At 39.2% G+C, this 72,089-nt stretch overlaps 3 protein-coding genes across 5 annotated transcripts; all 3 read right to left on the reverse strand.

Moving 5' to 3' along the window:
• Positions 1–6,077: 6,077 nt before the first annotated feature.
• On the reverse strand, positions 6,078–13,831 carry LOC128603540 (uncharacterized). 3 transcript variants are annotated; one of them, XM_053618067.1, is made up of 3 exons: positions 10,042–10,510; positions 6,906–7,205; positions 6,078–6,801 (listed from the first exon to the last, which is right to left on the reverse strand). In XM_053618067.1, the coding sequence occupies exons 1-3, from the start codon at positions 10,178–10,180 to the stop codon at positions 6,704–6,706; spliced, it is 537 nt and encodes a 178-aa protein (XP_053474042.1). In that variant the 5' UTR covers positions 10,181–10,510; the 3' UTR covers positions 6,078–6,703. The 3 variants fall into 3 exon arrangements, with proteins under 3 accessions (XP_053474042.1, XP_053474024.1, XP_053474034.1); XM_053618049.1 differs by lacking the exons at positions 6,078–6,801; positions 6,906–7,205 and adding an exon at positions 12,477–13,831 and having other exon boundaries at positions 9,610–10,134; XM_053618059.1 differs by lacking the exons at positions 6,078–6,801; positions 6,906–7,205; positions 10,042–10,510 and adding exons at positions 12,365–12,606; positions 12,692–13,831.
• Positions 13,832–17,846: 4,015 nt separating this feature from the next.
• On the reverse strand, positions 17,847–42,420 carry LOC128617800 (scavenger receptor cysteine-rich domain-containing group B protein-like). Its single transcript, XM_053640943.1, has 10 exons — positions 42,145–42,420; positions 39,413–39,442; positions 28,295–28,609; positions 26,762–27,076; positions 26,389–26,667; positions 24,642–24,956; positions 24,278–24,556; positions 23,853–24,152; positions 23,637–23,768; positions 17,847–18,255 (listed from the first exon to the last, which is right to left on the reverse strand). The coding sequence occupies exons 1-10, from the start codon at positions 42,173–42,175 to the stop codon at positions 18,050–18,052; spliced, it is 2,202 nt and encodes a 733-aa protein (XP_053496918.1). The 5' UTR covers positions 42,176–42,420; the 3' UTR covers positions 17,847–18,049.
• An 11,442-nt stretch (positions 42,421–53,862) lies between these two features.
• On the reverse strand, positions 53,863–71,880 carry LOC128603555 (galectin-3-binding protein A-like). Its single transcript, XM_053618080.1, has 6 exons — positions 71,623–71,880; positions 70,078–70,219; positions 64,844–64,873; positions 63,100–63,414; positions 57,393–57,680; positions 53,863–54,555 (listed from the first exon to the last, which is right to left on the reverse strand). The coding sequence occupies exons 2-6, from the start codon at positions 70,106–70,108 to the stop codon at positions 54,242–54,244; spliced, it is 978 nt and encodes a 325-aa protein (XP_053474055.1). The 5' UTR covers positions 70,109–70,219; positions 71,623–71,880; the 3' UTR covers positions 53,863–54,241.
• Positions 71,881–72,089: the final 209 nt, after the last annotated feature.

The following is a 72,089-nucleotide window of genomic DNA, read 5'->3' on the forward strand; positions in this document are numbered from 1 at the left end:
CTTGCGCTCTCCTCTCCCTTCTCCTTCCCTGGTTCCAGCTCCACAGTACTGAGGTGCCACGGCCCTGAAACCGACACACTGGACCAAGTTTTCACACAGTTTACCTCTCTAACATCTCCCCATGATCTGTCTCTCCTCACAGGGGGAACATTCTGTTACTACCATATCTGGGGCAAAATCCAGGGCAGCTTTGTTGGCACTGTGAGGAAAAGACCATTTCCAGGATCAGTGTTCCTTCATGGAGGTGGGAATGCTGATCCATATCCCTGACATGCCTCAGGCCTCGGTGGAATCAGGATATTGGTAGCTCAGTGGTTAAGACATTGGACTTCTGCTTGGAAGGTTGTGAGTTCAAAGCACCACTAAGCTGCCACTGCTAGGTCCTTAGTCAAAGGCCCTTAACCCTCAACTGCTCACTTGGTTAAAATGAGATAACTGTAAGACTGCCACATGACAAATCTAAATGTAATGTAATCAGACCTCAATCCACCGAACATGAGGCATTGGGAAATGCACAATTTGTGAAGGTGGGGTGTGCATGGCCCATAATGATTAAATTCCTAGGGCAAAACACATAGTATGGATCCCAGCCTCACCCATGCACTTATTTTGGAACCAAATTGGCTGGAGTTTAAGAAAATGTTCAAACTTATGATAACATTCAATATGGCAAATGGTGACGAATTGTGGTATTAATCTTCTTGATATCTAATTAGTTTCATCTGACTGCTGAAAGTTTACGGGATCTTGCTATCAATAGGTATCGATCAGGAGAGGGCTACAAAAGAGTTTCCAAAACATTTGATGTAACATCTGGGTTACGCATGCAACCCTGTTCCCTGAGAAGGGAACAAGATGTTGCGTTTAGCATACCACTATGGGAGTGCCCTTGCGCGCGATCAGCATCTGAAGCTTGTGTAAAATGCCGTGATCAGGTGACGTGGCAATTGAGCGCGTCACGTGATATATATGGCACCTGTGAACCGCGCCATCAGCCTTTGTTATCTTCAGCGAAGACACAATTCTCAGACCTACCCTGGTATGACAAAGCTACACAATGTCTTGTTCCATTCTCAAGGAACAGGGTTACATGCCTAACCCAGATGTTCCCTTTCAAAGGGAACTCCATGTTGCGTTTAGCATAACACTATGGGAACGAGAATACCCACTCCGTCATACTGAGGGTATGACCTGTTCAAAAAGACCCAAGCCCGAGGGTCACTGCAAGTGATATTCATTCCGCCCGAGGTGGAATGAATATCCAGGCTGTAATATTGAATGAATGTGTGTGGCATAGACCACCCTGCAGCAGCACACACATCCTGTAAGTATACCCCGTTGTACAAAGCCTTCGAGGAGGCAACCCTCCTAGTGGAATGAGCCCTTATGCCCAGAGGCATAGCGAGCCCGCGCGCCTCATAAGTGATAGAGATTGCTTCCACTATCCAATTAGAGATGCGCTGCTTTGATCCAGAATCACCTCTACTGTCACCGCCAAGCAGACCAGCATTTGCTCCTTCTTACACCACTGGCCGGAGCGGTGGATGTAAGTACAGAGAGCCCTTACTGGACATAGCAGGTGCATTCTCTCTTGTTCCGGTGTGAGGAACAGAGGAGGGCAGAAAGCCTGCAACACCACAGGCTGGACAGCAGATGTAGGCACTTTAGGAATATAATCTGACCTAGGACACAGGAAGGCCTTGGCTAATCCAGGGGTAAAGTCAAGGTAGGAAGGGGCAACAGAGAGAGCTTGTAGATCTCCTACTCACTTGAGAGATGTCAGGGCCAGCAGAAGAGCTACCTTTAGAGTCAGATGCTACTCAGAGGCTGACGCTAAAGGCACAAATGGGGCACCTGACAGACCTTCCAGGAGCACAGAAAGGTCCCAGGAAGGTATGCGTGGCCTGCAGATGGGCCTCAGCCACCTGACACCATGCATAAACCTTGAAGTTAGAGGATGTTGCCCCACAGAGGCTCCATCAACAAGGGCGTGGCTGGCTGAAATGGCGGCCATGTAAACCCAGATTGTAGAAGGAGCCCACCTCTCTGAGAAACATCCTTGTAAGAACTCCAGGACTGTAGCAGGTCACTGGGTCTAGCTGGCGTTCCTCACACCACAAGACAAAAAGCCACCACTTGAGTGCATAGAATTTCCTTGTGGATGGTGCTCTAGGGTTCAACATGGTCTCTACAACCTCACTTGTGAGACCAGAATCTATGAGCTGGTGCCCCTCCATAGTTCATAGGGTGATAAATCAGCCCTCCGGCTTGAGACAGTAGATCCCTGAAGATGGGAATCTCCCAATGAGTTGCCTTCTAGCAGGGATATTATCTCTGTGAACCATATTTGAGCTGGCCAATAAGGTGCTATTAGCAGCAGACGAAGGCTGTCTTGGCGAACTCTTGCTAGAACTTGTGGGAGTAGAGCGATCGGGGGAAAAGCGTACAAATGTGACCATGGCCACATGTGCACCATGGCGTCCAGCCCTAATTGTGCAGGAGGAGTGAGGGGGAACCACAGCGGGCAGTGTGTTGTCTCCTCGGAGGCGAACACATGCAGTCCCACTTGGCGAAACCTCCACCATATGGACTCCACCACTTGTGGATGAAGCCACCAATCCCTGGGCCTCAGCGCCTGCCTCAACGGGATGTCTGCTCCCCACATTCCAGTTGCCAAGAATGTACATTGCACTCACTGCCAAAACTTTCCCTTTGCCCAGAGAAGAATTAGTTGTGTCTGCCTGAACAGGGGGCGTGGACATAATCCTCCCTGGTGGTCAATATATGAGACCACCACTGTGTTGTCTGTAAACACATGGTGACTGCTCAATTGATGCTGGCTGCTGCTGCCATAAGCTCCAATAGTCTCCCATAGAGACTGGAGGGGATGCCAAGATCCAGCTTTATCTTGCTCAATGTTGATAGGATTGACCCTACACATGTTTGGGATAGAAACGCCCTCATCGAAGTAGAATCCTTATAACCCCTAGAAAAGTTGTCCACTGCACTGGAGAAAGCATACTTTTCTGAGGTTCAACCTGAGCCCAAAGCTCTTTATGTGGGCGAGAACAACATCTTGATGTTGAACTGCCAGTTTCCTGGATCGTGCTAGAATTAACCAGTCATCCAGGTAATTTAGAACATGGATGCCCTGGAGTCACAATGGAGCCAGAATGACATACATGCACTTTGTGAAGATGCGAGGGGATAAAGATAGCCCAAAGGGAAGAACCCGATCTTGGCTATGTGGAAGTACCCGGAGGTAACCCCCGCAGCCTGGGGAGAACATGCAAACTCTGTACACACATGGCCCCGGCGGGACTCAAACCCTGGACCCTGGAGGTGTGAGGCGAACGTGCTGCAACAGGACCATTTATAGCAATATCACTTCTGTGGTCAGGTTCATGCTTTAACTTTAAAGAGTCGAGTCTTTATCTTCTCTAAAAGTGTCATGAAATTTCCAGAGCCTGAACACGGTTTCCTAAAAACCATGTTCTTAACACTTAGGCATATTTACATTTTTGTTTTGTATATTTGATTAATTTAACTCTTCAACGTTCATTTCTTACAAAGTGGTAGGAGTGTATTACTTGGGTAGAGATACAGATTGGTGACAAATTAAAGAAAAAAGACAATGACTCTGTTACACTATGGGGGGGGGGTATTTATTTTTGCTGGCATGTATTGGCTCCACTTTTATTTTTTCTAGAGCGATGCATCATTGCAAATAAGTACTGCAATTTTTATCACTGATCACATTTATCCTTTTATACAGTGAAACATTTCTATCCTGATGGGCATGTTCTCTTCCAGGATGACTCCATCCCCATCCAGGGCTCACTGAATGTTTTGATGAGTTCAATGCAATTCAATTCATTATTATTTGAATAGCTCAACTTTGAACAATGGACATTGCCACAAAAAAGCTTTACAGAAATATATATACAGTATCATGGCCCTGTGTTTGCGGAGTTGGAATGCTCTCCCCACTCAGATCTCTTGGAGAATCAAAATCCTCTCCGCAACAGTGCACATGTTTGTTCTCCCCTTTTTGTGCAAGTTCCTTTTGCTTTCAACCTTGTCGGATGGCCGGAGTTATAAAGCCGACTGAACCGCACGTACGCACGAAGACAAACTGCTCAGAATGAAGCCTTTCAGAAAGTCATTCATTTCTCTCAGATAAATTTGATTTTGATTTATTTAAAAGTTTGTGTTTTTAATTTCTAATAAAAATTTTATGAGACTGATTTCCTAATGAGACGGATTTAACAAGACTGACGACTTTATGAGATTGATTATTTAAATTTACACTGAAGGACTATATTGCTGGTATGTACATTGAATTTGTAGCACTTCCAGTGACCCATTTCCTCTGGAGGTATGAAGTGTTTTGATGATGGTGGTGGAGAATCTCCCACAGGTGTTCAACTGTACTGAGATCTGATAACTAAGAAGGCCATAGCATATGATTTATGTCATTTCTGTCCTCATAAAAAGAATTCAGTAAATCCTGGATGAGGCAGGAATTATCCAGGAAGAGATCACGCCCGTCATGTTCCATCAGAGGACAAAGGTGACTAGTCAGTAGAACTTGCAGTATTGATTTGCAGTCACACATTGCTCTAAGAGGGCAGGTGGAGCCAAACCATGTAAGCAAAACTAAATTTAAAAAATCCCACAAAAGTGTAACAGAACCATTATTTTTCTTCAGGTACCAAAAAAAAATTCTCATGACACTCTTAGAGAAAGACACGACAGGGCTATTGAGTTTTGTACTGGGGCAGGGTGGAGCTACAGGGCAGGTAAGGCAAATAATTGCTTGGGTTCCTGTGAACTGAGGGAGCTCCGAACAACTAATTCCTTAATTCCACAGACATATAAAATGTCAAAATGCAGGAACGTCTCCAGAACCTTTGATAGCCAGTTTACATCAACATTTCAAAAATATCTCAGCAGTGCTTGATTTTAAAAGCAGAGGTTATCTTTTAGCCTATGTTATAATTGTAAGGCCAAGGGTGTACTTACTTTTTCCACACTTTTTCTTTCATCACATCTGTTGATATTTCTGTTGAATAAATGACTGAAAAGCTAATTTTCCTTGTGGTTTTGTTCAAGAATATCAACTTTATTAATAGGCACAGTTTGTAATCAAATGTTTGCTCATCCAAATACGTCAAAGAAGGCAACAATTTCCATGGGGCGTACTTATTTATTTCCGTATATCTGTACATGCGTACATGCATACATATAGCACATACATACTATACCATATGTATTGAGCAATAGTAACAAAAGTAAACACTGCCCAGATTCCATAGTTGATCATTTAGATGACTACTAAACTAGTGAGTAAAAACAATAAAGTGATGCAATATGATGCAGGCACATAGCTACAATATAGTAGTATTTTTAAAGACTGAATGTGATTTTGAAATCCATGTAACTTGCAATTAAAAAAAGAGCCACATGTAATTAAAATAAGAGCATATTATCAATGGAAAATCCACTGTCCACTTTCCTTCTGGTGGAAAATGGTTTCTGTGATTTCACAGTAAGGTTTTGCACTTGTCTCGTTCTTTTCTTGAAGACTCTTGCTTGTGTTTCTGGAATCTGTAAAATGATTGTGTGAAAATGCTAGTGTTGTGGGGTACTTTTAATCCCGTTAGGTTAAAATGTTAATTTAACAGCTCAGTGTTGAGTTTACAACTGCAATTTCAAATCTTTTTTCAATTGAATTACTTTCTGGACTCGGCCGGACTCGACTCTGGATCTGCCATTAAGGACTTGGAGTTAAGTCCAACTCGGCCCCTTTTGGACTCGATTGGTTAAGGACTTGGTCTTGACTTGAACTCGACAAAGGTGGATTCGGACCCAACACTAAAAGATACACACAAAATGATGTGAGGTTATTTCCATATCAATGTATATTCAATTCTGCAAGAATAAAACAAGCAAGAAAAAAAACCCCACTTTCCTGTGTTTAATTCTTTTTATACCACAGCAATTTGCTAATAATTTTTCTTTATTAATTGCAGAATGACACACCATACATTTTATCCATTTATAGTTAGCTTTAAAGTTGTGGAATGTCTGTTAAACAAGTTATTTCTTGCTATCACGTTTTGTACATCAGTCCCTTTTTTCTCAAAAAGTGTGAACTCTGTCCTAAAGACCGTGTCAGAAATTGTAAACTTACAGCTTAACCCTTGACTGTTACAGTGTTGACAATGAAGATCCTTCCATTAATGTTAAACATCTCGTCAGCTTTTATTATTTGATTAGATTATTACTCCGTTAACAAGCAGAAATGCTAGAAAGAAGCATGAAGGACGTGGGAATATCTAAATGTAGGGCTAGAGCACAGCAGCACTCTAATCAGCACGATGCAAGTGGCCCTGGTGAAAAGTTGGGGTAGACCTTTCTTGCGAATAAAAGACCTATCTTCTAGCAGTTGACTACTTCTAAAGGTGGATTGAAGTGGAAAATGTTCATGTCTCCATAGCCTAGGAGGTAATGAAAATAAAATAATAAAAAGGCATGTTTAAAAATCGATTGAGATTATGCCTTTTTAAAGATTTGGCTCCATACTATGTAAACAGTTTTGTTTTCAGATTTGTTATTAAAGGGGTGTTTAATAATTATAGTTAATTAATAACTACAGCAACTCACGTGGTGTATTCTTCTTCTTATCCGTGTGATATTTTCATCTTTTTTGTGTATTCACAAAGCAAATGATGATTGGAACTAAGATGAGAAGCAGTCCTGCTGTCACTCCAATACTAATATAAGGAGCCAGAAATGCTGAGAGAGAAATCATCATCATCATCATCATCATCAACAACAACAATATTTTACCCATTAAACTGCCGAACAGAAAATAAAAGAACTAGTTCATTTTGCTATACTTTTCACAGTGATTTCCAGCAGCTCAGTGGGAGTGGAGGTAAAGGTGCGTGAAGACACGTTAACTTCATAAGTACAGCTGTAGTTTCCCTGATGGACAAAATCTGCCTCATGAAACAGGAAGACGGCTGAGTGGTTGACAGCCGACTGAGTGCTGGTGATGTTGGATCCACTGAAATTCAAGTGGAAGGAACCTCCTGAATACTGAGGTTCAGTGGAGCAGATGATGGAGAAGCTGTAGCCCCTTGTCACTTCTGGTCCACCAGCAGCACTAAAGGAGATATTGGGCTGCTGCAGGTTCACTAGAAAACAACAAGCAGGATCTCTCTTATTGAAAATGGTGAAATGAAGAGAACGCATTTGTTTTATAGCTGAAGTCAAAGCTGCAAATATTGTCTTGTACTAGCAATAAAAAGCCCTCAAATCCACTTAAGGAAAATCAAAGGTGATAAAGTTACGCAGGGCTGTGTATGGCACATATTCCAACATTACATTTAACAAAGAGTATCTTATAATTGTTGATGTTCATAATGGCAGGAGTTTCCAATGTTATTGCTTTGAAGCAGTCAGAAGTATATTTGTAATGAGGTTCCCTTTCAAAGGGAAGTCAATGTTGCGTGAGCTCCACACTGTGTGAAGCGCCCTCGTGTGTGACCGGCATCTGAAGCTTTATAAGCCTGCTGTGATCAGATGACATGGCAATGGTGTTGTGTCACCTGTGAACTGTGCCATCACCCTTATTATCTTCAGTGAGACTGCATGTCGGTCGTTTGAGTAATGCTCGCAAAAAGCATTAATTTGGCACACAGATAGAGGACATGATGTGTTACTACAGCAAATTTGGAGTCTTTCACTCAATCACTCGAGCGCCACCAATTGTCCAAATTTGCACTCATGTTTATGTTAATAACTTTTTTAAACAAAATTATTTTTTCCTCTGATCCCTTGGCTCAAGACGATTCGATTGCACCCTATGACATAATTTTCCGTCATGAAAATTTTTCCGCTATTTTGAATTTTCAGAAAAATCAAATGTTTTTTAAACTCCTCCTAGGCTGTTTGTCCGATTTGCACGAAAATTGGCCTGCATCAACTAGATGCATGCACGACAAAATTTTATTCACAGAATTTTCATAAACCATACCATTTTCGAATGGTCCTTCAACGAATTTGATGAACACACAAAATTTAACTTGAGGCTGTATCTCCACAACGCTTTGAGGGATTGTGACAAAACATGGAACGTGTCATCAGCATTAGGTCCTGAGGTTATGTGCAGAGTTTTGGTACACTGCCCCGTACTGGTCAGGAGATGGGAAAAATGGCTATTTTCACTTAAAAGTCTTGAACACTTTCCCACATGATAACCATCATGCCCAGATACTACCTGAGCAGTTTCAGAACAGCAGCACATACTGGACAAATTTCTAAGTGGCTATTTTTAGTTATTTTTAAAATAAATGTTTTTTTTATATCATTGAAAGTTTACATTTTCTAACTCCTCATACACTGTTCATCGGACTCTAACAAAAAACATGTCACAAAGCTTCTTTTGCTGCTCATGGTGCCGATAATTGTCTTGACCCCAGAATTGCTGCCTGCAGATATATTTATTATTATTATTATTATTATTATTATTATTAGTAATAATATTGTTGGTATTATCTCCCTAAAGTGCCCAATAACTCAAGATCTGAATGGTAAAAAGTTTTGATATTTGCACATTGATACTACAGTCCACGAATAACTACCACACCACATTAGTCCACAGGTGGTGCTACAGGCCATACCCAAATTCTATGTGATTTTCCCCATCAGTCCAAATTGTCTGAAAATTGGTATAAATGCCTTATTTTTCATGGCAAACAAAAAATGCCATCGGGACCCATAAAGTCTGCCATGATAGATTTTCCAGTACATTGAAAATTTGTCCACAGCTACAAAAATCTTCCCCTCATGAACTGTAGGTCCGATTGACTTGAACTGTGGTACATGTGTGTGGGATACATGTCTTTCTATAGGGCAATAAACAATAACGAATGAAATAAAAATTGGCAGAACTACTTACATATTGGTGCATTGACAATTGTTGCACATATTTCTTGTGTCCATAAATCAGTGGAATATTAACCTATGGACTTGATCTGTACCACACACAAAGAGGACACTACAGTATGTTACCATGTGCGTTGGCAATCTCATATCTCCAAGAAGAATTACATTAAAAGGAATATTATCTTTGGTAATATCTTTCATATTATATTTAACAATATCTTTATCGTCCGTCAGATGGCGCTGTTTGTCTTGGATTGGCCCAAAGTAGACTTCATTTCGATTAATGTTATAGCAGCACAGAGTAAATCAAATTAATGTTATAGCAGCAGGAATAAATTCTAAATAATGTATAAATAGCATTGTATCAGCACAAAGTAATTCTCCAAAATTCTTACTGACTCCTGAATCTTCTCTACAATGATCATTTGTGGAAAACTAAAAAAATTAACTTAAAATCTGTCATTGAGCCAAATGCATTGAAATGTTGTATCTGTGGGATACATTTATCTACCATGTACATTTTGAAATGGTCCGCAATATTGAGGAGGAATCCGCCATTGCTGCTTGCAGCTTTATTTTTCTCTCTTTATTTTATTATAACTACAATAAGTAGATAACATATAAAAACATTAAAAATATATATGTTGACTTTCCTCTGGCTGTTTAAAGAAAAATAACTCTTTTTTGGCTTTTATGGCTCTGCCAGATGAAAAGGTTCCAGACCTCTGTGCTTGTCTGTTAATAAATACATTTAAATAATATACAAATTAAAGACAATCATTAATTATTTACACAACACTGTTCAGTATAATTGGAATATGATTGGAACTGCACTTACACACCTCTAGCAGGTGTAGGTGTGCTCATTTAAGCAGAGGACATGAATACAGAATGTGGGCTCCCTACTTCCCCCCACATCACCTCCCCCCACCACAAACTAACAGAATGCATGCTTTAGTCTTGTTAAATAAGCAATTTCAAAAATATAAAAAATTATGGGTATTCACTGACGATTCTTTTAACAGCATAAATAATTAATTAATGACTAAATGCTGTTCAGTATAACATCCTCTCTGCACTTACCCACAGTGATGGTAATGGAGTTGCTCCTGGGTGATGTGGAGGCAATTTCCCTGTACGAGTAGTCACAGGTGTACTGGCCCCGATGTGAGGCATCTACAGTCAGATTAAATGTTGTTGTAGTCTTTGCTGGTTGGGTCATTATTAAAGTTCCAGTTTTATACAATCTGAAGTCTACAGAGATGCATGCAAACTCATGAGCTCACGAGACTGATGGTCTTTTTCTATGCATCTGAAGAGGAGGAGTTTATTTTTTGGCCACTTCCCGTTTCAGTGACTGGTTAAAATGTGCAGTAAATATCACTTCTACTCTATAACAAACACTTGTCTACATTTATTAAAGTAAGTTACAGTGAGATAAAGTTAAAGTGAGCTAAATCAACACGAGTATAAAATTATAAATTATAAACAGGAAACTGATCTGCGTCCTTCATTCCATCATTTTCACACCCAATTTAATGCTGGACACTGAAAAGACCATTTACACTCTCTGTTCAACAGAAAACATTAATCAGATAAGTCCATAGATTAGAGAAACTTATTCACAGGGTATATACAGTGTCAAAATATCTACTTCCTCTTGTTACTTTCATTCATCTAGTATGTAGCTATCATATAGAGAGGTGACAAAGGGGGGTGGGGGGAACTACATAAAGGCTGTTAGTAAGGTGTCAGGCCATGATGAGCTGCCTGGAGCAGCTTCTCTGGAACTGTACTGGAGATATGAACCCCATCATTCCAGAAGTGGTGTTTTGAAGAAGGTGGTGGAGAATGGTGTCTAACACAGCAGTCCAAATGTTCTCATTGGTATTTAACTGAGTTAAGATTTAGTGTGAAGGACAAAGCCTTTGATAACTTTCAACCTCTTCAAACCATACATACTGTCATATCACAGCCAACCATCAACTCCGTTTTCCAGGAGGCCCCGCTAACTACAAACATGGCCGCTGAGGACTACACTTCCCACACACGCACATGCTCGCCTTGACTGGAGTACTAACCTGCAAGCAATCTCACACACAGCACATGGGCAGTATTTAAGGACTTTGTCATACAAGCAGACATTGTGAAGTAAACGTTCAGTTGACTAGTTCTCTGCCGTTATCCAAGCCTTAGATTTCGTGTTTTGCCAAAGTGACTTTGACCATTGTTTTTGTTCTCGACCTCGATTCTCTGCCTTGCCTAGTTTTGTCTGTTTGCCAGATTGCCCAAGACCCTACCTGTTTATTGACCACGGATTTTGCCGTACCCCTTTGGATTATTATTATATCTGCCTACCTGCACTTGCTTCCGTCTCCGCCTACAAAGCGTGCACGTATGATAACGTCATTTGTCGTGCTGGAAGGTGAAACTTTTCTTCATCTTCAGCTGACTAACAGAAGCCTGAAGTGTTTTGTGCCAAAATAGTTATGCATTTGGAGATACCCATGATTCCCTCTGTCTTGACTAGCGCCCCAGTCCCAGCTGTAGAGATGCAGCTGGATAGCTTGATGCTGTCACAACCATGCTTCACCGTGGGTTTGATGTTCTTTGGGTAATAAGTGGTCTTGTTTTTGCACCAAATATATCTTTTAGAATTATGCCTGAAAACTTCTAGCTTTGTGTCATCAGACCATAACACATTTTGAAATTTACCTTTTATCCATTTATAGTTAGTTGATGTGCAAGGTCTGCAACAGAGGTTAGTTCCTGTTCTCACTTGTCTTAACAGCTATAAAGAGTTGTTCCCTCATCAGCCTCTTTTTTCTTTCTCTTGAAGTTAAGACAAAAAACTATTTCAGCTTGTCGTGTACTTGAGAAACCACAAAGTGTTTCTCTGCAAACTCCTCTGCCCTGAAGACTTTCCCTTTTCAAAAAGGGACAGCTTTAGAAGCCTTTGTCACATTTACATTACAGCACTGTGAAATCCTTTCCTTCGCATATCCCAGCTTGTTAGGAAGCTGTGGTCAGAGTGCAGGATCAGCCATGGTACGGCGCCCCTGGAGCAGGGAGGGTTAAGGGTCTTGCTCAGGGGCCCAGCAGTGGTGCTTGGCGGTCCTGGGGCTTAAACCCTGACCTTCTGACCGGCGCCTTAACCGTTGAGGCGTTAACCACTGCCACTTTACTTCTGACTTTTAAAAAGTGCTGACACTTTAAAAGTGTCAGCACTTACGGAAATACTAAAGAAACATGTCCTTGCAAAAACTTTCACCATGTCACCAATACACTTTTTTTAAGCGTTTAAATTGTTACTATAGAAACAATGCCATATAAAAATGAGCTTTTAAATATAAACCTGTGATTTGTAGCTGCACTAATGTCAGAACTGCAGTTTAAAAAAATGTATCAGGTGTAAGACTGCAACAGCGCTGTAGTATAAAACAAAATTATATTTAGTTCCATCTTCAAAGGGATGCTTTTACTAATATAGTGAAATGTTTATGACTTTTTCAACTCACGCTGTGAATCCTTCTTCTTATCCATCTGACATTTGTCTTTTCTGTGTCTTCACAAAGCAAATGATGACTGGAACTAAGATGAGAAGCAGTCCTGCTGTCACTCCAACACCAATGTATAGAGCCAGAGATGCTGAGAGAGAAATCATCATCATCAGGCTTTTCAAACATTAAACTGCAGAACACACAAAAAACAGAACTAGTTTTTATTACTATACCATTCACAGTGATTTCCAGCAGCTCAGTGGTAGTGGAGGTAAAGGTGTGTGAAGACAGATTAACTTCATAAGCACAGCTGTAGTTTCCCTGATGGACAAAATCTGCCTCAGAAAACAGGAAGACGGCTGAGTGGTTAACAGCCGACTGAGTTCTGGTGATGTTGGATCCACTGAACTTCAAGTGGAAGGAACCTCCTGGATACTGAGGTTCAGTGGAGCAGATGATGGAGAAGCCGTAGCCTCTTGTTACTTTTGGTCCACCAGCAGCAGTGAAGAAGATATTGGGCTGCTGCAGGTTCACTAGAAAACAACAAACATGATCTCTCTTATTGAAAAAGATGAAATGAAGAGAATTAATTGGTTCATAGCTGAAGTCAGAGCTGCAAATTTTGTCTGGTACTAGCAAAAAAATATCCAGAACATGTCGCTTACCCACGGTGATGCTGATGGAGTTGCTCCAGGATGATGTGGAGGCACTTTCCCTGTAGGAGTAGTCACAGGTGTACTGGCCCTGATGTGAGGCATCTACAGTCAGATTAAATGTTGTTGTAGATTCTGCAGTTTGATTCTTTACTGATGTCCCAGTTTTATACAAACTGAAGTCTACAGAGATGCATGTTGGGCTGGGTGTGGTACATCTGAACTGAAGGACTTCTCCAGGTGAGACCATAGAGTTTGGGGAGATCCGAGTCAATGTGGGAGTCTTCAAGTCTGCAAGTATTGCCAAATAAAAAAACCTTATTTGAGCACACAACACCAGCATCTTCACCATGTCCATCGTTCTCTACTCCAAATCCTCTGTGTGAGCACTGATCTAATACACTCTCAGTTCCATTACACTGAACTTCATCCACCCAGGTTGATTCACTTCCCTGACCAAAGCGGGCATTATGAACAGCACTGATGGCTTTGCCACATCCAAGCTGCACTGAAAAAAGTGAAACAACCGAGTCATTTATTCAAAGTGCATTTTTATATTGGTCTAATTCAGAGATGGGCAACTTTGATAATGACGAGGGCCAGAACTTTTTCTCTTTTATACCAAGGTGCCAGATTACTAATCCACACTAACACATTTTACATTATTTTACTCAATTTCCTCTTTATTGAGGAAACTCAATGTACAATCAATGCAATGTGTTTTTAAAGAATTTATAAACTATAAAACTTTTTATGCTAATTCAAATGGGCAACTTCATAGTTAATTGATAAGCAAATGCAACCATTGCAACTGCATTAGCTGTAAATTTGCAACAAACAAATGTACAAAGGCCCTATTTTTGATTAGTAGCCTAGAGAACATTCTCAACCTACCCTCAGAGAACAGTTAAAAGTGATTATTCAAAAAGAAGTTATTAAAAAATAAAAGTTATTGAACATAGTAATAAAAATACTGAATATAAGAACAATTCAGTGCCTAAATTTCCAACCCAGACAACATACTATGAGTTTCTTTTCTGTTCTTTGCAGAAAACATGTCAATGGGAATATACTTCAAATATATTTTCTCATATGAATTCATAAAGGTGCCAGTAATTGTTGCACACCTATATTTAGCAAAGATATTTTTTTGGAAAAAACCTGTGTTGTGTTTTCAATTGTTTGATATCCATGAGAGCAGAGTAATTTTGTGAATTTTTGGAAAAAAGATCAAAAGGTTAAACAATAAAGACAATTTTTCACAGACATCTTTGCTCATATTTACCAAGGGTGCCAATATTAGTCGGAGGCACTGTATATTAAAATTGGTACAATTGTTGAAATTACCAAGCAGTAAATTGAGACAAAGTCTCAGCATCCTGGTCCTTGAGGTGTCGTTCAGTTTGGTGTTAGTGAGAGGGTCCACTGCTGCTGTCTTCTCACTGTGAAACTCATGAGCTCACGAGACGGATGGTGTTTTTCTATTCATCTGAGGTTGATTTTTTTTTTCCACTTCCCGTTTCAGTGACTGGATAAAATGTGCAGTAAATATCACTTCTACTCTATAACAAACACTTGTCTAGTCTACATTTATTAAAGAGAGTTAAAGTGAGATAAAGTTAAAGTGAGCTAAAGCAACACCTGTGAGTATAAAATTATAAATTATAACCCGGGAACTGATCAGCATCCTTCATGCCATGATTGTCACACCCAACTGAATGCGAAGAAAAGCTTGTTAATGAGCTGAATTATATTGCTGGACACAGAAAAGACCTTTTACACTCTCTATTCAGCAGAAAACATTAATTGGATGAGTCCATAAAAATCATGTTGTGTAGTAGATACTTCAAGTTTGAAGAACTACACTGATTAGAAAAACTTGTTCACAGATCGTCTAAAGTGTCAAAATATCTACTTCCTCTTGTTACTTCCGTTCATCTAGTTTCTAGCCATCGTATATAGAGAGTTGACAAAGGGGGGAAAAAACCACATAAAGATTTCTAGTAAGGTGTCAGTTCATGATGAGATGCATGGAGCAGCTTCTCTGGAACTGTACTGGAGATATGAACCCCATCATTCCAAAAGTGGTGTTTTGAAGAAGGTGGTGGAGAATGGTGTCTAACACATCAGTCCAAATGTTCTCATAGGTATTTAATTGAGTTAAGATGTAGTGTGAAGGACAAGGCCTATGATAACTTTCAACCTCATCAAGCCATACATACGATAACATCATTATCGTGCTGGAAGGTGAAATTTTTCTTCAACTTCAGCTGACTAACAGAAGCCTGAAGTGTTTTGTGCCAAAATCGATAGGTATTTGGAGATACCCATGATTCCCTCGATCTTGACTAGAGCCCCAGTCCCAGATGTAGAGATGCAGCCAGATAGCTTGATGCTGCCACAACCATTCTTCACCATGGGTTTGATGTTCTTCGGGTAATAAGTGGTCTTGAGTTTACACCAAACATGTCTTTTAGAATTATGCCCAAAACTTCTAACTTTGTGTCATAAGACCATAAATCATTTTGCTACATGGTTTGGGGCAATATAGATGAACTTGGATGTTATTGTGAGAAAGGGCTTCCATCTAGCCTATCCCATTCTTCACAGACGTGAAGAATATGAGAAAAAGTTCTCACATGCCAGGACTGAGCAGTACTTGCCAGGTATTTCCGCAGCTAGCTTCCCTGATAAGTTTTCTTCTTGTCCATTAAGGCAGGGGTTCCCAAACTTTTCCAGGGCAAGGCCCCTCAAATGGCATTAACATTTGACCAAGGCCCTCCTTTTGCAAGATGTCTTTAAAACACATTAAAAATACAGACTTCTGAATATATCCCTACTTTTTTTTTATTAATAATTACATCTTACATCTTTACATCACATTACATTAGGAATTGATTGTGTGTGTGTGGTTGTCTGAGAGTGAGAATTTATTTTTCACACCAAATTGTTCAGGTCCCCTGGGCGCCCCCTGGCGGCCCCCACTTTGAAAACTACTGCATTAAGGGAATTCCTGTTCTCTGTAATGTCACTGTGGTGCCCCATTTTCTCCCCTTGTTGATGATGGCCGTCACAGTGCTCCAGGGTACATCTAATGCTTTTGAAATGCTTTTGTAGCGCCACCCTGATTGATATCTTTCGATAATGAGATCCCGTACATGTAAACTCTTTACAGACCGTGGCTTCAGCAGTCAGATGAAAATAAAATATCAAGAAAATTGTACAAAACAGCTGAACTTTATTTGGGGTTAATCAGAATCAATCCATTGATGGAAGGTGTGTGATAGTTACTTTTGAACATGAGTGTGAATGTGATTGGTTAATTCTGAGCACAGTCACATACCCAATTATAAAAGGGTGTGCACACTTTCACAACCAGGTCATTGTATGTTTTATTATTTTTAGTATTAAAACATTAGTATCTGTTTTCCACTTAAATTATGTTGGTTGCTCTGTCACATTTACAGTGAAAAGAGGTCTGATGTGATCTATGTGGGTTTCATTTTTTTACATCAAAAAAATGCAATATTAACAAAGGTGTGTACAATTTTATTTACGTTATGTAGCAAATCAATACCATCAAATAGCAAATCAATAGAAAATAATACAGCAGAGTTCAATTTGTGAGCAAAATGCTAAGTGTTAGCAATCAATAACAAAGTGCTATTCATAAGACGGATTAAATTTAGCAGAAAGATAAGAGATTATATAAAAATAAACTGATTAAATATGCTTAATTAAAAACATATAAAAAAATTACAAAATCAAACGAAACCGTGCAATTAAAAATAATTTCTAGATTATGCAAAATTTGTTTAATGAATTAAAATTCAAATTACATTTAAAAAATTAAATTTTAAATTACATTTTATATCTAAATGGACTAAACAATACCTTAACAGACTTTGCATGCCTGTTTTTTTAATATATAAAACTGCATATTATATATATATATATATATATATATATATATATATATATATATATATATATATATATATATATATATATATATATATACACACACACACACACACACAAAGTGGGGGAAATAATTATTTTCAGTAAATATATTTCCAGTGAGGTTATTCACATGAAAATTTCACCAGACACCAGTATTACTCAAGAAATCTGGAAATATAAAGAATTCAAAACATTAAAGTCCATACGTAAAGTTATGTGTAATAAAGGTGAATGACACAGGAAAAAAGTATTGAACATGTTAAGAAAAGAATGGCCCAGTCAATCACCTGACTTGAATCCAATTGAATAAGATTTAAAGACAATATGTTTAGAAGAATGGGCCAAAATCACACCTGAATACTGCGGCCCATTAATTTCTTCATACAGGAAGCATCTTGAAGTTGTCATTAAAAACACTTAGTGGCTTCTCCACTAAGTATTAAATACATTTCAGCTAGCGTGTTCAATTCTTTTTTTCCTGTGTCATTCCTCTTTATTACACATAACTTCATTTATGGACTCTAATGTTTGAATTTCTTAAGTTAATACCAAAATCTGGTGAAAATTTCATGTGAATAGCCTCATTGGAAATATATATATATATATATATATATATATATTAGTTTTCTAATTTCTGCATCTGTCATCGGTTTCTTGAAAACACTGACTGATTATTTTAATCTTGATGCATTTCAATGTTTAATATTAAAATTATAAATAATAATAATAATAATAATAATAATAATAAACTATTGTAATGTCAAGTATGAAACCAGTAAGAAAGTAAAAATAAAAATTTTAATATATTTACATCTGAAAAGACTAATGAGTAAATAACAAACTGATTCTGAAGTCCATGTTAATTAAACCATCTCTAATTAACAGTGGTTATATCTTAACAATGGAAAATGATCCAATTTAACCATGTTATTGTTTGTGCACTGTGGATATTTGTTAATTGTTTTTTTTTTCACTCTATGTTACATAGTTTGCATAAATATCTACATCTTCATAGTCATTGTCCACATCACTTCTTTGTTCATCAGCATCAACATTAATGTAATCATTATCCGAGTCCTCTGAGTCCTCCTTCTGGTGGAAAATGGTTTCTGCGTTTTCATAATCAGCTTCGTCATCTGTCTCAATCTCTCCTTGGGGACTCTCATATGTGTTTTTGGCACCTACAAATTGATGGAGTCAAATTACACACAAGTTTACAGGTTAGTTCCCTTTCAAATGGAACTCCACGTTGCATGAGCTCCATGCTGTTGGAAGCTCCCTCGCTTGTGACTGGTATCTGAAGCTTCTGTAACATCATGCCTATTTATAGGTCTACCATTATCAGGTGACGTGGCAATTAAGCGTATCGCGTGATATATAAATGACACCTGTGAACCACGTCGTCAGCCTTATTATCTTCAGTGAGACTGCATGTCAGTCGTTTGTGTAACGCTTGCAAAAAGACTCTTCATTTCCACTCTATCTTTAAAAAAAAGAAAGAAAAACCTCTTTACTTTTCTATCCCTTTTAAAAATGGGCGAAAAGTATGAGTGAGAGAGAATTCAGGAATTGTGCTACTCCTTGCTCCCATTTCATCAGGGGGACGACGGACACACTTTCTGCATGAAGTGTCTGGGGATGGAGCATGCCAGGGCAGTCCTCGAGAGGTCTGACTGTGCACATTGTGAACGCCTTACAATTAGGCAGCTCCGCTTGCGAATCTCTCTCTTTTCGGCCAAGGGGAGTTGAGTTTCAGAGCCTTATGGATCTTATGGAAGAGCCTTATGGAAATTCCTCTCTGACTCAGAGAAGCCAGAAGGGTGTGCTAAAACCTGAGGGCAGCTCTCAAGCATATAAAGAGCTGCCTGAAGTGATTACTGAGGCTGGATGAGCTTTTTTCTCCCCAGTGAAAATAAATCCCTCACACTGCAGAAAACTCCCCTTTTTTCCAGAAGTGCATTTCAAAATATCACGCTTCTGGGGGGAAAACCATGCATATATCACATATATCATATTTATAACCATGCGATGTCAGATTATTCGTCCATCGTGGGGAATGAACGGCTTGGCTATTTAGCTATGCCAAAGGTGGAGGAGGTGCTTGCGAGCTACCTCTCTCCATCAATGGCAGGCAATTTAGGGGGGGCTGGCTTTACCATCCAAGCCATGTATGGCCACCGCGGCATTGGTGGGCAAGGCCTATGCAGTAGTGGGTCTTGCTTGTGGGTCACAGCAGACAATGGCAGTGTTGCAGGCCTACCAAGTAGACAAGCTGAGTGAACTCAACATAAGGCGGCATTCAGCCAGTTCCTTCCCTGTTGTGTCGAGTTCAAGGACAGCGCTAGTGCCAGGGAGGCACAGAAGGTGAGTGTGGCGGCCTGCCTCCTCCCACATACAGCCAGTGGAACCGAGCAGCCATAGTTGCAGCCTACTACTAGGCCTGATCTGAGAATGGTCATAAAGGCCAAGCAGACAGACAAGGAGGAGTGGTCCTGAAGGGCTGTGGAGGGATGTATCAGGGGACATGAGGTTTTTAGGGCAGTTATGCCTAGTACTACTGTAGGGCGCCCCCTAGCCAAGGCTATCCCAAGTTTTCAGTGTTCTCTGATCAGCAAGATGTCACAGGGTAATGAAAATCTGATGCTTTCCCTCCAATATAATGTGGAAAAGTTAACATCACTAAAAGACCATCTGGCAGCATAGAAACTACTGGCAAATATGTCTCCATGGGTTCTGTCTAGCGTAGAAAAGGACTACCTGGTCTGGTTATGAGCTCGACCCCTCCCCCGGTTCAGAGGTGTGCTTACCACAGTAGTCAGCACAGAGCAGAGCCCGACATTAGTGCAGGAAGTAAGATCCATCTTGGACAAAGGGGCCATAGAACATGTATCCCGTTCCCTGAGGGAGGAAGGTTTTTACAGCCATTATTTCCTGGTCTGCAAAAAAGATGGGCATATGCAGCCAATTTTAGATCTCTTCTGTACTCTACAGACATACAGGTTCAAGATGCTGAGGCTCAAACTTATCGTTCCACAGATTCAGTTTGAGGACTGGTTTGTGACGATAGATCTAAAAAGGTGCATTTTCTACATAGAAATATTGGCCAGTCACAGGAAGGTCCTGAGGTTTGCGTTTGAAGGCAATGCATACCAATATCAGGTTCTTCCCTTCAGGCTAGCTTTATCCCCTCACACCTTCACAAAGTCCATGGATGTTATTCTGGCTCCATTGCAACTCCAGGGCATCCGTGTCCTAAACTACCTGGACGACTGCTTAATTCTAGCACGATCCAGGGAACTGGCAATTCGACATCGAGATGATGTTGTCACCCATATGAAGAGCTTGGGGATCAGGTTGAACGTCAGAAAAGTATGCTTTCTCCAGTGCAGAGGACAACTTTTCTAGAGGTTATAAGGATTCTACTCAAATTAGGGCGTTTCTATCACTAACATGCGTAGGATCATTCCAATCATGATTGAGCAAGATAAAGCTGGATCTCGGCATCCCCTCCAGTCTCTATGAGAGACTGTTGGGGCTTATAGCAGCAGCAGCCGATGTCATACCATCGGGCCTATTGCACAGGAGACCATTTCAGTGGTGGCTGAAAAGTTGGGGGTTTCATCCGAGGATGAAACCTGTGAGAGCAATCAGTTTCACGCGGCAATGCCTATGTGCTCTGAGAATGTGGAGGCTTTCCATGGTTTCTAGCCTTGGGTCACACTCTAGGGGTGTCTACTTATCGCAAGACGGAAATGACAGACACCTAACTCACAGGCTGGGGTGTGGTCTTAGACGGCTGTCCAGCTCACGGTCTCTGGAGCGGCCCCCATCTGGAGTGGCATATACATCGCCTAGAAATGCGGGCCATATTTCTAGCACTGAATTCTTTCTTCCTCAATTGAGAGGTCACCATGTGTTAGTTGTGACAAACAATACAGTGGTGGTCTCATATATTTACCACCAGGGAGGATTATGTTCGTGCCCCCTGTTCAGGCAGGCGCAACTAATTCTTCTCTGGGCAGAGGGAAAGTTTTTGTCAGTGAGTGCAATATACATTCTCGGCAACTGGAATGTGGGGGCAGACATCCTGTTGAGGCAGAGGCTGAGGCCAAGGGATTAGTGGCTCCATCCACAAGTGGTGGAGTCCATACAGCGGAGGTTCGGACAAGCGGAAGTGGATGTGTTCGCCTCCGAGGAGACAACACACTGCCCGCTGTGGTTTGCCCTCACTCCTACTGCACCATCAACATCACATTTATATGTTTTCCCCACGATCGCTCTGCTCCCACAAGTTCTAGTGAGAGTTCGCCAAGACCGTCTTCCTCTGCTGCTAGTAGCACCTTATTGGCCGGCTCGTATATGGTTCTCAGAGACAATTTCCCTGCTAGATGGCACTCCTTCCAAGATTCCCATCTGCAGGGTTCTACTCTCTCAAGCTGGAGGGCTGATTTATCACCCTAACCATGGAAACTGTGGGTCTGGCCCCTGAGGGGCACCAGCTCATAGATTCTGGTCTCACAACTGAGGTTGTAGAGATCATGTTGAATGCTAGAGCACCATGCACAAGGAAACTGTATGCGCTCAAGTGGTGTGAGGAATGACAGCTAAACCCAGTGATCTGCGCAAGAGCTACACTCCTGGAGTTCTTAGAAGGATATTTCTCAGTGGGGTTGGCTCCTCCTACAATAAGGGTCTACGTGGCCACCATTTTGGCTAACCATGCCCCTATTGATGGAGCCTCTGTGGGGCAACATCCTCTAACTTCAAGGTTTATGCATGGTATCAGGAGGCTGATGCCCATCTGCAGACCACGCATACCTTTCGGGGACCTTTCTGTGGTCCTGGAAGGTCTGTCAGGTGCCCCATTTGAGCCCTTAGAGTCAGCCTCAGAGAAGCTTCTGACTCTAAAGGTAGCTCTTCTGCTGACCCTGACATCACTCAAGCGAGTAGAAGATCTACAAGTTCTCTCTGTTGCCCCTTCCTGCCCCTGGATTAGCCAAGGCCTTCCTGTATCCTTGGCCGGATTATATTCCTAAAGTGCCTACATCTGCTGCCCAGCCAGTAGTGTTGCAGGCTTTCTGCCCTCCTCTGTTCCTCACACCGGAACAAGAGAAATTGCACCGACTGTGTCCAGTAAGGGCTCTCTGTACTTATGTCCACCGCTCCAGCCAGTGGCATAAGTCGGAGCAGCTGCTGGTCTGCTTGGCGGCAACAGTAGAGGTGATGCTGTGTCGAAGCAGCGCATTTCTAATTGGATAGTGGAAGCAATCTCTATCGCTTTTGCTGCGCCTCTTGGCATAAGGGCTCATTCCACTAGGGGGGTGGCCTCCTCAAAGGCTTTATCCAAAGATTACAGCTTGGATATACCTTCCGCCCCGGGTGTTTTGCAGTGACCCTCGGGCTCGCATCTTTTTTGAAAAGGCCGTACCTTCAGTATGACGGAGTGGGAATTCTCATTCCCACAGCATGAAGCTCACGCAATGCTGAGTTCCCTTTGAAAGTGAATGTCTGGGTTACTCATGTAACCCTGTTCCCTTAGAAGGGGACAAGATGTTGCGTAACTTTGTCCTACTGGGGCCTACCTGTGAATTGTGTTTTCACTTCAGATAATAGAGGTTGATGACACGGTTCACAGGTGGTGTTTATATATCACATGACATGCTTAATTGCCACGTCACCTAATCATGGCAGGCCTATAAATAGGCATGATGTTTCACAAGCTTCAGATACCGGTCACGCATGAGAGCGCTTCCCATAGCGTTGAGCTCACGCAACATCTCATTCCCTTCTCAGGGAACAGGGGTGACCCAGATGTTTACTATATGAAGATATATATTCAAATTCAACAAGAATAATACAAGTAATAAATAAAACTGTCTGTGTCGTGCTGTTACAGGAAAATAATCAGCAATCAATGTTGATTATATGTTAAATGTTTTTAGTTCTCTTATACCTCAGCAATTGCTATTGATTAGTTTTTTTATACATTAAAGAACTAAATACACTTTTTTATCCGTTTATAATTACTTGTTGTGCAAGGTCTGTTACAGAAGTTAGTTCCTGTTCTCACTTGTCTTAGCAGCTATAATCAGTTGTTCCCTCATCAGCCTCTTTTTTTCTCTCGCTTGAAGTTAAGACAAAAAACTATTTCAGCTTGTCGTGTATGTGAGAAACCACAGCGTTTCTTTGCAATCTCCTCTGCCCTGAAGACTTTCCTTTGTCAAACAAGTTCTAGCTTTCCTTCTGACTTTTAAAAAGTGCTGACACTGGAAATTGCTTGCAAAAACTTTCACCATGTCACCAATACACAAATTTTAAAAAAAAATAAGTAAATAATAAGCATTTAGGTTGTTCCTATCGAAACAATAACATATAAAAATGAGCTTGTAAATATAAACCTGCGATTTGTAGCTGCACTAATGTCAGAACTGCAGCTTTAAAAAAATGAATCACATGTAAGACTGCAACAGCGCTGTAGTATAAAACAAAATCTTATTTAGTTCCATCTTCAAAGGGATGCTTTTACTAATATAGTGAAATGTTTATGACTTTTTCAACTTACGCTGTGAATCCATCGTCTTATCCATCTGACATTTCCGTCTTTTCTGTGTCTTCACAAAGCAAATGATGACTGGAACTAAGATGAGAAGCAGTCCTGCTGTCACTCCAACACCAATGTATAGAGCCAGAGATGCTGAGAGAGAAATCATCATCATCAGGCTTTTCAAACATTAAACTGCAGAACACAAAAAAACAGAACTAGTTTTTCTTACTATACCTTTCACAGTGATTTCCAGCAGCTCAGTGGTAGTGGAGGTAAAGGTGCGTGAAGACACATTAACTTCATAAGCACAGCTGTAGTTTCCCTGATGGACAAAATCTGCCTCAGGAAACAGGAAGACGGCTGAGTGGTTAACAGCCGACTGAGTTCTGGTGATGTTGGATCCACTGAACTTCAAGTGGAAGGAACCTCCTGGATACTGAGGTTCAGTGGAGCAGATGATGGAGAAACCGTAACCCCTTGTCACTTCTGGTCCACCAGCAGCACTGAAGGAGATATTGGGCTGCTGCAGGTTTACTAGAAAACAACAAACATGGTCTCTCTTATTGAAAATGATGAAATGAAGAGGACTAATCTGTCTTCTAGCTGAAGTAAGAACTGCAAATTTTACTGGTAAAAAATATACAGAACATGTCACTTACCAACAGTGATGGTAATGGAGTTGCTCCTGGGTGATGTGGAGGCACTTTCCCTGTATGAGTAGTCACAGGTGTACTGGCCCTGATGTGAGGCATCTACAGTCAGTTTAAATGTTGTTGTAGTCTCTGCAGTTTGCTTCTTTATTGATGTGCCAGCTTTATACAAACTGAAGTCTACAGAGATGCATGATGGGCTGGGTGTGGTACATCTGAACTGAAGGACTTCTCCAGGTGAGACCACAGAGTTTGGGGAGATCCGAGTCAATGTAGGAGTCTGCAAGTCTTATAATAAAGATATATGTTTAATCATTTTGTAAACATATTCACTTTAAACAGAGTATTGCAACAAAAAAGAATAAAAACTTACTTGAGCACACAACTCCAGCATCTTCATGATGTCCACAGTTCTCTACTCCAAATCCTCTGTGTGAGCACTGATCTAATGCACTCTCAGTTCCAGTACACTGAACATCATCCAGCCAGGTTGGTTCACCTCCCTGACCAAAGTGGGCATTAGGAGGAGCGCTGACTGCTTTACCACATCCAAGCTGTCTACACACCACCTCTGCATCATTTAAGTCCCAATGATCACCACACACTGTTCCCCACTGGGCTTTGTGCAGGATCTCCACTCGACCACAACAGTTACTCGGACCATTCACCAGTCTGATCTTGTTAGGGACTGATTTATGACACAAAAAGACAGCAGGTTTTACTAATTACTGATTTTTGTCAGATTTGCTAATGAGCTAGAAAACCCAATATTTCATTATAACCCCCATATTTCAGATAAAGTCGCACTCAGAGTAGTGATCTTAGCAGTGAAGTGCTACTTTGCAATCCCACTATTCATTCCAAAAAGAAGAAAGGAAGGAAGCATGATAAGGCATCCATAAGGTACATTTGTGTGGACAAACACGTTTGTGTAGAATACACAGTGATGACAATACTGACGTGGCATGTTCACCTGGCAGATCTAGAACCTAATCTGGAGTCACAAATGGACAGGGATGACAATGAAAGAAAGCCAGAATAAAAGGACAGACTCTCTTTGAAGGAGCATGGATGACTTAGAGTCAGATATGGCTCAACAGGAAGTGATGATACTAAAGCAGAAGCCAAACACAGAATAATTGTATGACTGTTGGAGGACAGGGATGCTACATCAGTGACTGCTTATGTGTGACAGTTGCAGGTTAAGAGTTTTTATTTTTATACAAGCAACAAGTCCAAAATTTGAGGCAGGATCAAAGTCAGGATATAGGCAGAAGAAGGCGATGTGCAAACAGAGTAAACTGGGCAAAAGACAAAGACATAACCCAAGGAACCAGAATTGTAATCATAGACATTGCCACATTAGTGGTTTCACCTGATGAGGCGCTCCATGCAGAGGAACTTTGCCCAAGTACAAAGTGCAGATTTTTTTTTGCTCAAAGACTTTTATGATTGCTACACACATGGTGCACAGGCAATACGTCACAATTTGTGTTGCTCACTTTGAATTGGCTGCTCAAGTCAACACCAGTGGACCCCTCTGTGATGAGGACAATTAAAACTGCACTTCTGGCAGTCAGGCACTTGGGATAAGACATAGGGCATCTCTCAGCCAATTTGATTCTAGCACAAAATTTGTGGTTGGCTTAGTCGAAACTGCCAAGGGTGTGCAAAATGACCCTACAAAATGTTACCTATGTACCAGGATCAGTCTTTGGTCCTGCAGCTAATAAACACTAAAATGGTGACTACAGTTTTCAGGGTCTAAGGCCAAACAAAAAAAGAATAGGATGGAGACAGTTCTCCTATAGGTTACAACAACCAAGCTTCACACAGCAACCCTGGACAGATGACAGGTGATTGGAACTGCACTTACAGACCTCTAGCAGATGTAGGTGTTCTCATTTAAGCAGAGGATATGCCTACAGAATGTGTGCTCCCTACTTCCCCCCACATCACCTCCCCCCAACACAAACTAACAGTATCCATGCATTAGTCTTCTTAAATAAGCAATTTCAAAAATATATAAATTATGGGTAGTCACTGACATAAATAATTATAGCATAAATAATTAATTAATGACTAAATGCTGTTCAGTATAACATCTTCTCTGCACTTACCTACAGTGATGCTGATGGAGTTGCTCCTGGGTGATGTTGAGGCAATTTCCCTGTATGAGTAGTCACAGGTGTACTGGCCCTGATGTGAGGCATCTACAGTCAGAGTAAATGTTGTTGTAGATTCTGCAGTTTGATTCTTTATTAATGTCCCAGTTTTATACAAACTGAAGTCTACAGAGATGCATGTTGGGCTGGGTGTGGAACATCTGAACTGAAGGACTTCTCCAGGTGAGACCACAGAGGTTGGGGAGATCTGAGTCAATGTGGGAGTCTTCATGTCTAATAATAAAGAAACATATTTAATAATTTTGTAAATGTATTCACTTTAAACAGGGTATTGCTACAACAAAATTCAACAACAACAAAAGCCTACTTGAGCACATGACTCCAGCATCTTCTTCATGTCCACAGTTCTCTACTTCAAATCCTCTGTGTGAGCACTGATCTAAAGCACCCTCAGTTCCAGTACACTGAACATCATCCAGCCAGGTTGGTTCACTTCCCTGACCAAAGTGGGCATTAGGAGGAGCACTGACAGCTTTACCACATCCAAGCTGTCTACACACCACCTCTGCATCCTTTAAGTCCCAATAATCATCACACACTGTTCCCCAACGGCCATTGTGCTGGATCTCCACTCGACCACAACAGTTAGTCGGACCATTCACCAGCCTGACCTGATTACGACCTGATTTATTACATAAAAAGAGAGCAGGTTTTACTAATGATTGATTTTTGTGTCCATCAGTTTGATCATGAGATATAAAGGGGAATAATATTCGGAACAAAACCAGTTGTGAAAAATTTGAACTATATTTTCAATCTGTGTATGCTGAATAATATTGAATTTGTTCAGTGTAGTAAATAACCAATTTAAATATCCAAACTATATTCAAAACAGTGTCTCAACTGAACAATGAAATATGTGTAGGTATGTACAATGAAAAAATGTAGTGTGTCTCATTTTTTCCCCTCAAAATGATTGCATCCAATATAAAATTTTTAATCTTAATAAGTGCAGGCCAGACCAGACTTTATGGAAAGAATGGAAGTTCAACTTGACTTAATAAAAAAAAAAAATTAACAACTTGACTTAAATTCATATGTAGAACATTAGAAAGGATTAAAGCATGTATGTACATTCACAGTGAGACATTTACATTCATGAAATAAACAGCTAATAATGTGTATAATCTATTATAATCCATTGGATTAAAGAGCAGATCATCAGAGAAGACTAACATTTATTTAAGATTTATACCACAGCACTGCTGAATTTGCACAAATTGTTGATTAATTGTCTATAACAGCTTTACAGTAATGTGCCTGTTGTAATGGTATCATTTCTATAGTAACAATTTACACAGGGACTCTTCACATAAACGAAATAAATATGTGTAATTGTTGATATGGTGAAGTTTTCTGTAAGGAGGAGAGGAGTTTATCTCAATAATGTGACAAACTGCATTTTGGTGATGCATTTCTGCTATAACATATAACATGATAACAGGAACTAACTTCACAGACCTTCCACAACAGTAAATGTGACTAAAATAGATTACATTTAAACACTTAATCCTATACCCGCACGCCTCAAAGTGTTTACTATCATTTAGTATCTAAAGTGTTTGGCATGCATAACACTTAAAATATTTTAGTTCTCGTATATAATCTATCTAGCTGCTAAAATGACAGCCAGCCAACTTCAACATTGTGGAATTTGTAGCTGTTGTTACTCTGTTCTGAAGATCTGTATCCACTTAAGTTGATTGACATTTACTAAAATGACTAAGGTGTCAGCAAAATAATTAATTTAAAAAAATTGTCAAACTAATAAATGTTAATCAATAGAATATAAATATAATTACATTGATGACAAGGTCATAATATAAGAGTGTTTCTGTACCTGAGCAAGTAACACCAGCATCTTCACCATGGTTGCAGTTGTGTGTACCAAATCCATTATGAGAGCACTGTGTGATGGTGCTTTCACTTCCAGAACACTGAACATTATCCAGCCATATTGGATCACTTCCACGACCAAAGTGGGCACTTTGATGAGCACTGACAGCATTACCACATCCAAGCTGTCTACACACCACCTGCGCATCATTTATGTCCCAGTCATCATCACACACTGTTCCCCACTGGTAATTATGATAGACTTCCACTCTACCAGCACAGGAGTGACTGCCACCAGCGAGTCGTATATTAGCGCCATCTAAGACAAACAGCAAAATACATGTTACTGTTAATTCATCTTAATGAATCTCATTACAATATTGCAATATTACATCACTTGAATTAATATGAATCCATTTCTGTCATTCCATAATCCTTTATCAAAAAGATGTCCGGACTTTTAATGAACAGTATATATTGTACTGCACTATATTGGTCAACCTTGGTTGTTTTTAAATGTGCTCTATAAATGAATATGATTGACTGATTGATTATTTGCATTAGGTAATTAATCTTATACTGTAGGGTTACTAACACCTTTTAACTCCAATTTCGTACTTATTTTTAATCCACTACCTCCCCCTTCCCCTCTGTTCAGAGCTGGATAAGGACTTTATTAGCAATATATTATTAAAAAAAGTTATAGATTTTTTCAAAGAGAGAATTTAAAAACAAGAAAGTAAACGGAGAGAAATTAAATTGAATTAAAAAGGCAAAAGAGAAATAAGTATCAATGGAAATGAAAAAAACAGAACAATACATAGATAAAAAATAAAAGAAGAAGAATAAAATTAGATGAAAAAAAACTTTAACATTTTTAAGAACAAAATATCAAAAGCGTAAGTAAAATGGGAACGCTTTTGGAAAGGAAAATTCGGCAGAGATTGATCAACATGAATAAAAGCTTCCACTAGAACTTACTTGTAAGCAGCACAAACACACACAACAAAAGTTTGGAAAAATTTCCATTAGAAAGAGCAAAAGGAATCCCTACAAACACCACTATCCTACAAAGAAAATGAAAATGCATTAAAGTACCTCCCAAAGACCAAATTGCTAGGGGTAGATGAGATGCATCTCCAGATTATTTCTAGTTTTGGACCACAGCGTCTAAACTCTTTATTAGAGTGGCAGAAGAAATAAAATAATAAATAATAAAAAAACACAAAAACTATACCACCACACATTAACAGTGCTTTAACGTGACTGTTCCCGAAACCAAAACAAGATCCAACACTCTCTGCTAATTACCGCCCTATCCATCACTGATATTAAAATCATCAGCCAAATATTAGCTTCCAGAATTGAATCTATTACATCTCGTCTCATTTACTCAGAGCACACAAACTTCATTAAAGGAAGACATTCCTCAAATATTTTGCAACAAAAGTCAAACGTGGCTGTACAATGGAATAGTACATCTCAAAAAACCTTCACGTTACAACAAGGAACTAGACAAGAATTTTCACTCTTCCCATCTCTTTTTGCCTTGGACATAGAACCATTAGCCATAGTAATACATCAGAATAACAACATTAAGGGTTTTATAAACAAACCCAACTGGAAAATCAGAATCACTGTCATCAGTATCACTCAGAAAAGATATTAAACTTATAGAATCATTTGAAACAATATAATATTACTCAAAAACTAGAGAATAATGTCATTGTATGGGGACAACTGGAATGCTGCAGTGAATATATTGGATGAAATTAGTCTCAAAAGTATTAAGAAATGCGTGCGCAATTATGCATGAACTTGATAAATGTTGCAAATGCATCTTACTATCCACGAACAAATGCCTTACAGTTTGTGTCTGTGAAATTCAGAATTAAATGATTGTGCGGCAAAATAGAAATGTTCTATTTTGTATTAATGTATCATAATTTGTGCATGCAACAAGTAAGATGTGCATTTGTGGATCAAGTGACACGCGTGCATTCATTGACGTCTTTTCTGAGTCGATTCTGTTCGGTTCATTTGGATTTTGAGACTTTCTTTTCGCGGTTTGCTTTGTACAATCCACACACGAATATCTCCCGATCCACACACACACACACACACACACACACACACACATCTGCGTCCAAAAAATGCAGCTACCACTAGATGGCAGTCTGAGCATCACAGAGTTGGAGGCACCTGCCTACTTGTGCTTGATTTGTGCTACTGGACATTTTTGGCATCCTCCCAAAGAACCACAGACCCATCGATTAAAATGGATAATACTGATTAAAACCAGCAATCTGGATGAGTAAGTACGACCAATTTGAACTACGTAAACGGATGAAAAGTCTTCAAGCTTACTTATTTATCTAGTTAAGGAGCACCGATCATGGTTCTATTTCATTTCTACTGACCGCCAGAGGCAGTGCTTTGAGCACCTGGATGTCCATCACGTGTACGTGCAGGTCGAGTGTTTATATCAACAAGGTCACCTGTGACCTGGGTGACGTGTACTAAAGGCACGTCTAACCCAGAAACGACTTCTTGTTATCTTCTCGCGTTGGTAAGCAGGTTTCAGGAGTGCAGGCACCACTGGTAGTCTTGTAACACAGAAGTAGGGTTGGAGCTACAAACATTCGTCCTCCAAAGACCACGGTTAGCCTTTTTTGTGATTTTTATTTAACTTCAGATAGTGCACGATCCAGCAAGAGGTAAGTGACTCTGCTATCAACGCCGTGTAGGAGTGGGCATGCTCTAATTCAGCAAGCGGCAGTTTACAGTTCATGATAAGTTTGGTTTTTCTTGCCTTAACGCTGATACAACGCTAAATACTTGAGGTCAGGTTGGAATCCCCTCCCATGATTTTCTGTTTACGTATCGTGGAGTTATTCCCCATGATTTTTGGTTGTTTCATTTTTTGAACGTGCCCTGTTGGTAAGCAATTGGGCTTCATTGAATTGTTTTTCATCCCCTTGATTTAGTTCAAGGGGGTAAATTTATTTACTTATTGGCTACAGTGTGAGCACGTTCGCTCTTAACTGCACCATAGTGCATTGCAGTGCATAGTTATCATAGAGGGATAATTTCCCAATATTGCTACTGTTTAATCATAATTGACTCGTTGTGGTAGGAGAGACTACACAACACACCCTGAAGGGTGGTGATCAAAATGGGTGATTGTTTTTCGTCCCCATTGATTTAGTTTGTGGATTTCTTTAATTAATTGCAGAGATACGGCAAAGTGGATATATTTCTCTCTTCGTGCTCAGTTGCCACCTGGCAAAGTGGCCACATGCAGAAAACCACATGGATAGTAATTACTATTGGTACCCATGTTTATGACGTATTGATTGCCTGGCCCCTCTGGAACTAGAGGATGGCCATGAGAGATGTCCCTCTTGTTTGGGGGTTGATGACTAAAGAGAGGGATTGACTGAGATGGCATGCATGAACTGCAGCTCCATGAGCTTAGCAGCACGGGGCAGCCAGGCTGGCCCAGCTAGAGGGCAGGTTGGGCACTCAACTGCATCCTACACAGGCCATGTTTCCCAGCTCTCATAAGCACTGTAAAATCAATTCACGGGGGGCCCCTGGTAAGGGGAAATGCAGAAAGGTAGATCCCCTAGCCCAGAAGGTAGACACCTTGGCTTCTGAGTTTACAGAGACTAAGTCTCTCCTCCTTAATCTGCAACCACCCAGTGCACAGCCTGCTAGTGGTCCCACTGCAGCTGCACTGCAGTCTCAGGTGAGACTGCAGGGCAGGTGAGAGCTCCCACTCATCTCATCCCAATTCACAGGGGACGAGCCACAGTACACTGAAGGGCTCAGTGACCAGTCAGACATCAGTCAGGCCTGTGGTAAAAATGGGGTTAGACGCAGCACCTGTCCAGGTGATTCCTCAGAGCACTTTCTTCAGGAAGACCTCTCAATCCACAGCTCTCTGTATCCCACCCTCAGCTCCATATATCAAGGAGCTGCAGATGTGCTGAGCAGATGGGCAGACCCGAGACTTTTCTCTCATCTACCGACAGACTGTAGAGCACTAACTATTAGAGTTGGGGAGGCTAATGTCTTCGTTAACCCTATGGCTGGCCCAGTCTCCGCTTTTGGAAGCCTGCAGGAGAGCCCTCCGCTCTCTTCCTGTTATTCCTGGGGAACTATTCGGCCCAGATGCACAGCCAGCCCCTGGAGCGCAGCCTACAGGTTACACAGGCCAGACAACAGTTTGCTAGTCTGCATCGTAAACACCCCGCTAGACAGAGACCCTCTAGGGCAACAAATATGTCTCAGTACATACCACAGCCGATTACCCAGTCGAGAGCACAATGCCCAGAAAGGTTTCATCAGCCAACCCCCACCCAGCCCCCTCGCTTGGCACAGAGAGGCCAGACTTTGGGCGTCGCCCCTCCAGAAATGGTAAGGGACGAAGGGGTAGACAATGACTGCACCACTCACGCAGTCAGATGCCTCACCAGCCAGCAGCTCAGATGCTGGGGAGCGCTTACGTCAGATCCCTGAGTTGTATCAACCCTGTCACAAGGCTACAACATTCAATTCAGACGTTGACCGCCGAGGTTCCTGGTAGTCAAAATGAACTTAGTCAAGGATCCAAACAAGGCTCTGGCCCTACGGCCAGGAGGTCTGGGCTCTCCTGAAGAAGGGTGCATCGAGCAATTAGACAACACCTTACAGAACAGTGTATTCTATTCCACGTGTTTTATTATCGCAAAGAAAGATGGTGGATTTCGCCCTGTACTGGATTAAAGACCTCTGAACACACACCTCAAGGTTTTCAAGTTCCACATGCTACCTACAGTGGATGTGCTGCAAGGCATCAGGCAGAATGATTGGTTTACAACCATCGACCTGAAAGACGCATATTTTCACATTCCAATCGCACCCCAGCACAGGCAATTCCTCTATTTCGCCTTCGAGGGAAGGACTTACCAGTTTTGTGTGCTCCCGTTCGGGAACTCACTGGTGCCAAAGGTCTTCACCAGGTGTGTGGCAGCGGCATTGTCTCCATTACAGGCCGGGGGATGCAAATTTTCCTGTACTTGAACGACTGGTTGATCTGTTCCCAGTCAAGGGTAGATGCCATCAGAGAATCAGCATTGCTGGTCTCCCATGTTACCAAGCTAGGGCTTACAGTGAATTATGGAAAGAGCTCTCTGATGCCCAGTCAGCGAAGACTGTTTATTGGCATCCAGTTGGACTCACGGTTGATGATGGCTACCCCCTCTTTTACCCAGGGGGTTATCTTACATTCTTGCAGAGAATTAGTGACCACAGATGCCTCCCTGGCAGGCTGGGGAGCTGTATGGCAATGCAGGGCAGGCAGAAGCCAGTGGAGTCCTTGGCAGAGGGAACAACACATAAATTTGTTGGAGCCACAGGCAGTGTGGCTCGCCATCAAACATTTCCTTCCATTTCTGGTAGGAAGACATGTCCTCATAAGAACAGGCAACACATCTGTGGTCTACCATATAAACCACCAGGGGAGCACCAGGTCCAAACAATCCTTGAGGCTGGCCTAACATCCTCACCTATTGAGCCTGAGGGCTCTTACCAGGCACTCAGAAAACAACTGCAGATTTTCTATCCTGGCAAAACCCCCACCCTGGCAAATGGAAGCTGCACCCTGAAGTAGTGCAAGCGATCTGGCACAGATATGGCAGGGCAGAGGTGGACCTTTTCGCCTAACTGGCAATGACACACTTTCCCCTTTGGCCAAGATGCACTGGCCCGTGCGTGGCCAAATTGACAACTGTATGCTTTCCCTCCACTACCATTGATACTGCCCTCCCTAGACAGGATCTTCAGGGGCAATCACAAAGTGCTACTAGTAGCCCCCAAATGGTCAGGGAGAGTGTGGTTCCCAATACTACACAGATTACTGTACAGGGAGCCTTGATGCCTCCCTGTGAGGAGGGATCTCCTCTCACAGCTGGAGGGTCGAATCTGGCACCCGAAACCATCCTGGCTGCAACTTTAGGTCTGGCCTCTGAAGTACCAGAGCCATTACTAAGGCTGTGTGATCCAGCAGTTGTAAAGACCATCCACAACTCCCATGCACCTTCCACCAATGCGTTGTACGCTAACAGATGGAAGCTTTTTTCTGAGTGGTGCCAAGCACAAAATCAGGAACCAACACGCTGTTCCATATCGGTAATCCTCAGCTTTCTCCAGTCCCGTCTTGATGGAGGCCTTGCAGCCTCGACCATCAAGGTATACATATCTGCCATCTCAGCCATGCATAATAGAGTAGACGGCGTGATGACTGGGTCCCACACCCTTGTGACCCGCTTTCTTAAAGGTGCTCAATGACTGAGACCTCCTCGACGAAACCCAGTATCCTCTTGGGACTTGCATCTCGTAATTAGAGGCACTGTGTCAGCCCCCATTTGAACCTCTAGAGAGGTCAGAATTGAGGTGGCTGTCTATGAAAACAGCTGTCCTCTTAGCCATGGCATCGGCTAGACAAGTAGATGAGTTGCATGCCTTATCAGTACGCCAAGAGTGCCTACACTGGAGTTCTGGGAACACAGGAGTAACTTTATGGCCGAACCCTTCATTTCTCCCCAAGACATTTTCTTCATCTTATACGAACCAGCCCCTCAGTCTGTCAGCTTTTAAGCCCCCAACTCAGAAGGATGAGCAGGGGTCGAGTGTGAGCCTGTTGTGCAAAGTGCGAGCACTAAAGTGTTATATCCAAATGACTGCTGAATTCCAGCAGTCAGATTCAGTTTGTTCAGTTCATTTGTCTGTCATACAGGGCATAGGCAAGGTCACGCTTAGTCCAAGCAGTGTCTGTCAAAATGGATTGTAGAGGCTATTGTTTATGCCTATAAGGGCAGGGGTCTCCCGATCCCTCCTCAGGTTCGAGGTCACTCTACCAGGAGTGTGCCTACTTCATGGACAGCCCTATGAGGGGTCCCTCTTTCAGATATTTGTATATTTGTATTTTGAATGTGATCTCGCACAACCCAGTGGCTACAACCATTTTTTCCCCGGCTTCACAGCCATTGTTAAGGGGCACATAGAACTTCTTCGTGACCTTGTTGGCATTACTCATCCAGGTGCTGAAAAGCACCATCTCTGGCGGTCAGTAGAAATGAAATAGAATGATGGTTACGTATGTAACCACGGTTCTATGAATTTCGGATGACCGCCAGAGCTTGGGAGTCACTCAGAAGATTCGCAAGAAGATTGCCAAGAGGTCATTTCCAGAGTGAACATGCCTTTATTACCGGGGCAAAAGGCACACGTCACCCAGGTCACAGGTGACTTTGTTGATATAAACACTCGACCTACACGTACACGTTATGAACATCCAGGTGCTGAAAAGCACCGCCTCTGGTGGTCATCTGAAGTTCATAGAACCGTGGTTACATACATAACCATCATTTTGAAATGTGCCTAATTTTGTTTTAAAGGTCTCATACGATCGATTTACGTGCATCTGAGATTAAAAAAAACACTTTCTAATGTGCTTATAATTTGAACTGCAGCATTACCTTTTATTCCCCCCAGTGTCACAAACGACTTGTTAAATGATTCGTTCTAAACTCCTCTTTTCAGAGAGCATACTCTGCTCTGATTGGTCAGACGTCCCAGTCTGTTGTGATCGGTCTACCGCTGTAAGCGTGTTTCAATAAGGAAACGCCCACTACCGTAAAGAGTTTCAGCTCCATCTGTCAGCGAGCAGCCAATGAAGACCAGAGGCGGGGCTTATTGTTACAAACCTATGTAGTTTAGTACAGGAAGTAAAGTCTGGAGTCACTAACGACTCGTTTCAGCTGTTCAGAATCAGTTCCTTCTTTAAGGAGTCGATAACTCCGTTTGTCGTGCACTTTGATTTTTGAAACTTTGAAGATTTTTTACATTCACAAACAGCTACATATTTAACACACTACGTGAAAGGTAATATTTGAAAAACCATCATAGGTGCACTTTAAAGCAGTCTTTTTTGCTTCTGCCTTTACCTGCGCTGAGGCAGAGAATGATGCTGAAGAGGATGAGTGAGTGGATTTTTATGCTGATCGTGAAACATTTGACTGTGCATGTTTAGGTATAATTCCGGAGACAGTCAGTACGTTTACATGGACAACAATAATCCAACATTAACCCGATTAAGACAATACTCTGATTAAGAAACTACCATGTAAACAGCAATTTTTAATTACCTTGCTCCGATTAAAGTCATTAGTAAACACAAATCGAATTAAGACATGTGGAGTACTCCTGTTTTAGTGCCATTATCGACGTTTATTACAGACATGTAAACACCTTAATCACATTATTAACGTCATGTGAAAGTTTTGGAAAATCCACTGTACTGAAATGCAAGACCCTGCAGCGGATAGTGAGGACAGCTGAGAAGATCACTGGGGTCACAAACTCCCACAAACCCCTCACACAAACTCTTCACCATCCTGCCGTCTGGAAAAAAAAGTACCGAAGCATTCGGGCCCTGACAACCAGAATGTGTAGCATTTCTCAGCTAACAGACTCCTCAATACTCAGAGACTGGACTGACACCCATACACACACTCTGAACTGAACACAGTCCCACTCCCAATGCAATATTTGCACATTTCTGTATCGACTGTATTGAATTTTTTGCTGCTACTGTATTTATAAAAATATCATATTTAATTTCTTGTCACCACTATATTCTTTACCTGGCTGCTGCTGCAATACCTGCTATGTCCATATATGGTATAAACTAATCTGCTAAATACTAAGTCCTAGCATGTTATATTTACATCACAGCATCTTTTGCACTACATGTTATATCTGACACTTCCTCACTAGAACTGTGTACTGGTCGGCACTACACTGTCACTTACAGTACCTATTGTCCTGTTTTAGTAGTTTACTGTAATGGTAAATGGTCTGCACTTATATAACGCTTTTTTAACCTTAGCAGTTCTACAAAGCGCTCTCATTCACCCATTCACACACACACACACACACACACACACACACACACACACAAGGCGCTAGCTTGCCATCGGTAGCAACTTGGGGTTCAGTGTCTTGCCCAAGGACACTTCAGCATGTGGAGTCACGTGGGAATCAGGAATCAAACCGCCAACCATATGATTAGTGGACAACCCGCTCTACCACCTGAACCACAGCCGCCCAACTGTAAAAATGTGTAGGTCTTATTTAGTTCTGTGTCATCTCAGGTGGTTAGTGTGTTGTTCACTTGACTTGAACTTCCTGGCAAAGACAGAAATCTGTCACTTAACCAGTTACACTTTTGGGACCTGCTGTGTTGTACAGGTTTATACCTCTTCTTTTAATATACTCCAGGCCTGGATGAACAAATGAGGATCTGATGATGATGATGTTGATGATGATGAAGATGATGTAATTTCTCCATCTATTTTGGCAGAATAGTCCAATCTATTTGAGATTTTTGTACATGATTAATGTACATGTATATACTGTACATTAAGTATTCTGGTATTGTATTTGTGTCTTAGTCAGACTTTTCTCACCTTTTATGATACTGTGCATGCTGAGTTGTGAAAAAGTTTCAAACAGTTCTTTTATAGTAAGTGAAGATATGAAACCATGACTTCCTCCGTATTGTGGTTTGTGTTTAGTGCAGGAAATAATCTGTTTCCTGAAGGGGCCCATTTACACACATTCATTCTTACTAGTGTTTGTGTTCTCTAAACCAGGAGGTCACTCCATCTTGTAAGACACAAGATGTGCTAGATTATATTGATCATTTTGTTTATTGAGCATTTTATTGAGCATTTCAGCTCCTTGTTTTTAATTTTTAATGTGTTAAGTATATATTTTTGTTCTATATGGAAAATGATGAATATTGCACAATATTAAATCCATAAACTATATACAGACATGTCCAAAACTATCGCTACCCTGGCATTTTATCGTGACGATGAAAAGTGTTTGAAATTAAAACACTTTTTCATGGAAATAAAAACTTTAATCAGTATAATAAATGTTAATCATAGTGCATACTGATGAATAGTCTCTGTAAGCAAATCCTTTTTCCTAGAATCATCCTATTTTAATTTCAAAGCCTATGTTATTGGTGTTACATAATAGAATAGATAACAGATAATAACCTGTATGTGGAATATAATTTTAAAAATGTATTGTTTAAATCATGGCCTCAGCACAAATGTATTATTTGGCTGAGAAAATCCATGTGTTATGCTATGGAAACCTGTTTGTGTTTACATGGCTCTCTTTTCAGTCATTTAATAGACTGAAAAATAAAGCCCATCGCTCCACCCTCATCTCAGTCCGTTTGAAAATAAAAAAAACATGGCCGCAACTGGTAAGTGCCCAACACGGCAAGATAATTCTCCTATGAGCAAAAAAAATCAAGTGAATGATAATGGAAAAATCTTAATGAGAAGCAATGCAAAAAACTAGAATAAACATTGCTGGCAGTTTTCCAAGATGGAAGGTGGAAACAGAATTAACATACACATACATGTATGTAAACACAACCTCTATAAAGCTTTGTATGGTCTAAATGGCCTGCTTTACATACCAAATCAAGTAGATACATTTTTATCACATGGAGAGCCAGGTTAGAGAAAGCTTTGTGTGATCTACCTTCAGTGAAATGTATGTAATGCTAGCTAACTCCCATGCAGCTAATGATGTTAACACCTGAGCCTGAAACTCACATTAGAGCACATTACAAAGAAAACCAGAACAGCAGTGGCACTCTTGGCCATTCTCATAAATCTGCATGAGAATAATTCCATGTATTTATAGTGTTGTAACTTGGTTTTCAAGCAGCTGAATGGTCGAGCGTGCTTGAAAGTGATGTCATGACAGGCTTTGCTAACGCTAACTCGAATTGAGCTCTACTAGTCTCTGGAGGTGGAACTTTGTATACACTTGCATAAGGAGGTACAAAATCATACAAATGTTGTTGAACCCACCTACTTTACTGTTAAAGACCTAATATTTACTCATTTGTATTAATCTTTCATAATGTACCTTTAATAGCTGTAGTATATGACACCTCAGAGGTTCACAAAAAGTGCTGATGTGGGCTGGACAGAATTTGAGTTTGATGCCCCTGATCTAGAGAGTAAATGAAAAATACACTTACCAACCAGCAGAGAAGCTCCAAGAACACTGACTATGGAGAAAAAATAAAGAGGAGGAATTTCATTAAACCAGTGATGTAAAAATCCAAAGGTGTCTTTTGTTTAATAATCTTAATAATAATAAACTCAACTGAAATATAAATAAACATCACCTATGCGTATTTAAATATATTATATCGTGCCTTCGATTCAGTCACAACTGAAACAACCGTGATCAACCTCTGCACTTCCAGTTACAGAAATAAAACACTTATATTTATTAAAAGCTATTAAAAGTTACAATAACCTGGCTGCATAAGTGTGCACACCCTTTTATAATTATGGGTGTGGCTGGGTTCATAATGAACCAATTACATTCAATCTCATGTTCAAAAGTAATTATCATACAGGATTTTCTTCACATCTTCTTGGTTTTGTTTGACTGCTGAAGCCATGGTCCACAAAGAGCTTACAAAGCCTGTACGGTATCTCACTTGTCGAAAGGAATCAATCAGAGAGGGATATAAAAGAATTTCCAAAACATTAGCTGTACCACGGAACACCGTGAAGCCCATCATCAACCAACAGAGAAAATGGAGCACCACAGTGACATCACCAAGAACAGGACATGAAGGCTACAGCAGAACCAAAGGGAAGAGCTTTCTCTTACAAAGCCCCACATTTATGGAACAGCCTTCCAATTAGTGTTCGGGACTCAGACACAGTCTCAGTGTTTAAGTCCAGGCTGAAAACATATTTGTTTACTCAAGCTTACCATGAGTAGACTTGCTTTTATGCAAAGTACACAGTCTTATATATCACAGGAGAGTAAACATAACTAATAATCTCTCCCTCTCTATACCTCACTCTCCCTCTCTCCTTCTGTCGAGCCACATGTGATATTATGGTGATGTCAGTGATCCTGATCCTTTCTGCTCTCCGGACCTGCCTGATCCATCCTGATGCCCTACCTCTGGATGGAGCTCTCATCAACTGGAGGCTACGTTCTGCTACTGAGGACGACCCCAAGCAGTGCAGCCTGGAGATTGCCGAGGACAGTGCCGCTTGAAGTATCATGAAATGGTTTCGGACCTCAATTCCACATGGACATTCTCGCTGTGGTTGCTGGGACTACGGTTGCTGCGATGGCCTTAGGACTTCAATTACCACATGCAGTCCTGCACTCAGGTCTCTTTTAGTGAACAGTGGACTAGTTCAACAAACAGACTTCATATAAAAACCATAATGAACTTTCCTTTACTTTCACACTGTCCGGCGTTACCCAGATAAGGACGGGTTCCCTTCTGAGTCTGGCTCCTCTCAAGGTTTCTTCCTCATATTGGCCACCAATGCCACCAGCTTGCGCAATAGGGATACATTCACACACTTAAACTCTCTATCCTGTGTTTATATGTTTCTGTAAAGCTGCTTTGAGACAATATCCGTTGTTAAAAGCACTATACATATAAAACTGAATTGAACTGAATTGAATTGAATACTGATTACTCTCTATATGTGACAATCTCTCATATTCTTCACATGTCTGGGCTATGGGGTAGGGAGGCTAGAGAGAAGCACTTTCTCACAAAAAAAAAAATCCAAGCTCAACTAAATCACCCCAAACCATGCGGCAAAATGTGTTATGATCTGATGAGACCAATTCCAAAAGGTATGTTTGGTGCAACAAAGCACATCACCAAAAGTATACCCTGCCCAAGCCTGGTGGTGGCAGCAGCATGATTAGGGCTGCTTTTCTTCAGCCAGAACTGGGGCTTTTATCAAGGTGGTTTATCAATTTTACATCACAAAAACCTGCCATTTTAACATGTAGACTTTTTATATCCACTGTAATTGTTACAATCCTCTCCAGAAATATTGGCACTCTTCATGAAAATGAGTAAGCATTAATATATAAAAGAAGTAACACAAGCGATAAGTGATATTCTTAGCTCATACAGGAACACTGTTTAATTTTATTTATACAACAGCGCTGTTGAGTTCTGGATTCTGATTGGTCAGAAGATGCTGGTTAATTTGCTATTACCATCTCTGACAGTAGTGCAGCTTCAAATCGCAGGTTTATATTAACAAACTCATTTTACAATCTTATTGTTTCTATAGTAACAGATCTATGGCAAAGTCTGAAACCAATAAGAAAGATACACCACTCTTTGTGGAATGTTTGTATTTTATTTTTATTTTATCTTTTTTTTGTTTTGTTTTTATGAGGAATGGCAAAAATTCTGGAGAGCACTGTGTGTATTACATTCTCAAACGAGGAAAAGAGTTTCCTCTCAACGACCAGACAATGAATTAAACAGAAAATAAATTCTAACAACTATTAAAGGATATTGTCTGAACACCAACATTTATAAGTTTCTTGTCAGACCTGACTGCGTTTGAAGAATTCACAAGAAGTGAAAACAGTCTCTCACACACATCTCGAAATAAAAGACACTGTAATACCAACCACTGAAATATTGATCAAAGTGTCATTTACAAAAGTAAACATGCTCTGTAAAGGTCTTTCTCTGGAGAATGTCTTCATGGTAAAATAAAAAATTTAAATTCTAACATCCTCCACAGACTAGTAAGAAATAGGTGTAAGAATATCAGCAATCACATGGTAAAGAGTCATTGTGATCTGTGTAGACTTGCCTACACAGCATATACTCCACACGTTTAAATGTGGAAATGATTATAATAATATCATAAAGAAAAAAGCCAAATGTATCGATAAAAACATTGAATTTACCAAGAATTAAAGTGAGACGACGCCTCAGCATCCTGGTCCTTGAGGCGTGGGTCAGTTGGGTGTTGATTACAAACAATGCTGCTGTCTTATCATGACGAAGCTGAAGACTTCATGATAGCTGATTTTTTTTTTCTTCTCTCCCATGCATCTGAAGAGGCGGAGTTTCTGTTTTGGCCATTTCTTCTTCATGAAAAGCAGAAATTCTTTTTGCTGCACATACAATACTTAAAGTTTGAAGAACAGACCAAAGCACAGTTGTTTGCGAAACCTGTTCCAACACCCAGGGTATATGAAGTGTCAAAAATATCCACTTCCTCTTGTCACTTCCTCTCATCTAGAGCCAGACAGACCACTCTTACAGATGTAAGCCCTATCACCCTGCAGTTCTTGCCTGGTGTCCCACTGAAGCTAAGCAACATTGAGCCTGGTCAGTACCTAGATGGGAGACCTCCTGGGGAAAACCAAGGTTGCTGATGGAAGTGGTATTAGTGAGGCCAGAAGGAGGTGCTCACCCTGTGGTCTGTGTGGTTCCTAATGCCCCAGTATAGTGACGGGGAGACTGTACTGTAAAAACAGCACCGTCTTTCAGATGAGATGTTAAACAGAAGTCCTGACTCTCTGTGGTCGTTAAAAATCCCAGGACAATTATTGTAAAGATTAAGGTGTATCACAACAGATAGTGTGAACTTTTTCACACTATATGTCGTTACCCAGATGAGGACGGGTTCCCTTCTGAGTCTGGTTCCTCTCAAGGTTTCTTCCTCTTAACATCTTAGGGAGTTTTTCCTCACCACCATCGCCACTCAGTGTCTTGCTCAGTTGGGATAAATCCGCACCTTTAATATCTATATACCGTGTTGATATTTCTGTAAAGCTGCTTTGAGACAGTGACTACGTTTACATGGACAGCAGTAATCTAATTATTGACCTTACTCTGATTAAGATAATAATGTGATTAAGGTGTTTACATGAGTCGCTTTTAGAATACTCCTGTCATGTTCCCGTTTTACATGTTTTAGAACATAATTAGATTAAGAGCCCGTGTCATTACGTCACTGCACCACGCCGTCCGCCGTCCCTCCAGAATTTCACGTATCAACATACAGTTCGTCTTCGTTATGGTACCGTATACAGTTTTGGGTGTTTTTATTTAATTTTTTTACGAACGCTTTAAGTTCAGTTAATTATTTGTCATGCTGTACGTGCTAATAGATAATTGCTTGAACCCAAATCGCGTAATTACCGTCTATATAGTAGCCGAGATACATGTATTTTTCCCCACTGCAGGCCTATAGTAGGCAAGTATGCGATTTGGGACACAGCCGAACTCGCTTGTTCGCCGTAAAACGTAAAACTGCCGTGTGTGATCGTATCCTGTCGCAAAATGCGGTGAAAACTCTCACACGACGTTCAGAATGTGATTAAGGTGTTTACATGTCTGTAATACACGTCCATAATGCGACTAAAACAGGAGTACGCCACCTGTCTTAATTAGATTATTGCTTACTTCGATTATGACCTTAATTAGATTAAGGTAAGTAAAAATTGCTGTTTACATGGTAGTTTCTTAATTAGAGTATGGTCTTAATCGGATTAAGAGTGGATTATTGTTGTCCATGTAAACGCAGCTACTGTCTATTGTAAAAAGCGCTATACAAATAAAATTGAATTGAATTGAATTGAATAGGGGTATAACCCCGGTGTCCAGGTGAAAGTCCCCCATTGGTCCTTCTCCATCATGACCCCCTAATAATCCCATTCTCTGAACTGGCTACATCACTCTCTCCTCTCCACTAATAGCTGGTGTGTGGTGGGTGATGCTACACTCTAGTGGCTAAAGAGATTTCCCATCATGCTATGTAAAGCATTTTGAGTGTCTAGAAAAGCGCTATATAAATCTAAGGAATTATTATTATTATTATTATTATTATTATTATTATTATTATTATTATAGTAAGGTGTCGGGCCATGAAAAGATGAAATGTACTGGAAGGATGAACACCATTTTTCCAAAAGAGATAAATACACACACACACACACACACACACACACACACACACACACACATACACAGGGATGGGAGGGTTACTTTAAAAATATATAATTATTTAATTCTGTTACAGCTACAAATTACTTCATAAAAAATGTCATCAATAATGTAATCCAAGTCTCACAATATGAAAGTAATGTAATCTGATTATTTTTGGATTACTTCAAGGTCACATGTGTAAATAATGTCAAGAGATGCCACGAGTGAACCTTGTACCTGTTTTGCCGTCATTTACACATTTGAATGACGATGTAATACGAAGCAATGTGATAACATGAAATAAAAAATGGCCTTATATGGTGATGGGAGTTGTTTCGACTCAGGACAGCTGGCATTTGCTGTTATTGTCAAGAAACGGTTTGACGTCGAACACAATACAACCTTCGCTGAGACTAGGCTAACGGGTAAGGAGCAGGAATTTGGACAATAGTTGCTGTAAGCCTATTGATCAATCGGTGTGTGAGAAGGTGGGAAATACAGAGAGGAGTTAAAGCAATGCGAACATGCGCACACATCATCCGGTATTAGACCATAAACACATCATAATGAAACTAAAGCCGAATCCGGGACATTTTCTCAAATTTAGGAATCCCGGACGTACGCTTTTTCAAAGTTCTGAAAAAGAGGACGTGTGGTCACCCTAACGAAAGTGTTTCAGAGAACAATTTGTGTTTATTTCTACCAAATGAACTTTGCACAGAATTTATTTGCACATGCACCAGGAGGTTACAAACACCAGAAGTGATGAAAGTGCACTATACAAAATAAAAACTGAATTGAACTGGACTCATCAAAACAGTCAGTGAGCCCTGGATGGGGACGGAGTCATCCTCGAAGAGAACACACCATCAACAACATCAGGAGAGAAACTTTCAATGGATAAAAGGATAAACATGTGATAGGTCAGAAATATTGATTTGGAGTGATGCATCGCTGTAGTGGGACAAGTGGAGCCAATGTATGCCTGCATTAATATATATTCTACATATTAATGTAACCACTAGAGGGCAGTATAACATAACAGTCCAGAGCAAGTCAGTCAGTTGTTAGTTCATATGGTGAAGGAGAGAAATAAAAGGCATTACACACTCGGTATTGGGCTAGAGGTTTCAACAATACACATTACAGATTACTTACTGTAAGGAGTCAGAATCGATTGAACAATATGTCTAATATAAGATTGAAAATTCAGTCGTGTAACTTTGGTGCTTTCTGTGACCGTCTGATTCGAGATCAAATGAGTACGAGACAAAAGAGTAAGGCTGCAGTTGTTGAAAGAGTGTGTGTGTGTGTAGTTGTTGTGTGTGTGTGTAGTTGTGTGTGTGTGTAGTTGTTGTATGTGTGTGAGATTGCGAGGAACAGAGGAAGAGAGGAAGTAAGGATGAGGATGAGAGAGTGGAGAGACGTTGATCAGTGGGAGGAGAACGAGGGAAACTCTGAGCATGAAAATTTAATGAAGTTGTGTTTATATCTTGCTGACTGAGTGAGTGTTTGTGTAGCGTGCGCACACCTCCCACAGTTCCCTCACACAGCAGGGAACCATGAATGCCAACATGAACTGTAACATACTGAAGCAGAGCATGATCAGTATGCAGTATTCCAGCATGATAACGACCCCAAACACACCTCCAAGACGACCACTGCCTTGCTAAAGAAGCTGAGGGTGAAGGTGATGGACTGGCAAAGCATGTCTCCAGACCTAAACCCTATCGAGCATCTGTGGGGCGGTTCAGACATTAATGGCTGTGTGTTGAGTTATTTTGAGGGGACAGCAAATTTACACTGTTACACAAGCTGTACACTCACAACTTTACATTGTAGCAAAGTGTCATTTCTTTAGTGTTGTCACATGAAAAGATATAATCAAATATTTACAAAAATGTGAGGGGTGTTCTCTTTTTGTGAGATACTGTGTATATATATATATATATATATATATATATATATATATATATACACACACACACAGACTAGACTACACTAGACTAGACTACACTAGTCTCCACAAGACCTCTGAAGGTGTGCTCTGGTATCTGGCACCAACAGAGTAGCAGCCGATCCTTTAAGTCCTGTAAGTTGTGAGGTGGGGCCTCCATGGACCGGACTTGTTCGTCAAGCACTTCCCACAGCTGCTTGATTGGATTTAGATCTGGGGAAATTGGAGGCCAAGTCAACACCTTGAACTCTTTGTCATGTTCCTCAAACCATTCCTGAACTATTTCTGCAGTGTTGCAGGATGCGTTATGCTGCTGAAAGAGACCACTGGTTTGTACTTGGTCTGCAACAGCACAAACAGTGCAAGGTAACATCCACTCAAATGTCAGGACCCAAGGTTTCTCAGGAGAACATTGCCCAGAGCATCACACTGCCTCTGCCGGCTGGCCTTCTTCCCATAGTGCATCCTGGTGCTATCTCATCCCCAGGTAAGTCAGGCACCTGGTCATCCATATGATGTAAAAAAAAAAACGTGATTTATCAAACCAGGCCACCTTTTTCCATTCCATCACTCATGGTCCGGTTATCATCCTCACGTGCCCATTGTAGGCACTTTTGGTGGTGGACAGGGGTCAGCAGTGTGTTCTGACACCTTTCTGTCATAGCCAGCATTAACATTTTCAGCAATTTGACCTACAGTAGCTCTTCTGTGGGATCAGACAAGATGGGCTAGTGTCCATTCCCCGTGTGCATCAGTGAGCCTCGGGCACCCATGACCCTGTCACCAGTTTACTGGTTATCCTTCCTTGGACCACTTTTGTTAGGTACTAATCAGTGAGGAACATGACAAAGAGCTAAAGGTGAAGACCTGGCCTCTGATTGAGCATATGTGGGACTTGCTGGACAAACTCCATCCCCATCCAGGGCTAACTGAATGTTTTGATGAGTTCAATGCAATTCGAATTCATTATTATTTGAATAGTTCAACTTTCAACAATGGACATTGCCACAAAAAAAGCTTTACAGAAATATATACACAGTATCATGGCCCTGTGTTTGCGGAGTTGGAATGCTCTCCCCATGCTTCGGGTTTTCCTCCAGCTACTCCGGTTTCCTCACCCAGTCCAAAGACATGCATTATAGGCTGATCGGCATGTCCAAAAATGCAATTCAATTCAATTCAATTTTATTTGTATAGCGCTTTTTACAATAGATATTGTCTCAAAGCAGCTTTACTGAAATATATAAAGACGGTATACGATATTAAAAGTGCAAATTTATCCCAACTGAGCAAGCCGGTGGTGACGGTGGCAAAGAAAAACTTCCTAAGATGTTGAGAGGAAGAAACCTTGAGAGGAACCAGACTCAGAAGGGAACCCATCCTCATCTGGGTAACAACAGATAGTGTGAAAAATTTAATTATGGTTTTATATGCAGTCTGTTTGCCCTTTGAAGAGGCCGTAGTCCCAGCAATCTGGAATTGGAGTAGATGAGAGCTCCATCCAGAGGCAGGACATCCGAAACAGATCAGGTAGGTCCAGAGAGCAGAAAGGATCAGGATCTCTAGTCTCTAGCAGCTGCGTTCTGGACTAACTGGAGTTTGTTTATGCACCTACTGGAACATCCAGACAGTAAGGCATTACAGTAATCTAGTCTAGAGGTGACGAATGCATGAACTAATATTTCTGCATCATTTAGTGACATCATGTAGTGACATATATTTCTTATCTTAGAAATATTTCTGAGATGAAAGTAGGCTATCCTAGTAATATTATCTACATGAGCATTAAATGATAGACTGGAGTCAATAATCACACCAAGGTCTTTTACTGCTGCACATGATGAAACAGAAAGTCCATCCAGAGTTACTATGACATCAGAAGGCTTACTTCTAGCTACACATGGTCCTAACACAAGTACTTCTGTCTTATCAGAATTAAGTAAGAGGAAGTTAGTTAGCATCCAACATCTAATGTCCTTTACACAATCTTCAACTTTATTAAGCTGCTGTCTGTCCTCTGGCTTCGCTGAAACATACAACTGTATATCATCAGTATAACAGTGGAAGCTAATTCCATGTTTACAAATAATTTGACCTAGAGGTAGCATATATAAAGTAAAAAGCAGTGGGCCTAATACAGAAACTTGTGGAACACCAAATTTAACCCCGGTATGCGTGGAGAAGTCTTCATTTACATCTATGAACTGATAATGATCAATCTATTAAGACCTGAGGCAGGAGAGGACTGTTCCCTTAATGCCAACAACGTTTTCTAATCTATCAAGGAGAATAGTATGATCTATAGTATCAAAAGCTGCACTAAGGTCAAGTAACACAAGCAGAGAGACACAACCCTGATCAGAGGCCATTGTAGTAGGAGTATCATTGCAGTATCAACCCTGATAGTAGGTCATTTACTACTTTAACTAACGCTGTCTCTGTGCTATGATGAGGTCTAAATCCTGACTGATACATTTCATGAATGTTGTTCCTATGCAAAGACGAGCATAGCTGCTGTGCTACAACCTTTTCTAATATGTTGGAGATGTAGGGGAAATTTGATATAGGTCTATAGCTGGACAGTTGAGAGGGGTCAAGGTCAGGTTTTTTAATCAGGGGTTTAATAACTGCTAATTTAAGTGATTTAGGTACACAGCCAATGCTAAGGGAAGAATTGATTATATTTAAAAGCGATTCAATTACTCCAAGGAAACATGTAGGTCTAGTATGCAAGTTGATGAATTGGCTGAAGAGATTAATGAAGCTAGTTCGGTCTCTCTAAGGGGAGTAAAACATTCTAAACATTGATCTGATATTGCTATATTATCATCTATAGGGTTAGTTATAATACTGTCTGGTTTTAATTTAATAGCCTGAATTTCACATCTAATATTTTCAATCTTACCAATGAAAAATTTCATGAAATCTTCGCTGCTATGTAATGATTGAGTGCTTCTTTCTGTAGTGGTTTTATTCCTAGTTAATTTTGCTACTGTGTTGAATAGAAATCTCAGATTGTTTTTGTTATCTCCTATTAAGGTGGAGAGAGAGACTTTTCTAGCATCGTTAAGAGATTGTCTATAGTTCAGTAGTCTCTCCTTCCATGCTGTTTGAAATACTACCAGTTTGGTTGGACATCATTTATGTTCTAATTGTCAAGCGGTCTGTTTTAAGGTACGTGTTTTATCGTTATAAAGGGTGCTAGTTTTTTCTCTCGAATTAATTTTCTTTTGAGTGGAGACACTCTATCTAGCGTGTAGCGGAGTGTTGACTGTAAGCATTCAGTCGCCTGATCAAGTTCTATGAGATCAGACGGTGGTCCAAATCTAATTGATGTTTCTGAGAGGTTATTTATGAAGCTTGGTGCAGTAGCTGATGTGAAAGTACGTTTCACGCGGTAGCGAGGCGAGGTGGAAATATTAAGATCAATACGTATTATGAACGAGATAAGATAATGGTCTGAGACAACTTCAGACTGTGGAAAAATGACAATATTTTCTATATTTAATCCGTATGTTAGTATGAGGTCAAGAGTGTGACCACCATTATGAGTAAGTCCGATTACGTTCTGATTAACCCGTACTGAATCTAAGATGGACAAAATGAATATTAAAATCACCAACGATTAATGCATTATCTACTGAAACAACCAAGTTTGAGATAAAGTCTGCAAATTGACTAAGGAATTCAGTATCTGGCCCTGGGGGCCTGTAAATAATAATTAGAGGAATTGACTTATTTTTTGTGGCTATATAAGTTATACTGGTATAAAGAATTTCGAAAGAGTTGAATTTTTGACTAGGTTTTTGTGTGATGCCTAGATTTTGACTATGGATGAGACCAACACTTCCTCCTCTACCAGTTGAACGAGGCTGATGTACATAGCTGTATCCAGGAGGACTGGCTTCATTTAATGCTATGTACTCATTTGGTTTAATCCAAGTTTCTGTTAAACACATTAAATTACATTCCTGATCAGAAATGATTTCGTTAACAATAAGAGCCTTAGACGCGAGAGATCTAATGTTTAATAGTCCTAGCATCAGATCAAAGGTGCTGGATGTGCATTCGATATGATCTACTTTTATATTAATTAGGTTACTAAGTCAAACTTTCAGAAATTTTCTATGTATTTGAAAAACAATTTCAAAATGTATTTGTAACAACCTAGAACGCTCACAGAACAGATTCCAGTTATTAACAAACAGCATATTCTGTTCATTACACTAATAAACTAACCAGTCATTCAAAGCGAGAAGTCTACTGAACTCCACGTCTGTATGTGGGAAGAGGTCCAGAGACGATGATCTTTGTGGTAATGAATCTCACACATTTTCAACCTCTATATACATTTTTATTGCTTTATTGTTTTGTTTTATTTTAAACGTGTGTATACGTGTACATATGTATTTGTGCATGTAATTAGTACAGTGCTCTCCATGTATTTTAAAAATGAGTTATTGTTTTTACAAAGAAGAATGGGAATTGTTTTTTTTTATGCTTGTTAAGCTTTCTGTATGGCAACATTTATTTGACATTTATGGAAGGAGTCCCCAGTTTCAGCATTCTGACATTCAAAACAGAGGAGTTTTTTTTTTGTCTTAAGAGAGAGAGAGAGAGAGAGAGAGAGAGAGAGAGAGAGAGAGAGAGAGTGTTAGGGAACCACTGGTTAGGACTGGTTAGGGAATCACTGTGTATAGATACTATACTGTAAGTTATAACAGAGACTAACATGTTTCATGGACTTTCTTGAACCCCCCCCCCCCTTTTTTTTTTTTTCTGCTGTACATGCAGTACTTCATATCACTTGTTGGAAAACCCTGTCTGAAGTGTCAAAAGTATCCACTTCCGCTTTTTACTTCCTTTCATCTACTGTACTCACAGATGGGTGACAAATTAAAGGGAAAAAAAAACAGAATTAAAGTGTGCTGCTGAGGTGTAAGTACCAGGCATCAACAGATAGGGGGCACCCTTTCATTACTATATTCTGACAATAACCAGAACACAACCTGATACGTCACACAGGTAAAAAAAAAAAAAAAAAAAAAAACACTCAAAAGGACCGAAGAGATGTTGTCCAGCTCTCTCTCAGGTCTGACACTCACACTGGATGGACTGCAAAAGAGAGGAAATCTCATCACACTCTTAGGCGGCATGATGAGAGAAGGCTGGTTTGGTCTGACCCTCATGGTGTGACCACAATAAGAGGACAACTCAGATCTCTTGGAGAATCAAAATCCTCTCAGCAACAGTGCACATGTTTGTTCTCCCCTTTTTGTGCAAGTTCCTTTTGCTTTCAACCTTGTTGGATGGCCGGAGTTATAAAGCCGACTGAACCGTACGTATGCACGACGACAAACTGCTTCGAATGAAGCCTTTCAGAAAGTCATTCATTTCTCTCAGATAAATTTGATTTTGATTTATTTAAAAGTTTGTGTTTTTAATTTCTAATCAAAATTTTATGAGACTGATTTCCTAATGAGACGGATTTAACAAGACTGACGACTTTATGAGATTGATTATTTAAATTTACACTGAAGGACTATATTGCTGGTATGTACATTGAATTTGTAGCACTTCCAGTATAAACTGACCCATTTCATCTGGAGGTATGAAGTGTTTTGATGGTGGTGGTGGAGAATCTCCCACAGGTGTTCAACTGTACTGAGATCTGATAACTAAGAAGGCCATAGCATATGATTTATGTCATTTCTGTCCTCATAAAAAGAATTCAGTAAGTCCTGGATGAGGGAGGAATTATCCAGGAAGAGATCACGCCCGTCATGTTCCATCAGAGGACAAAGGTGACTAGTCAGTAGAACCTGCAGTATTGATTTGCAGTCACGCATTGCTCTAAGAGGGCAGGTGGAGCAAAATGTAGCAGGTGGAGCCATGTAAGCAAAACTAAATTTAAAAAATCCCACAAAAGTGTAACAGAACCAAAAAAAATTCTCATGACACTCTTAGAGAAAGACACGACAGGGCTATTGAGTTTTGTACTGGGGCAGGGTGGAGCTACAGGGCAGGTAAGGCAAATAATTGCTTGGGTTCCTGTGAACTGAGGGAGCTCCGAACAACTAATTACTTAATTCCACACACATATAAAATGTCAAAATGCAGGAACATCTCCAGAACCTTTGATAGCCAGTTTACATCAATATTTCAAAAATATCTCAGCAGTGCTTGATTTTAAAAGCAGAGGTTATCTTTTAGCCTATGTTATAATTGTAAGGCCAAGGGTGTACTTACTTTTTCCACACTTTTTCTTTCATCACATCTGTTGATATTTCTGTTGAATAAATGACTGAAAAGCTAATTTTCCTTGTGGTTTTGTTCAAGAATATCAACTTTATTAATAGGCACAGTTTGTAATCAAATGTTTGCTCATCCAAATACGTCAAAGAAGGCAACAATTTCCATGGGGCGTACTTATTTATTTCCGTATATCTGTACATGCGTACATGCATACATATAGCACATACATACTATACCATATGTATTGAGCAATAGTAACAAAAGTAAACACTGCCCAGATTCCATAGTTGATCATTTAGATGACTACTAAACTAGTGAGTAAAAACAATAAAGTGATGCAATATGATGCAGGCACATAGCTACAATATAATAGTATTTTTATAGACTGAATGTGATTTTGAAATCCATGTAACTTGCAATTAAAAAAAGAGCCACATGTAATTAAAATAAGAGCATATTATCAATGGAAAATCCACTGTCCACTTTCCTTCTGGTGGAAAATGGTTTCTGTGATTTCACAGTAAGGTTTTGCACTTGTCTCGTTCTTTTCTTGAAGACTCTTGCTTGTGTTTCTGGAATCTGTAAAATGATTGTGTGAAAATGCTAGAGTTGTGGGGTACTTTTAATCCCGTTAGGTTAAAATGTTAATTTAACAGCTCAGTGTTGAGTTTACAACTGCAATTTCAAATCTTTTTTCAATTGAATTACTTTCTGGACTCGGCCGGACTCGACTCTGGATCTGCCATTAAGGACTTGGACTTAAGTCCAACTCGGCCCCTTTTGGACTCGATTGGTTAAGGACTTGGTCTTGACTTGAACTCGACAAAGGTGGATTCAGACCCAACACTAAAAGATACACACAAAAAGATGTGAGGTTATTTCCATATCAATGTATATTCAATTCTGCAAGAATAAAACAAGCAAGAAAAAAACCCCACTTTCCTGTGTTTAATTCTTTTTATACCACAGCAATTTGCTAATAATTTTTCTTTATTAATTGCAGAATGACACACCATACATTTTATCCATTTATAGTTAGCTTTAAAGTTGTGGAATGTCTGTTAAACAAGTTATTTCTTGCTATCACTTGTTGTACATCAGTCCCTGTTTTCTCAAAAAGTGTGAACTCTGTCCTAAAGACTGTGTCAGAAATTGTAAACTTACAGCTTAACCCTTGACTGTTACAGTGTTGACAATGAAGATCCTTCCATTAATGTTAAACATCTCGTCAGCTTTTATTATTTGATTAGATTATTACTCCGTTAACAAGCAGAAATGCTAGAAAGAAGCATGAAGGACGTGGGAATATCTAAATGTAGGGCTAGAGCACAGCAGCACTCTAATCAGCACGATGCAAGTGGCCCTGGTGAAAAGTCGGGGTAGACCTTTCTTGCGAATAAAAGACCTATCTTCTAGCAGTTGACTACTTCTAAAGGTGGATTGAAGTGGAAAATGTTCATGTCTCCATAGCCTAGGAGGTAATGAAAATAAAATAATAAAAAGGCATGTTTAAAAATCGATTGAGATTATGCCTTTTTAAAGATTTGGCTCCATACTATGTAAACAGTTTTGTTTTCAGATTTGTTATTAAAGGGGTGTTTAATAATTATAGTTAATTAATAACTACAGCAACTCACGTGGTGTATTCTTCTTCTTATCCGTGTGATATTTTCATCTTTTTTGTGTATTCACAAAGCAAATGATGATTGGAACTAAGATGAGAAGCAGTCCTGCTGTCACTCCAATACTAATATAAGGAGCCAGAAATGCTGAGAGAGAAATCATCATCATCATCATCATCAACAACAACAATATTTTACCCATTAAACTGCCGAACAGAAAATAAAAGAACTAGTTCATTTTGCTATACTTTTCACAGTGATTTCCAGTTGCTCAGTGGGAGTGGAGGTAAAGGTGCGTGAAGACACGTTAACTTCATAAGTACAGCTGTAGTTTCCCTGATGGACAAAATCTGCCTCAGGAAACAGGAAGACGGCTGAGTGGTTGACAGCCGACTGAGTGCTGGTGATGTTGGATCCACTGAAATTCAAGTGGAAGGAACCTCCTGAATACTGAGGTTCAGTGGAGCAGATGATGGAGAAGCTGTAGCCCCTTGTCACTTCTGGTCCACCAGCAGCACTAAAGGAGATATTGGGCTGCTGCAGGTTCACTAGAAAACAACAAGCAGGGTCTCTCTTATTGAAAATGGTGAAATGAAGAGAACGCATTTGTTTTATAGCTGAAGTCAAAGCTGCAAATATTGTCTTGTACTAGCAATAAAAAGCCCTCAAATCCACTTAAGGAAAATCAAAGGTGATAAAGTTACGCAGGGCTGTGTATGGCACATATTCCAACATTACATTTAACAAAGAGTATCTTATAATTGTTGATGTTCATAATGGCAGGAGTTTCCAATGTTATTGCTTTGAAGCAGTCAGAAGTATATTTGTAATGAGGTTCCCTTTCAAAGGGAAGTCAATGTTGCGTGAGCTCCACACTGTGTGAAGCGCCCTCGTGTGTGACCGGCATCTGAAGCTTTATAAGCATGCTGTGATCAGATGACATGGCAATGGTGTTGTGTCACCTGTGAACTGTGCCATCACCCTTATTATCGTCAGTGAGACTGCATGTCGGTCGTTTGAGTAATGCTCGCAAAAAGCATTAATTTGGCACACAGATAGAGGACATGATGTGTTACTACAGCAAATTTGGAGTCTTTCACTCAATCACTCGAGCACCACCAATTGTCCAAATTTGCACTCATGTTTATGTTAATAACTTTTTTAAACAAAATTCTTTTTTCCTCTGATCCCTTGGCTCAAGACGATTCGATTGCACCCTATGACATAATTTTCCGTCATGAAAATTTTTCCGCTATTTTGAATTTTCAGAAAAATCAAATGTTTTTTAAACTCCTCCTAGGCTGTTTGTCCGATTTGCACGAAAATTGGCCTGCATCAACTAGATGCATGCACGACAAAATTTTATTCACAGAATTTTCATAAACCATATCGTTTTTGAATGGTCCTTCAACGAATTTGATGAACACATAAAATTTAACTTGAGGCTGTATCTCCACAACGCTTTGAGGGATTGTGACAAAACATGGAACGTGTCATCAGCATTAGGTCCTGAGGTTATGTGCAGAGTTTTGGTACACTGCCCCGTACTGGTCAGGAGATAGGAAAAATGGCTATTTTCACTTAAAAGTCTTGAACGCTTTCCCACATGATAACCATCATGTCCAGATACTACCTGAGCAGTTTCAGAACAGCAGCACATACTGGACAAATTTCTAAGTGGCTATTTTTAGTTATTTTTAAAATAAATGTTTTTTTTTATCATTGAAAGTTTACATTTTCTAACTCCTCATACACTGTTCATCGGACTCTAACAAAAAACATATCACAAAGCTTCTTTTGCTGCTCATGGTGCCGATAATTGTCTTGACCCCAGAATTGCTGCCTGCAGATATATTTATTATTATTATTATTATTATTATTATTATTATTATTATTAATATTGTTGTTATTATCTCCCTAAAGTGCCCAATAACTCAAGATCTGAATGGTAAAAAGTTTTGATATTTGCACATTGATACTACAGTCCACAAATAACTACCACACCACATTAGTCCACAGGTGGTGCTACAGGCCATACCCAAATTCTATGTGATTTTCCCCATCAGTCCAAATTGTCTGAAAATTGGTATAAATGCCTTATTTTTCATGGCAAACAAAAAATGCCATCGGGACCCATAAAGTCTGCCATGATAGATTTTCCAGTACATTGAAAATTTGTCCACAGCTACAAAAATCTTCCCCTCATGAACTGTAGGTCCGATTGACTTGAACTGTGGTACATGTGTGTGGGATACATGTCTTTCTATAGGGCAATAAACAATAACGAATCAAATAAAAATTGGCAGAACTATTTACATATTGGTGCATTGACAATTGTTGCACATATTTCTTGTGTCCATAAATCAGTGGAATATTAACCTATGGACTTGATCTGTACCACACGCAAAGAGGACACTACAGTATGTTACCATGTGCGTTGGCAATCTCATATCTCCAAGAAGAATTACATTAAAAGGAATATTATCTTTGGTAATATCTTTCATATTATATTTAACAATATCTTTATCGTCCGTCAGGTGGCGCTGTTTGTCTTGGATTGGCCCAAAGTAGACTTCATTTCGATTAATGTTATAGCAGCACAGAGTAAATCAAATTAATGTTATAGCAGCAGGAATAAATTCTAAATAATGTATAAATAGCATTGTATCAGCACAAAGTAATTCTCCAAAATTCTTACTGACTCCTGAATCTTCTCTACAATGATCATTTGTGGAAAACTAAAAAAATTAACTTAAAATCTGTCATTGAGCCAAATGCATTGAAATGTCGTATCTGTGGGATACATTTATCTACCATGTACATTTTGAAATGGTCCGCAATATTGAGGAGGAATCCGCCATTGCTGCTTGCAGCTTTATTTTTCTCTCTTTATTTTATTATAACTACAATAAGTAGATAACATATAAAAACATTAAAAATATATATGTTGACTTTCCTCTGGCTGTTTAAAGGAAATAACTCTTTTTTGGCTTTTATGGCTCTGCCAGATGAAAAGGTTCCAGACCTCTGTGCTTGTCTGTTAATAAATACATTTAAATAATATACAAATTAAAGACAATAATTAATTATTTACACAACACTGTTCAGTATAATTGGAATATGATTGGAACTGCACTTACACACCTCTAGCAGGTGTAGGTGTGCTCATTTAAGCAGAGGACATGCCTACAGAATGTGGGCTCCCTACTTCCCCCCACATCACCTCCCCCCACCACAAACTAACAGAATGCATGCTTTAGTCTTGTTAAATAAGCAATTTCAAAAATATAAAAAATTATGGGTATTCACTGACGATTCTTTTAACAGCATAAATAATTAATTAATGACTAAATGCTGTTCATTATAACATCCTCTCTGCACTTACCCACAGTGATGGTAATGGAGTTGCTCCTGGGTGATGTGGAGGCAGTTTCCCTGTACAAGTAGTCACAGGTGTACTGGCCCCGATGTGAGGCATCTACAATCAGATTAAATGTTGTTGTAGTCTTTGCAGGTTGGTTCATTATTAATGTTCCAGTTTTACACAATCTGAAGTCTACAGAGATGCATGTTGGGCTGGTTGTGGTACATCTGAACTGAAGGACTTCTCCAGGTAAGACCGCAGAGTTTGGGGAGATCCGGGTCAGTGTAGGAGTCTGCATGTCTGCAAGTACTGCAAAAAAAAAAAAAAAAAACAACCCACAGTAAAAACAACAACTAATTTATTTGAGCACACAACTCCGGCATCTTCACAATGTCCACAGTTCTCTTCTCCAAATTCTCTGTGTGAGCACTGATCTAGCATCCACCCAGATTGATCTACTTCATCCACCCAGGTTGGTTCACTTCCCTGACCAAAGCTGGCATTATGAGAAACACTGACATTTTTACCACATCCAAGTTGTTTACACACCATCTCTGCATCCTTTAAGTCCCAATCATCATACACTGTTCCTCACTGGGCATTGTGCTGGATCTCCACTCAACCACAACAGTTACTCAGACCATTCTCCAGCTTCATCTGATTATGGCCTGATTTTTTTATATATAAAAAGGCAGAATGATTTTACTAATGACTGATTTTTCTGTTTATCAGTTGAAATAATATGATAAAAGAAATAATATTAGAAACAAAACCAGCTGAGGTTGCAGAAAAATTAGAATTTTGAACAAGCCTTGAGAATTGTCCATTTGTTCAGTCAACTAAAAATATGTTTTATATCCAAACTACAGAGTCTCAGCTGAACAATCAGATATCAAACTATTCAAACTTTGCCAAGTTTTCCTCCAAATTATTTAATTGAAAATAGTTAAGACTGATGAAAATTGCAGGGCACACAAGGCTTGCTGGAAAGAATGGCTGTTCAACTGGACTCAATGAAAAATTACTTTATACGTAGAAGGGAACATAGAAAAGATTAAAACATGTACATGCACAGTCAGACATTCACATTCACAAAATAATCAGCTCATAATTGGAATTATCTATTGCAGTGTATTGGATGAAGAAAGATCTCATCAGACTAAAATTTATTTAAGGTTTTTACCACAGCACTGCTGAATTTTCAAATCTGACTGGGCAGAAATTGTTGATTACTTTTCTGTCACAGCTTTATATTAATGTTCCTTTGCTAATGTTATCATTTCTATAGAACAGTGGACACAGGCACTTATATGGTGGACCCTCCACACATCCATTTTATAAACATAAGCAACTGGGGTTTTTTTTTGTATCATTAACTTCAAGAGAGAGAAAAAGGAAGGCTGGAGATGAAATGATTGTTTATTGCTGCTATAATGTAGAGTTTTCCCCATGAGCCCCACTTCTCAGTGTTCCAAGAACTCACACCCCCCTCAATACCACCTGCACCCGTACCCCAACCCCTTAATACATTGTTGTCAATTCTTAAATGTAAAATAAAATTACATAAAATTAAACCAGTCTTATAATATAGCAGAACAGTGGAGGGTGGTAAATGTAATAAACAGTAAAAAACATAACAGTACATTAATATATATATTATATAATCTATAATATTTTTGTTATTTTTTGGAGTTTACAGTGGGGGAAATAAGTATTGAATGCATGTTTTTTTTCAGTAAATATATTTCCTATGAGGTTATTCATATGAAATTTCCACCAGACATCAGTATTAACTCAAGAAATCCAGAAATATAAAGAATTCACAACATTAAAGTCCATAAATGAAGTTATGTGTAATAAAGTGGAATAACATGAGAAAAAACTACTGAACACTCTAACTGAAATGTATTTAATACTTAGTGGAGAAGCCGTTGTTTGTAATAACAGCTTCAAGACGCTTCCTGTATGAAGAAATTAATGGGCCGCAGTATTCAGGTGTGATTTTGGCCCGTTCTTCTAAACATATTGTCTTTAAATCTTATTCAATTGGATTTGAGTCAGGTAATTGACTGGTCCATTCTAACACCTTGATTTTTTTTCTCTGAATCCAGTTGAGAGTTTCCTTTGCTGTATGTTTTGGATCATTGTCCTGCTGGAAGCTCCACCCACGTCTCATCTTCATCATCCTGGTGGATGGCAGCAGATTCTTCTCAAGAATCTCCCAGTAAAAGGCTCCATTCATCGTTCCTTCAGTTATATGAAGTCTGCCAGTGCCATGTGATGAAAAACAGCCCCACACCATGATGCTTCACCTCCAGACTTCACTGTTGGTATGGTGTTTTTAGGGTGATGTGCAGTGCCATTTCTTCTCCAAACATGGTGTGTAGTATGACAGCTAAAAAGTTTCATTTTGCTCTCGTCTGACCAGACTACACTCTCCCAGTATTTCAAAGGCTTGTCCAAATGAGTTGTAGCAAACCTTAAACGAGCTTCGACATGCCTTTTCTTTAGTAATGGAGTCTTGCGGGGTGAGCGTGAGCAGTGGAGTGCATTGCCTATTGTTTTCTCTGTGACGATAACACCTGCTGCCTCCAAGTGTTTCTGGAGCTCTTTCCGAATAGTCCTTGGGTCTTGGGCTACTCTTCGACTACTCTTCTGACTCCCTGGTCAGAAATCCTGTGAGGAGCTCCTGTGCGTGGCCGGTTGATGACAGAGTGATGTTGCTTCCACTTGTGGATAACGGCCCCAATGGTGCTTGCTGGAGGATTCAGAAGTTTTGAAATACGTCTGTATCCTATTCCATCGATATGTTTCACTACAATAAAGTTCTGAAGGTCTTGGGAGAGCTCTGTGCTTTTACCCATCATGAGATGTTTCTTGTGTGACACCTTGGTAACGAAAAGCCTTTTTCTAGACCATCAATTTACTAACCCATTAATCTCATATTAATCTGTACAGATAGGGGTTGTAATTACTTATGGATTTCATCTGGTTCCTTGCCTTACCTTGCCTTGGAGAGCCGCTTTTTCTTAGCGTGTTCAATACTTTTTCCCGTGTCATTCCACTTTATTACACATTTACACATTTAGTTATGGAATTTAATGTTGTGAATTCTTTATATTTCCAGATTTCTTGAGTTTCTACTGATGTGTGGTGAAAATTTCATGTGAATAACCTCATTGGAAATATATTTACTGACAAAAATGTTGACGTGCTCAATACTTATTTCCTCCAATGTATATGATTTAATCTGATTTAATAAACATTTACTATGAAGCAATTTTAATTGATCATAATTAGGGATGCACCGAAATGAAAATTCTCGGCCGAAGCCGAAACCAAATATAATGAAAAACTTGGCCGAAAGCTGAAGGCCGAATACCGAACACGTTTTTTCTATACATTTTGCCATTTTTTTCACCATTGCCTAAATTAAATAGTCAAAATGTGCTTTTTATTATTTTGTCTAGCTTTTCAAAGTAAAAAATCAATTACAAAAACTACAATTTCAAAATATTTATTTAACAATGAACATTTTTTTTTTCATTCCAGCAGGCATAGGCTACCAACAAGGCACAATATAACTTTAAATAAATAAATGAGTAAAATAAAAATATTTTGATGTGGTCATTTTTGAGCCCCCCTTGAATAGCCGATGTTAGGCCTGAAACTGACTGCTGAAAGAATGGAACACTCTGTAGCCTACAACAAAAACGTGCATTAAAAAGTGCATTAAAAAGTGCATTGACGAGTGCAAAAAATGGTTCTATTGGGTTCTATACAGCTGATTATATTGGGGATATATACCGCTCGCGTCCCTGTACACCTCGCGGAGTATTATAGTAGATATAGTAGAGTTAGATACCTTGTTAATGTTATGTTCCTTGATAGATTTAGTTAGTTTAAACTATAGATTAGTTCATTTAGTCCCCGCTGGTTTTTCCAATCCCAGTCCATGGTACTAATTCACGTTTCTTGTTTTGTGTTTTGACCCTGTTTTCTGTGACGTGACTCTGATTCCTGCTTTGCTCCGTTTATGCCTGTTTGCCGATCGCCCGACCCACTGCCTGTCTTGACTAAGTTTTTTTGGATTACGATTTGGATTTGTCTGCCTGCCCTTAAATAAATACGTCTTTACCTGCTTCCGTACTCTACTCCCTTACGTCTCGCGACGTGACAGAATCCTCTGGAACAGAAACAAACGTCCACGCACGTTTACTGTCCACAGTAAACATCCGAAGAGCGCGTAGCTCGTGCACGTAGCTCGTGCATGCACGCACCCCCTCATCGAGGTCGTGACAATCGCGCGTCTCACTCTGGCTGCTAGGCTATTTGGTCGCGTCATCAAACACGTCATTGTTCGGTCAAATTTATTCGGCCTTTTCACTTATTCGGCCGAACACCGAAAATGCTTTTTTTGCTATTTTCGGCCAAATAATTTCGGTTGCCGAACAATCGGTGCATCCCTAATCATAATGTTATGGACTTTTCTGTGCAATAAGCATTTTATAGACTCAGTCATAAAAGTTTTAACTTTTCACATGTGAACATTTTTTTTAAATAAAGCATTTTGTGCAGTGAGCAGAAATATATGTCTTAATGCTTTTTTTTTTTTTTAGTTAGACCAATTTTTTAGTAGGATGTATTTTAAGGAAACTATTTTCTACACCCCTTCACAAACGGGCTACTGTAAAGGTAATGCTCAGATATTCCAGATAGAGTGACTGCAGTGCAGGAGAACAAAGCAAACAAACAGCGTTTTAAATCACTGTTCAGTTATAAATACCATCAACAGTTTGTAAAGTGCTAGAATTCCTACTTTGTTGTTCCTGTATAATATTGCTTTAGCCAAAATCTTCAGCCTTTTTCTCCAAATCCTTCCTGCCCCATTAAGGGGGGCACGCCCCATAGTATGTATACCTCTGACAGAGATGATGACAGGAACTAACTTCATGGATGGCCTGCAACATTAAATGTAACTATAAATAGATAAAATGTACAGTATAATGTGTTGTTTTTTAATTAAAAAAAACGTACTTGTTGGCAAATTGACATGTTATAAGTGAAACAAAACACTGTAAGAAAAAAAATCCTATAAAAGAACACCCTCTAGTGTTTTATTTCTTACTTATTATCTACATACTATTGTACAGTAGCTGGCAAGGATAAGAAAGAGTATTGGCGTTATTTTAGCTTTAGTATATTGTAGTGTGGGTTGGAGCTGATTCTTTTCTCTGGTAATGTATTCATGAATTCATGGTACTCACACTCTCATTGGTTAAGTCAGCTGAAAAGTAAAGGAACTGTAGGTTGCTTGCAGCTCAATGCATGGATGAAGGCTATACTGATGTTCTGTGTCCAATCAAGAGCTCCAACACATAGACAACTTTAATCTCCAATAACATAGGAGAGTTATAAATCGTCTGTCTCTTTTTCTCCAGCTTGACTGTACTGCACAAAGATTATCAGTAAACACCCAAGCTAACTGCATCCTGGTTGTCTTGTTGCTGCTGCTGCTTCACCCATGCACACAAACTCCTCAAGTAGTTTTAATGATCCAGCAAACATCATAATATCTAGCTAACTGTCAAAATGACAGCAAGCTAAATAACTGTGCTACACCTATGTATTTTTTTATTTTTTTTTTACTAACTAATAAAAGTTAATCAGTGCAATATAAATATAATCACATGCATGGCAAGGTCATAATATATGAGTGTTTCTGTACCTGAGCAAGTAACTCCAGCATCTTCACCATGGTCGCAGTTGTGTATACCAAATCCATTAAGAGAACACTGTGTGATGGTGCATTCACTTCCAGAACACTGAACATCATCCAGCCATATTGGATCACTTCCCTGACCAAAGTGGGCACTTTGATGAGCGCTGACAGCATTACCACATCCAAGCTGTCTACACACCACCTGCGCATCATTTATGTCCCAGTCATCATCACACACTGTTCCCCACTGATAATTATGATAGACTTCCACTCTACCAGCGCAGGAGTGATTACCACCAGCGAGTCGTATGTTAGCGCCATCTAAAACATACAGCAAAATACATGTTAATATTAATTAATCTTAATGATAATAAATCTTATTACAATTTTGCCAAACACTTAGACTGATATGATTTCATTTCTGTTAGTCCTGTTTGTTTCTCAGAGATGTCTTTTAGATAATGACTGAATAACTTTCTATAATTTGCATTGGGTAAATCGTATAGTGTTTATTAATTTAAAAAAGAAAAAAGGTATTAATAACAAAATAAGGAAAAGAATAAAATTAATTAAAATCATTAAATAAAAATAAAAGTGAAAAGAGAAAATCTAGTAAAAGAAGTAATAAAAAACTGGACAGAAACCACTGAACAATACATGACAGAAAAATAAAAGAAGAGGAAGAAATGTAATAAACAATACATTCTAAAAAAATTAAAAAGAAAAAACATCAGAAACAAATCACAAACCTATCTGCTACGTTGGATACAAGTCAGACCTGAGTCTAAAAAGATTCAGAAACGTGTTGCATGTTCTCCTTTAGTGTGATTCAGACTCTAAATCTTGAAAAGTAGCACCCGCCTTTGACCCCCTACTTTTTTGTTTCCTCAAAATTAATAATATAGGACTACTTTCATATTTGAACCTTGTATTATGTCTAGTGTTAATTTCGTTAATGAAAACCATGAGGGAAAAAAAGACTAGACGATGACGAGATGACACCAATAACTGTTTTCTTTATTTTTTCAATAAAAAAAAGAAGAGACAAAATATTGTAGACTTTTTTTTTTCTCAGTTACAATCCAGAGATCATGTTCACTGAATGGCATGAGCGGCAGTTTCCGTTCCTGTGATGCATGTGGCATATTAAGACCAAGCGAGCACAGTGGGGAGTAACTTTCAAGCTAACGTTCGTTTTGGCTAGACTCAGCGAATATTCTGCATGTGGTTGCACAATGTTGATTTTCCTGATTGGCCATAATACCTACAGGCTGCAGCCAATGGGAACACTTCTCTATCAGAGCATGTCCTCACAGGACCGATCAGACCACCTCAGGGAGTCTTAACAGAGGTGAAAATCTTAACAGAAACAGTTAGTTTAACAGATGCTAGTCTGAGATATTTCATTTACATGGCTTTTTTTTTTTAGCATAATAATTTATCATCTGCCTAACTGTTTCTTTCATAGCCCATCTAGTTGAGTGAATGTGTTAATCTAAACAACTAGTCTATGCAACCCGTAATATACATTTAAAAATATTTCATCTGTATAATAAATGTTAATAATAGTGGATGCAGCTGAAAAATGTAATAGTTTCTGTAAGCAATCCTTTTCTTTTCCTTATAGTTTTAGGAGCCTATGTTATTGGTGTTAATTAAATGTGCAGAACATGATACATACATACACAGGTTTCCAAACGGGTTTCTTAAATTTTATATCTAAAAATTTAAAATAAAAAAATACACTTACCAGCCAACAGAGAAGCTCTAAGAACGCTGACTATGGAGAGACAATAAAGAAGAATTTTATTAAATCAGTGATGTAAAAACTGAAAGCTGTCTTTTGTGCAATAATCTTAATAAACTAAATAAACTAAATTGAAATATAAATAAAAGTCAGTGATATTTAAATAGATTATATTTTGCCAGCAATTCGGTCACAACTGAAACAACAGTGTTACTTCATCCTTTGCACTTCTAGTAAAAGAAATAAAACACTCGTGTCTGATCGAGTTTGTTCAAGGAAAAGTTTTGTGCTTCTGCTACACAATGTTTTTAAAACTGTAATGTGTTTGGAAATTTGCAGTCTGTATACTATTTACTGATTAATTTTTTTTATATTTGTATGTGTTTGTGTCTGTAAATGGTACAGGTATATTGACATAATGAATAAAATGATTAAAGCAATGGAGTAACAGATACAATTAATGATATTTTGGGCTTAAAAATACAGGAGCATCGTATGATTTTATTTATACCACAGCATTCGTGTATTCTGGATTCTGATTTGTCAGAAGCTGTTGATTAATTTTCTACTACAGCAGCTCTGACAACAGCGCAGCTGCATATTTCAGGTTTATATTAATGCATTAGTTTTATTGTCATTGCTTCTATAGCAACAGCTCATTCACAGGGACTTACAGTGTCCTCCACTAATATTGGCACCCTTGGTAAATATGAGCAAAGAAGGCTGTGAAAACTTTTCTTTATTGTTTAACCTTTTGATCTTTTGTTAAAAAAAATTCAGAGAAATACTTTGCTCTCATGGATATCAATCACTTGCAAACACAACATAGTTTTATTATTTTTTTTTTTAACTTTGTTAAATATAGGTGTGTAACAATTATTGGCACCCTTTTAGCCAATATTTTGTGCTATCTCCCTTTGCCAAGATAACAGCTCTGAGTCTTCTCCTACAATGCCTGATGAGTTTGGAGAATACATGGTGAGGGATCTGAGAGCGTTCCTCCATACAGAATCTCTCCAGATCCTTCACATTTCGAGGTCCAGGCTGGTGGACTCTCCTCTTCAGTTAACTCCACAGGTTTTCTGTGGGGTTTCAGGTCAGGGGACTGGGATGGTCATGGCAGAATCTTGATTTTGTGGTCAGTAAACCATTTTTTTGTTGATTTTGATGTATGTTTTGGATCATTGTGCTGGTGTAAGATCCAACCACGGCCCATTTGAAGCTTTCTATCAGAGGCAGTCAGGTTTTCATTTAATATCTGTTGATATTTGATAGAGTCCATGATGCCATGTATCCTAACAAAATGTCCAGGTCCTCTGGCAGAAAAACAGCCCCAAAACATTAAAGATCCACCTCCATATTTAACCGTGGGCATGAGGAACTTTTCCGTATGGCCACCTCTCTGTGTGCTCCATAATCACCTCTGGTGTTTATTACCAAAAAGCTCTATTTTAGTTTCATCTGACCATAGAACCCAATCCCATTTGAAGTTCCAGTAGTGTCTGGCAGACTGAAGACGCTCGAGTTTGTTTTTGGATGAGAGTAGAGGCTTTTTTCTTGAAACCCTCTCCAAACAACTTGTGGTGATGTAGGTGACTTCAGATTGTAGTTTTGGAGACTTTCTGACCCCAAGACACAACTAACTTCTGCAGTTCTCCAGCTGTGATCCTTGGAGATTTTTTGTCCACTCAAACCGTCCTCTTCACAGTGCGTTGAGACGATATAGACAGACGTCCAATTCCAGGTTGATTCATAACATTTCCAGTTGACTGGAACTTCTTAATTATTGCCCTGATGGTGGAAATGGGCATTTTCAATGCTTGTGCTATTTTCTTATAGACACTTCCTATTGTGTGAAGCTCAACAGCCTTTTGCCGCACATCAGAGATACATTCCTTGGTCTTACCCATTGTTATGGATGACTAAGGCCTATGACTTTGGACTATGTGTTACCTCATATTTATACCCTTGTGAAACAGGAAGTCATTGAAGTCATTTCTCTCATATGAACTCATAGGTGTGCCAATAATTTTTGCACACCTATATTTAACCAATTTTTAACAATATATCAAAGGGTTAAACAATAAAGACAATTTTACACAGCCATCTTTGCTCATATTTACCAAGGGTGCCAATATTAGTGGAGGGCGATGTATATGGCAAACACTTGACAGAAAGTAAGGCTAATAAAACAAAGTTTCACAGATGTTCTACAACATCAATTGTAACTGTAAATTGACTTCTTTTTTTTTTTAAAGATGAAGGCTTACACTTTAATACATTTAAAATATTGTCATTGAGGTCTAATTGCTGAGGCATAAGAGGAAATGAACTTGGGCAGTGCTGTTACAGGAAAATAGTCAACTTTTGTAAGTTTCACTTAAATTCTGACTGCATTTTATTGGTCAGCAATTCCTCAAACAAGAAGTAAAACAGTTCACTGAAAGTCATTGTCATAACTATGTGACAAAACATATTGTGAAAAATATTGAAATAATAATCAAAGTTTCATTTATATATAGAAATTTGTGAACAATTAAAAATACAGACATATTTACTGTATACAGACATGTACTGTATATACTGAAGGCAAGACACTACAGGTGTAAATGACAAATTGTGTCACATTTTTTATTCAAGAGCATCTAATACTATAAAAAATTCAATTATGATCATAATAATAACGACCATATACAGTATATTCCCTCTATCCCACACCAGCTAGAGTGGAAACTCCATCATATTTATGAAACCATTTTTTGCTAAATCATTTTTTCTAGATTCAGGATCTCAGTTTCAGAATTGAGAACTCTCAGTTTTTAAGTTCATGAAATGTTAATTCCTATTCCTCTTTAGAAAGATATTACTTCAACATTTCCCAAAATGTTGATCATTATTGTACTGTAATTTTGTTACATTTTATGTAAATGTTTATGTAAACATGATTCATGTAAGGTTAAGCAATCATGCACCGTAAATGTCTTTTTCTGGAGAATGTCTTTATTTATTTATTTATTTATTTATTTATTTATTTATTTATTTATTAGTTTATTTGACTAGGGACAGTACAAAAAACATGATTCCAGTTGAAAGCTGGAAAAATATGTATTGCAAATAGAGAGTATAGCATAAGCGAATTTGCATTTCGAGTCCCTAGAAAGGCTTTTTTTTTTTTTTTTTTAAATAAAGAAATAATTTTTTTTAAGCTGCTTATTATAGAATAAAGCTTTTAGCTAATGTGGCATATCTTTTATACATACATACAAATACATCCCTAATTAACCTGTACCTATATTAAGGTTAATTATAAAGGTTAAAACAAGGGCTCTTTGCCCTTGTGTAGTTCTATGGTAATCAAGATTCTACCTGTATCATCCTGTCTCTTTATCAGTTTACATAGAACATATGGTGTCTTATTGTGAAAGAATTTAATCAATTTTTAATATATGAAAACTAACATATTCCATGTTTTTTTTAATATATATGACAATGTTCCCATCGATTTGGCTTTTCATCCATTAATTTTAGAGTCCGATTTATACAATAAAGTTTTTTTAGTTAAGAAATGACTTGTTGAGTCCAAACTGTAACACAGTACGAAATGCAGGACAAGATCATCGCATGCATAAAAAGATGAGCTGCCTCAATTGTGATATACTGTCTATTAAGTTTAAAACAATTTAGGTTAATCCCTTACCATTTTTGAAAAAATAAAATAAAATAAAATAAAATAATTATATATATATATACTTTCAAAGTTCAACTCATCTACCTCCTCTATTTCTTCATTATGAACCCTTATTTTTATTTATTTTTTGCTTTCTATTGTAAAAGCACATGAAACTGTTTTCTTAGCATTTAAAGTAAGATGTAATATCCTTTCCATTTGTTCATTTAAAATTGCAACAACCTTGGCGGGTGACTTAGCAGATGTATAAATTACTGTATCATCAGCATAACACTGACATTCAACATCTGGACAACATCATGGCAAATCATTTAAATAAAAAAAAGCAACGGGCCTAAGATTGAACCCTGAGGTAAGCCCATTTTGTTTCTCATAAACAATGATTTTGTATCCTCCATTTTTACACACTGCTCTCTTAAATTTAAGTACGAGGTAAACCACTCAGTTGAACGTTTACTAAAATTAATTGCACTTAATTTAGATAAAAGTGTGGTTAACTGTATCAAATTCCTTTTGGGTTAACGAACACGGCTCCCATCACATGTAGCTGGTCCAAAGAAGGCCTAGCCTTTTCCAAGAAATAGACAATTTCTTCAAATTTCTGTGGAATGCTATGGTCTAAAACCACACTGATGTTGATGAAGGAGGTTATTACTCTCTAGATAGTTTATTAATTGTTCAGCTATAACCTTCTCTAAAAACGTAGACATAAATGATAAGATTGATATTGGACGATAATGTGAAATCAGGCTGGGATCCACTGATTTCAAAAGTGGTATAACTACAGCCTTTTTCCAGTGTTTTGGGAAAACACGTTCTGATTGATAAATTTGTCAAATGAGTTAATGGTGCTATCATCAAGAAGCTGTTTTTTTTTTTTTTTTTTTTTTTTTTAAATAAAATTAATATCTCAATTGTAAACACCCTTTACTGTTGAATTAAACTCATGTGCCAGAATACCTTTATCATCAATTACTTTTCCATCTATTTGTAACTCTTTGATTGCTTGCTGCTTTTGAGTCTTATTTGTTAAATTGTTTAATTGTTTCCATAGGACTGTACTTTGTCCTTTAGTATTCTTTATTGATTGTGTACAATATGATACTTTGGACGTCCCTAATTCTTGTACTGTTTTGTTTCTGAGACCTTTGTAAATGAAGTTATCTGTATTTAATTTAATGCAGTTTTTAAAGCCTGGTCTCTTTTTTCCATAAGATTACCAATATCACTATTTAACCATGATAATGATACACTTTTTATTGTGCATTTCTTGTGCGTGTCTTCACAGTAAAATAAATATTTAAATTTTAACATCATACAAAGACTAGACTTTATTTAGTATGTTAATATATGCATATTTTTGTTTTAATAAATACAACTCATTTGCATAAATAAATGTAAATTTAAAATAGCCATAACCAAGCAAAGAGTAACTGTGATATGTATTATCTCGCCTTAACTAAGCACACACTCTGCACGTATAAAATGTAGAAATTATACAATAATATTAAGAACAAGCCAAATGTATTGATAAAACTGTTGAATTTACCAAGCAGTAAATAGAGAGAAAGTCTCAGCATCCTGGTCCTTGAGGTGTCGTTCAGTTTGGTGTTCGTGAAAGTGTCCACTTCTGCTGTCTTCTCACAGTGAAACTCATGAGCTCACGAGACTGATGGTCTTTTTCTATGCATCTGAATAGGAGGAGTTTATTTTTGGCCACTTCCCATTTCAGTGACTGGTTAAAATGTGCAGTAAATATCACTTCTACTCTATAACACACACTTGTCTTGGCTACATTTATTAAAGTAACAGTGAGATAAAGTTAAAGTGAGCTAAATCAACACTTGTGAGTATAAAATTATAAATTATAAACAGGAAACTGATCTGTGTCCTTCATTCCATGATTTTCACACCCAATTTAATGCTGGGCTCTGAAAAGACCTTTTACACTCTCTGTTCAGCATAAAACATTAATCAGATAAGTCCATAGATTAGAGAAACTTATTCACAGGGTGTACACAGTGTCAAAATATCTACTTCCTCTTGTTACTTTCATTCATGTAGTATGTAGCTATCATATAGAGAGGTGACCGGGGGGGGGCACGAACACATAAAGGCTGTTAGTAAGGTGTCAGGCCATGATGAGCTGCCTGGAGCAGCTTCTCTGGAACTGTACTGGAGATATGAACCCCATCATTCCAGAAGTGGTGTTTTGAAGAAGGTGGTGGAGAATGGTGTCTAACACAGCAGTCCAAATGTTCTCATTGGTATTTAACTGAGTTAAGATGTAGTGTGAAGGACAAAGTCTATGATAACTTTCAACCTCTTCAAACCATACATACTGTCATATCACAGCCAACCAGCAACTCCATTTCCCAGGAGGCACCGCTAACTACAAACATGGCCGCTGAGGACTACACTTCCCACACACGCACACGCTCGCCTTGACTGGAGTACTAACCTGCAAGCAATCTCACACACAGCACATGCGCAGTATTTAAGGACTTTGTCATACAAGCAGACATTGTGAAGTAAACGTTCAGTTGACTAGTTCTCTGCCGTTATCCAAGCCTTAGATTTCATGTTTTGCCAAAGTGACTTTGACCATTGTTTTTGTTCTTGACCTCGATTCTCTGCCTTGCCTAGTTTTGTCTGTTTGCCAGATTGCCCAACCCCTACCTGTTTATTGACCACGGATTTTGCCGTACCCCTTTGGATTATTATTATATCTGCCTACCTGCACTTGCTTCTGTCTCCGCCTACAAAGCGTGGACGTATGATAACGTCATTTGTCGTGCTGGAAGGTGAAACTTTTCTTCATCTTCACCTGACTAACAGAAGCCTGAAATGTTTTGTGCCAAAATAGTTATGCATTTGGAGATATCCATGATTCCCTCTGTCTTGACTAGAGCCCCAGTCCCAGCTGTAGAGATGCAGCTGGATAGCTTGATGCTGCCACAACCATGCGTCACCGTGGGTTTGATGTTCTTTGGGTAATAAGCGGTCTTGTTTTTGCACCAAATATATCTTTTAGTATTATGCCCAAAAACTTCTAACTTTGTGTCATCAGACCATAACACATTTTGAAATTTACCTTTTATCCATTTATAGTTAGTTGATGTGCAAGGTCTGCAACAGAGGTTAGTTCCTGTTCTCACATGTCTTAACAGCTATAAAGAGTTGTTCCCTCATCAGCCTCTTTTTTCTTTCTCTTGAAGTTAAGACAAAAAAACTATTTCAGCTTGTCGTGTACATGAGAAACCACAAAGTGTTTCTCTGCAAACTCCTCTGCCCTGAAGACTTTCCTTTTTTCAAAAAGTTAAAGCTTTAGAAGCCTTTATTTGTCACATATACATTACAGCACTGTGAAATACTTTCCTTCGCATATTCAAGCTTGTTAGTTAGCTGTGGTCAGAGTGCAGGATCAGCTGTGGTCAGAGTGCAGGAAACTGTCAAAATATCTACTTCCTCTTGTTACTTTCGTTCATCTAGTATGTAGCTATCATATAGAGAGTTGACAAAGGGGGGTGGGGAGGACCTACATAAAGGCTGTTAGTAAGG

This window comes from Ictalurus furcatus, chromosome 2 (genome assembly GCF_023375685.1).
Source record: "Ictalurus furcatus strain D&B chromosome 2, Billie_1.0, whole genome shotgun sequence".
Taxonomy (NCBI): domain Eukaryota; kingdom Metazoa; phylum Chordata; class Actinopteri; order Siluriformes; family Ictaluridae; genus Ictalurus; species Ictalurus furcatus.

Excerpts from the sequence above, each read along its gene's own strand:
- LOC128603555 (XM_053618080.1), bottom strand. The coding sequence starts at position 70,108 with ATGCTGAGACTTTCTCTCTATTTACTGCTTG. Across the intron at positions 63,415-64,843 it reads TAGAGCTTCTCTGTTGGCTG|ATGGCGCTAACATACGACTC; the intron begins GTAAGTGTATTT and ends TGTATGTTTTAG. Across the intron at positions 57,681-63,099 it reads TGCTGGAGTTACTTGCTCAG|TACTTGCAGACATGCAGACT; the intron begins GTACAGAAACAC and ends TTTTTTTTGCAG.
- LOC128617800 (XM_053640943.1), bottom strand. The coding sequence starts at position 42,175 with ATGCTGAGGCGTCGTCTCACTTTAATTCTTG. Across the intron at positions 27,077-28,294 it reads TGCTGGTGTTACTTGCTCAG|GTCGTAATCAGGTCAGGCTG; the intron begins GTACAGAAACAC and ends GTAATAAATCAG. Across the intron at positions 26,668-26,761 it reads TGCTGGAGTCATGTGCTCAA|ACATGAAGACTCCCACATTG; the intron begins GTAGGCTTTTGT and ends CTTTATTATTAG.
- LOC128603540 (XM_053618049.1), bottom strand. The coding sequence starts at position 13,469 with ATGGACATGGTGAAGATGCTGGTGTTGTGTGCTCAAATAAGGTTTTTT. Across the intron at positions 10,135-12,476 it reads TAAGAAGAAGGATTCACAGC|ATGCCTCACATCGGGGCCAG; the intron begins GTGAGTTGAAAA and ends ATCTGACTGTAG.